Source organism: Pyrus communis, chromosome 6 (assembly GCF_963583255.1).
Source record: "Pyrus communis chromosome 6, drPyrComm1.1, whole genome shotgun sequence".
NCBI lineage: Eukaryota > Viridiplantae > Streptophyta > Magnoliopsida > Rosales > Rosaceae > Pyrus > Pyrus communis.
Genome location: NC_084808.1, coordinates 5,080,313 through 5,141,260, shown reverse-complemented (window position 1 = coordinate 5,141,260; position 60,948 = coordinate 5,080,313). Strand labels below are relative to the sequence as shown.

Genomic DNA, 60,948 nt, shown 5'->3' with positions numbered 1-60,948 from the left:
AAGAACAAGACCTTGTAGTGCCCAAGGACTAGATGGTGCAATCTAAAAGGAGAAAAACAAACCATTTTCAAAGAGAAAGTAACCACCCAATGCGTTTGTGATAGAGAAGGGAAGGTAGCTGAATGTGGAATTCCACGGCTAGTAGTATCCGAAAAGTAGCAAAAGGGGTATTAGGAGTGTCCAATGGCTTTGCTCCAAACCAAAAGGAATCTTGGTGGTGGAAGGAGGAGGTACACACAAGGGTTAAGGCTAAACAGGAATGTTGTAAAGCTTTATATAAGGATAGGACCGATGAAAACTGTGAAAGGTATAGAATAGCGAAGAAGGAGGCAAAGAAAGTTGTGAGAGAAGATAAGCTAATAGCTTTTGACGATATGTGTAAGGGACTAGATACCAAAGAAGGAGAGTTGGATATCTATAAATCTGCTAGAGCAAGGGAAAAGAAGACAAGGGACCAAAACCAATTGAGGTGCATTAGGGATGAGAATGGAAAGGTTCTTGCTACAGAGAACGTGATCAAAGACAGATGGAGAGGTTATGTTCATAATCTTTTCAATGAAGGACATGAAAGGAGTATTTTGGGGGAGTTGAGTAACCCAGAAGAGTGTAGAAATTACTTCTTTTACCATCAAATTAGAAAGGAAGAAGTGGTTGTAGCTTTGGAAAAGATGAAGCATAGAAAAGCAATGGGCCCAGATGATACCCCAATCGAAGTGTGGAAAGTCTTGGGAGAGATGGGTATAGCATGGCTCACAGACCTTTTCAATAGGATTTTGAAAATGAAAAAGATGCCAAATGAGTGGCGAAAGAGCACTTTGGTGCCTATCTACAAGAATAAGGGCAACGTACAGAATTACATGAACTATAGGGATATTAAGTTAATGAGTCATACAATGAAGCTCTAGGAGAGCAATTAAGCATAGACTAAGGCAAGAGACACGCATCTTGGACAACCAATTCGGGTTCATGCCATGGCGGTCAACTATGAAGGCAATCTATCTCTTACGAAGATCAATGGAAAGATATAGATATATGAAAAAGGATTTGCCCATGGTCTTTATTTGGAAAAAAACGTAAAATAGGGTCCCAAGAGACATTCTTTGGAGGATTTTAGAGAAGAAAAGAGTACGAGTAGCATATATCCAAGCTATAAAAGATATGTAGGATGGAGCACGGATTGTCGTAAGAACTCATGAAGAACAAACCGAAAGTTTCCCCATAACTGTAGGGTTACATCAATGCTCATCTTTGAGTCCTTACCTTTTTGCCTTGGTAATGGATGAGTTAACGAGACATATTCAAGATGATATTCCTTGGTGTATGCTTTTTGCAGACGATATAGTGTTGATAGATGAAACCCAGGAAGGAGTAAATGCGAAGCTTAACCTTTGGAGAGAAGTGTTGGAATCTAAAAGTCTTCGCCTAAGTCGGTCAAAGATAGAGAGTATATGGAGTGCAAGTTCAGTGCAAACGGAGGCTCAAATGAGTTAAGGGTGAGGATTGGAGATCAAGAAATACCAAAGAGTGATTGCTTTCACTACCTAGGATCTATCTTGTAAAAGAACGAAGAGTTGGATGGAGACCTCAACCATAGAATAGAAGTTGGATGGATGAAGTGGAAGAGTGCATCCAGCGTGTTGTGTGACCGTTGTATACCATTGAAACTCAAGGGAAATTTTCATAGGACGCCAATAAAGCCGGCAATGCTTTATGGAATGGAATGTTGGGCGGTGAAACATCAACACGTACATAAAATTAGTGTAGCATGGGTGTAGTGGAGATGAGAATGCTTCGTTGGATGTATGGGCACATGAGAAATGATAAGATTAGGAATGAAGATATCCGAGGTCAAGTAGGAGGAGCCGAAATTGAAAGAAAGATGAGAGAAAATGGGTTACGGTGGTTTGGACACGTGAAACGAATACTTACTGACTCTCCGGTTAGAAGATGTGATTATTGGACAGAGGTTCAAAGCCGAAGGGGTACAAGAAGATCTAGGAAGACTTTGGAAGAGACTCTAAGAAAAGACTTAGAGTACTTGGATCTAACAGAAGATGTGACACAGAATTGAGCACAATGGTGTTCTAGGATTCATATAGCCGAACCCACTTGGTGGGAAAAGGCTTTGTGTTGTTGTTGTTGTTACACTTTTTATTATTGATGCAATATATGTTTACATTGATGAGTCATGAGTGAGGAAGAAACAGCCTGATCTTATTGGAAATTAGTAATGGAATGATTGTAATTGCCAATTCTTCTGCATGAAGGAAATAAAATCAGCAAACTGGCCACAGTATGTCACAGTATTTGGAAAGGGAGTTTTGACGAAGAAAATAAAATTAGAGGAATACTTACCATTTGGTTTTGATTTTCAAAGTTGAATTCTCTATGTTATGATTGTTGCATCACTTGCCTATTCGTAGATTCTCATTTAGTGAAATGTTACATTTGCACACAGAAAGATGAAGAAGTAGAATTCTGGAGGCAGAAGTTTGCTGGAAGTCAAGCTGACAGAAAAGAGAGGGAAGAAGCTGAAAGCAGTAAAGGTAGTTGCACAACTCAAAAAAATGAAAGTTTTAGGTTAGAATTCCGTTGTCTATGTACTTTTAGTTGAGTAGGTAAAAATGTCACACGTGCACTACCTAGGGTTTCCTTTTACCATTCCGGTTCATTCTTAAGTATAAGGTTTGTACATTTAATCTTATGCAAACTCCTAATCCACCCCACCATGCACACCAAAAAAAAAAAAAAAAAAAAAAATTCACATGTAAAAAGAAGGATATATCCTATTTTATGTTGTGTCTCCTTTTATAGGGTTAAAAATTGTTGCAATGCTTTTTTGTGAGTGATTGGTAATGTCAAGTAATGTAACATTATACTTCACAATTTTTGAATGAGATAAGTTGAAGTACCCCAAGGAATTTCAAAATTATGGGATTTAGAAACAAATGATTTAGGTTCCCAAGATTTCATGATTTCTTGTTTGGCTAACCTACTCAGAATAAGATGATTTCAAGGAATTTCTATCTATTTGCTTGTAATCTTGGTTGGATGCATCATGTTGTAAATATGAGTGGTTGTGGTGGTGGATTCTAAGTACCCCAAACTGAGGACTTTAGTAATGTGGTGATATTTTAAATCCATTCCTAGCCTCGAAACCCATATTCCAAATGTACCCTTATTGTCTAGGTGTTTTTGGTAACTTAAACTATACTCACTGCTTCGCGAACTTTAAAACTACAATTTAAGAAACATTGAACCCTAATGTTTAAACTTTTATCATTTTTGATCTGCACGTTGGTAACTTATTCAATGAAACAGTCCTGTTCAGTGACAGGAAGACCCTTTCTTTATTGCATGCTCTGTTGTTATCAGGATAATCTTTTCCTGTTTCTTTTGTACATATTATGTTGTGATGAGGATTTATGGAATGATGCGAGGGGTCTTTATTGAGGACTGCCAGTAGTGCTTGTTGCCCAAATAGGATTTGCATCCTTATTATTATTGAACAGTTTTCTAGGCATCTTTCTTATGCTATGTTGATCTTCGTCGTTTGGCGTTATACTTCTCACCAAGTAATACACAGTGTCTCCATGTAACTGGAAAACAAAAAATACATGTAACTTATCCCGAGTATGGGTACCTGTACTTGGAAAGAATACCATACCCTTTATTACTTATTCTGGCATAACCGGATTTATTCTAAGAGGCCATTGTTATAGCAGACAGTAGTGGAAAGAAAAAGCAACAGCCCAAAAAATCTGCAGCTGAAGCAGAGATTTCTATTAGTAGGCTTGACATCTGCGTTGGCCTCATTACTAAAGCTCAGAAGCATCCTGATGCTGATTCACTTTACGTAGAGGATATTGATGTTGGTGAAGGACAAACCAGAACAGTGGTCAGTGGACTTGTCAAATATATACCTCTCAATAAGATGCAGGTTTGTTTACATCTACCAATTTTTTAATAATAAAGTTACTATCAATTTCTGTCAACATTTATTCATATTAATTGTTCTGTGGCAGAACCGGAAAGTACATGTTCTTTGCAATCTGAAGCCAGCAAACATGCGGGGTATTAAGTCAGAAGCAATGGTTCTTGCTGCTTCGAACAGTGACCATACCACAGTAAGCAGCCCCGTACACCTTTAATATTTGCATCTCATGTGCTCTTCTTAAGCCACGCATCACTGTAGTGATTTTATGCTAATGATTGATCACTCTTTGAGTGACCAAACAAAGGAGTCTACTAATATGGATCTTGATGATTCCTAATTTTAATTTTTGGTCTTTGACATGGTATCGAATAATGAGGATATTTTTCACAGCATTATGTTAAACATGCTGCTGGTAGTTAGGTGATTATAAGTGTTGTTCCTATTATGCATAAGGTCGTGGCAATGATAAAGTGAGATTTTGTGTCTTCATAAGTCCTGTAGTGGTTTTGATAATCAGAAAGTAAAATCTCAATCAAACTTGAATCACAGTGACTCGTGTTTGTTTCTGATTAGTCAGTTTGGGAAGAATTATGCCTTTGTAACTCACGTTTCTTGTGTAATTGTACGTTTGTGGACACAAATGCAAACACATTATTTTCAGAACCTTGCAAGTGGATCTTGCAAGTGGATCTGCACACGAACACTGAACTAGTGGCGTGCTACAAAGATATTCCGCTCAGAACATTATATAAGTACTATTGATCTAACAGACAATGATGACAAACAATGAAAAACTTTTCCTTTTCAATCTCGAGTACTTATATTTATACATTTTGTGTTTGGTAATTTGGAAAACCGTAGCTGATCAAGTTTTGCTCGTTAATGGAAACTAGTTTTCTCTTCTGTTGGGAGCAAAATGAAAAGGGGTACGCAGATTTTGGATTTGAAAATAATTTTACCCTGCTAAAATGGCGTAATAGTTAATACGCAGACTAAGGCCTTCCACACTAGTCTGGGACAAGTGAGTGTGATACATAAAACTTCATGGGAATCACTTTCCTTAAGTGGGCTGGAATCACACTCCTAATGCGAGTTCAACAATACATTCTTTGTTGTGGCTATTTAACCGAGGGAGAGATGGGGTGAGTGGAGATTTTAAGAATGCTTAGGGATTATTGTGTGTATTTCTTCCCTATGTCACTGTCTTTATTTATAGTAAAATAAGAGGATAGGATTCACTTGTCCTTCAAGTAAAGTACAATCCTATAGAAAAAGAATAACTAGAATAATAGATAATACTAAAACAAAATCTATCTAGGATTTCACAATCACAATTAATGTTGAGGAAGTAGATACTCAAGTAGATTCTCCATCAGGTAAAGTTGAGGATGTTGAATCGTCAACACTGATTGGGAACACGCTAGTCTCAAACAAGGGAACTTACATATGAAAATAAGTCTCACAAAATTCGGCTATGGTAAAAACCAATATGGGACAAAAACCCGTAGTCTTAAGGAAAAATGTGAGTAAATGCAAAGCTAATTTAAATGTCTATGGGATGTACACAAGGGTTTGGCCAACAAAGGATAGGTGCCTCGTTAAAACCTAGTTAGGTAGCAAAAACCCAAATGGAAAAATGCTCCTAATCATAGGAAAAAAAAAGTACATTAAGATCAAGCGAGTATACTTCAGGATACTCTCCCTTAGTTTGACATAATTCCAAAAGGAACTAACAAGGAGGTACCGAACAATATAGATCTGGCTTCGGTTGGAGTCTATCGAATGGTCTGACCCAGTTTCGGTTGGAGCACACTGAAAAAGATGCCCTTCTTCAGAGGGATGTGCCGAAGGACATGCTTTGCTTCGACAGAGGTGTACTGGATAGAAGACTCTGATTTGACAGAAGCTTAGAGAATTTTCCCATATATCTTTAGCCAAAGAGTGCTGAACATACCTGCCAAGCTTCGGCTAGAACCTTTCAAACCCATGTCTGGGTCTGTCTGTCTCTTTCTTTCTCTCCTACCCACTTTAGGCTTTGTTTTCCAACATATGGTATAATCAGGGCCTGTTAGGGGGTGGCATCATGACCAGAAGTGTGATCCTTAGTACCTAAGACCTAAACTTCAAGAATAAAGACAATATACCTACCTCGACCCTGAAGAATCTGCTTCCGTTTTGATGGAAGAAATCAATTTTTATGAACTTGTTTGTTGCAATCAATTACTATTCATTTGGGTCAAGTATTACTCTTTCCACCAATACAACAGCCATACAACTCGGAGCTGTCTAACGTTGAGGGACTACATCAAGGGACTCCTCGACCTAGAGTACTGTTGGGAGTTCATGAGAAGCAAGGCAAGGGAAGAGAGGCACGCCGAAGGAAAAGACAAAGGTAAGTCCAACAGGTACTAGATGGTTGCTGATGAGGATGACAGGCACCCAACAAAGAAGCCCACTCTCGACATCAATTGCATCGATGGAGGATAAAGGCCACCAGAAAGAAAAAGGGTTGGCAAGCCTGGTCCAAAGAAAATGACATTGACGACTATGAGGTGGACCGTCCTAAAAAATTGTTTAATCAATTAAGAAGATAACTTATCAAACTACACATGGTTTGAATCTTTGATGACATGAAAAGATATAGAGGCCATCAATTCTGGATCTAACCACAAATAATATTGAAAACCTTCAATTCGCCATACACGTGGCATGCAGTCACACAAACAAACTATGACGGAAAACACTAAATTGCTTTGACGAGATCTAAATAGAAAAAGACGACATTGATGTGCAATAATCAACTTCAAGAACATTATATTAACTACATTGCAAAAGATAAAGTTGGTACAGAGGAAAAGGAAGATGATAAAGAGCAAACCAGAGAGATTGTATTGATTGAATGGATAAAATGTATACAAATGAACTTAAGGAAATGATAGCTATACAATCCCTTATATAGCCATATAACCCAATTACAATAATACCCCTCTAACTATATTTATGTTATATCAGTTATTACTCCCTCCTCAAACTAAACTTGGAGTATCCAAGTGAAGTTTGAGCTAGCCAGATGTTTGAGACTGATCTGGAACTACGAAACTAAGATGTATGCAGTGCTTCAAGAACATTGGATTATGCAATCCCTTTGTAAATACATCTGCAATTACTATTATGAAGCTAAACGCTGTAGGAAACCCCAAACCCCTGTCTTTTGCAGTTTGGAGTAGTGTATGATAGTCTGGAGTTGTTGACACTAAGGCACTGTGACTGGACCCTTTTTGGAACCTTTGATTTGCTGCAAACTGGTGACGTGCTTCTTGAATTCCCTTGAATGCAACCAAGAACTCACTAAATACTTGGAGAATGACACTCCAAGAAACCAAATCAACAAAGGAGAATGACACTCCAAGAACCCAAATCAACCAAGGAGAATGACACTCCTTTTCACTTCGCTGACATGAAACCTAACAAAAAAATTATACTGATTTCTACCAAGAAAGACTGACACTTTCTTGTCATAGGAGATTGATACTCCTTTTCACTTTTCACTAGAGATTGACACTTCGTTGCTTTTCTCAAATTACACAAATGTCAAATATAATACTCCTCAGTATAATAATCAAACAACCTCTCTTCATTCTTCACACAAAACGAAATCATAGAAAGTCCAATTCACAGAAATTGTAGATATTGCACAAATTTTTCATATCAGACAGCTCCAAATTCTCAAATCACAGTAAACTTCTCAGACAACATTATAGATTTGCATATGGGTACCAAGAGCAAAATCACCTGATTTACACCAGAGATCGAACATGTGCATAAACTCCAAGCGCAAAATCTTCAAGAAACCCAACAATCAAATTGACCAGTAAACAGGCATTGCTGCTTGCTTCTCTGCTTTGCCCTGGCACACTGTTCTGCCTAAGATTCACTAGAATGGGACTGCCACTTTCAGGAGAGTGTCCTTGTCCATTTCTTACAAGTTCAGAGGCACAAAATGCAATCCCCTCATACTCCATTTTATACTGCTAAGATTGGGTGAAACTACAGATACATCACCATCAGTCGAATTGCTGGCAGACTGACCAGGTAACAGAAGTTCAGATCCATTTGTTTGGTAATATATAACTAGTACTTTCATCCTCTGCATGGGCAACAACATCCTCCACTCACAAAAACCGGAAACAATGCTAACAAACTCATCTTCAAAACCCAAAATACTTGATACACAAAATAAGCTGCAATCAGAACTCATCTTCAAAACCCATCACACCAAGGCACAAATCACTACAATTCACCTTATTGAATACCCAAAGAAAACTCCAACTGGTAGCACCATTTTACATAATCCAACAATATTCTTGAAAATGGGAGAACAACAAAAACACAAATAGAATACCCAAATCTTGAACAAATATACTTCCAAAAGCAACACAAGCCACAACGAAGTAGCAGAACAGTAATTCTGAACCAGCACAAAAAAAAAACTTGAAAAAAACCCATAAAAGTCCATTCTAATTGTTCAAGAATTCAGAGAAAAAGGGACTGAAAACATAACCTTCGCATGAAACTTTTGAGTTGGGCATTTCGACAAACACCTGGAGTGCACCCATGTCTGATCTTTCTTCCATACAGAGAACAAAGTAGAGATCAAAGAATTCACTGACCCATTTCTTCAAACAGTTGGAGTGCACAAAATTGGAACACGAAGAGCTCCCAAGACAAGAATCCACCTTCAGCCACCAGAAAATCGTCAACTCGAGGAAATGGAATTAGAGCAACTCGATCTTTCTTGTCTCACCAACCTTCCACCGTTGACCACACAAGATCTGAAGAAGAAAACTCCAGTGCAGGTCAATCTGGGCTTTTTTTTTTTTTTTTTGGCAAATGGCAGAGGCAAACTCCAAAAGCCAGCGCGAAGGTTATCTCTGTCTACAAGCAATCTGGTGTCAAAACGAGAGAGGAATCATAGAGATTAGTGGTGAAATCTCAATTCATATCCCAGAAAAATAAACCAAGAACAATCACGGAAGCACTGAAAATCTAATGAAAATTCGAAGAGAAACTAAAGTAGGAAAAAAAAAAAAATTTTAACTATTAAGAAGTGAAATCACCAGAATCTATGGCGTGAGCCTGGTGGCTCTGATACCATATTAACTACATTGCAAAAGATAAAGTTGGTGCAGAGGAAGAGGAAGATGATAAAGAGAAAACGAGAGAGATTGTATTGATTGAATGGATAAAATGTATACAAATGAACTTAAGGAAATGATTGCTATACAATCCCTTATATAGCCATATAACCCAATTACAATAATACCCCTCTAACTATATTTTTGTTATATCAGTTATTACATTAGTCGGTCTTTAACTTGAGAGAATAATTTATGAATTCGTCTAATTGCAGAGACCATTTGTGATTAAAATAAGAACCTATTTATAACATAGATAATATTGGTCATAAGGCTTATGTAAACAACTCATTCCCAAGCTTCTTACATACCAAATATATACCAATTGAAATTCCCTTATGACAATTAACTATGCAAACAACTAATTGCCAAACCGTTATGAGACGGTTTTCTGAAAGAAAGTGAAATTTGCATTTTGACTGTAAAAAACATGGTTGGACGTCTGATATACAGAAAAATTTTCAGATGGTTCGACAGCGTATGTGAAAGCCGAATTCATATACAACTTGGTGGCAGAAATATTACATAAATTGTTTCAAAAACTCCGTGGCGACCAGCCTCCCCCGGGTGTTTACCGACATCTTTAATTCACTTATCTCTTTATCAATATCCTGCAACCCAAGAAGCAATGGAGCAAGAATCTCAATCATAAGCATAACAGCATATCAAAACTAGATTAGTCGACATATTTATGTTTATGAATAAGCATATGTTTAGAAATAGAATTAGAATGTCGGGTGGAGATTTAACCATTCGAACACAAACGTTACACAACCCTAACCTTGCACGAATATTAATATAATCGACATGTACATGATTAACTTTGTACCTAATCTTATGTTAATAAAGTGATCATTTTGTATATGAGATAACATATTATTATACTAGGCACACAGTGTTAATCGTGTACATGTTGATAATATTATATTTGTGCGAGTGTCAAGTTGTGTAACGTTTTGTGTTTGAATGGTTAAATTTCCACCCCACATTCTAAATCTATTTCTAAATATATGTTGTTCATAAACAGCATGTCGATAATATTATTTTCCTGAAGCTCAAGTGCATATATCAAATAAAATAAATTAAGCTCGTTTGGAAGTGTTTTTAAAATGATTGAAAGCACTTTTAGAGAGAATGTTTGTGGGTTTCAAAAGCAGTTAAGGTGCTTCCTAGAAGAAGCACTAGTTATGTGCTTCTTTCAAAAAGCATTTCAAGTACTTTTCCAAGGATTCACTTATGTTTTTACTAAGGATTGGTTCCAAAAACATTTCCACCAAAATTTGCTTGTTCCAAAAACAACCTACCCAGCCAACTAGAGGCAATTGGTACACTCAAAGGTATATATTGAGTCATTGACGTTATTGTTTGAAACAGTACGAATTGAGCAACCGTTTAAGCACGCAATCAATAAAATCATGCAATTTGATAGGGTTTGGAAAATAGCTTGCCTCCATGAACTGTACAATAAAATCGATGAGCTTGTGCTTCTACATCTCCTCACAATGATAATTTGTTGCCAGAAAACTAACATCGTAACCCTGCAATACCATGAAAATTCCTATTCACATTTTACCATAGAAAAGCAACTCCTCAAGTAAAGTTAATTCCACCTACTTAAGTTTTTCGAGCCATACAATTCACAAAGTCGAATTTGAACTGCGTGAAAGAATTAAAGTACTTGCATTGGTTTTCTCCTCAACACCTGAAATGCTTCTGCTCTCATCGACAAAAATCTAAGAAATTTTTTTGTGATTATATTTTCAAGCTCATCTGCCTGCTTTACCTATACAAGAGAGAACGCACAAAAAAGGAGATAAGGGAAAAAATATGGGATATTGATTTCAATTCAAAGAATCTATATACAACAACAAATCTTGCAGGTGAGAACTGCAACCTATCCTAAAAATTAGACAGTACACAGATTACAAACTTGGAGCCCCAATGCACAATACGTAGCTTTTCATTTATTTATTTATTTTTATTTATTTTATTTTTTATCCAAGCGAACATCTGCTATTGAGCATACCAACTATATGTTAAGGTATATTCACCTTGAGGCCTATCCGAAGGGAATTTATTGATGTCTCTATTAAGCATTTTTCAGCCGCATTTCTACATATCAAAACCTGTGACAGCAATAATACAAAAAACTCAATGTCAAATTTTTACGGAAACAACAACGAAGGCTTGCTAATATGGGCTCAAGATATCAATCATATTCCTTTTAGGAGTATCTGGCTCATCAGAGTTCATATGTTCATTGACAACTTTAATATCCTGTAACCATAAACTATGAAGTCTAGATGTTTCACTATTAACACACACAACATACAGAGAATTTTTTTTTTGTTTTTTTTTTTTTGAAGAGCTACCAAGAATAGCTGTTTCCTAGCATATGGCATGGGATCTTAAAATATATTTTACATTTTATATACAAAGTAAAAAGAGGACGGGTAGAACTACTCAGAAATCTATGGTCATGATTATGTCCATATTATTAGTTACAGGTTCAAGTTGTCCACATTTAATTTGCTTAAATTCAATAATCTGTTGGTACTGAATTTGTCTCAAAAATGGGGAAAATGTCACGAATAAAGTTTAGGAATGGAAGTGAAATATCCTTGCCAAAATCTCTAATTCTAATTTCACAACTTCTGCCATGTTTAAATTAGGTGTAGAAAAGAAAACTGTGAATCCTGACATGGTGTAAGGCATTAGGATCTACGTATATGTCGTATCGGCAAAAAACCAACTTTTTTAAGCATAAAGATTAGAATAGGAAAAAACGAGGGTGGCGACGACTGTTCTTTATCATGCAAAAACGATGGTTCTTACCGGATTTAGCAGAAGTTCTGAGCTGGTCCTGCAAAACATTTTAGAGAAGATTAATTTGGATTTCCTTACATCATTCTCCCAGCACTTTGCATTAAACTTCCATATGAAACGACTAATTTAAGTATTTCTTAAAACGGTAAGCAATAAACTGTAATGAATTATACGTGAACATACTTTAGCTCAACTTCCGGCTTGTTCATATGAAATGACTAATTTAAAGAATTTAAGGCGACAGCAAGTGAACATACTTTAGCTCAACTTCCGGCTTGTTATGCCCTTCAACTTCTTGACAAGGAAAATTCTGCAAGCAGCGTATCACACACACATGGTATAGAATCAATCAGGCATTATAAAATTCACCAATTCCCATCTGAATACTGCTACAAGTGCAATCTACCCAATTCTTTTTTATTCTACATATAAACATAACAGATATTCAACATGAAAAACAGGCAGCCAGAGAAGAAATCAGAGCTCTATCGAAATTAACAACGCTAAAAGCGCTCATCTAGCGCATAAAACTGGACCCGAAAAACTATTGACTATGTGAATACCTGCAGGCACATTGCGGCATCGAGAGTGTTCCTTATGCAAGCCAAGTACAATCGCCATGTGTTCGACTGAAAAAAAAATAAAAAATAAAAAAAGAAAAAAAAAGAGATTAATCGAGTTAGAAAGAAGTGTAAAACAACATTTCAGTGAACAGGTAATGGAAATTAAGCGAATACTAAGCCCTAGAGATGCAAAATTTGGTGCAATGATCTCAAATTTTTCTTAAGGGTTACACTTTCTCGGGAACCAAACACAGAGTAGAGAAAGTACAAAATGGCGTCAAAATCCGATGGGCTTACCATATTAGGAGTGGTTCAGAAAACGAAAAGGACATTTTTCTGCCAATGTATGGCGATTGGCGAGAGAAAGCAAATCAGCAATTTTTTTGGGGGCGGGGGGTGTGGGGGTTTCAAAGTGTAACATCTGCAAGCGACTGCTAACATGCGCGTTCGTTATAGAGCAACTCCACCATCGCTAAGGGCAGTTCCACCATGGGCTATTGCCTGATGGATTGGCTCTCAAACAGGGCCAGAGAGTCCGAGTGGGGAGGTCCAGCATGTGTTGGCGATGGAGCCCGAGCAGGCCCGAGGGAAAGGCCCAACAGGAGTTGCAAGCCTGAGAGCCCGAAGGCCACGTGACGCAAGGCTGACGTCTCGATGACATCAGCCATCATCTCCTCTGGATTTCTGGACCTCAACCTTACAGCTACTCGAACTCTTCTGGGTACTATTCGATTTGAAAAAAGTTAAGCAACAAACATACAAGCAACATTTCATTTACTCATTTGAATTTGCCATGCTTATTCTATTACCTCAAATTTTCCAAATTCTAAACATTTATTTAAATGATTTATTGAAATAATGCTTCCATTTTTCTCCAAAATTCAATTGAATGGGGAAAGAAAAACTGACCTCTGTCGTCCTTGGAAGCTGCGAAGCCAAACAACGCGGGGCTACTCCGGGAGATTGAGAAGGAGGGAACCGAAACTTGAATGATGACATTCTAAAATTAACTGGGCGATCCAGGTTCACAACACCCCTCTGCACAACACCGTTTCACGAAGCCATGGACTACAGAAGTGCAGCAAAAATTAAGAAAGGCATTCAGGTGTGCTGCTTTGCTGTGTGTCGAAAGTGCCAAAAAAAATGGTAGAAGTTTTGAGAGATAGGAAGAGATTTCCAAAAGGAAAAGATAAATTAATAATATAATATTAATTTATACAAAGTAAATAATATAATATTAATTATAAATAAAAAAAATATTAATATTTTATTGCCTATTGTCAGGGCTATTCAATGTAAGAGTGGAGATGCAAAAGGCAGTTACTGTTCATTAAGGGCAGTTATTGTTCACTGGGTGGATTAAATAGTGAATAGCCCGAGGCGGCCTTGGCAACGGTGGAGTTGCTCTAAGGCCCCTAGGGCTATTCACTATTTAATCCATCCAGTGAACAATAACTACCCTTAATGAACAATAACAACCTTTTGCATCTCCAACCCTACATTGAATAGCCCTGGCAATAAGCAATAAAATATTCGTATTTTTTTATTTATAAAATAATACAAAATAATTTTATTTGTAATTTCGGATAAGATTTTTAATCGTTCTCGTTGCGCCACGTGTCATTATCCGAAAAAACAATTATTGGTGATGGATTTCGATAAGATTTTTATCAAATGCCATCGTTCCACGAATCGTTACCTTTTCAGAATCGTTGATGATAGATTTCCGATAAGATTTTTAACCAATCACGTCGCGCCACGTGTCACAATCTGTTTACAATCTTTGAGGATAGATTTCGATCAGATTTTTAACGAATGACAACATGCCACGTGACATTATCTACAACCTAATCCTTTCTGAATCCTCTATATAATCCACCATCCATCCTCAGAAATCTCACACCAATTTTCTCAAGATCTCTATCATTATTCATAGTTTATGCTTCCTTCTTTAGCAAAATCAAAATCTGTATCATTATTCATAGTTTCTCGCTCCTTCTTACAATGTCTTCTTCTTCAAGGATGATGTGGGAAATCGATCAACAAGAGGAAGAATTGTTTAACCAATTAGAAGGAATGTTCAAACTCCAGGTGGCCCAAAATGAGATGGAAGAGGATAAGGAGCGTAGAAGGAGAGATAACGAAGCAAGAATGGCAAGAGCCTCACATTCCTATCGAGTCATCCAAGTTGTGGCTTAGATCTGCAGACCCAGCCGTTCCGCAAACCTTGATAGAAGCAGGCAATGATGAGGTGTAGATCTCTTGGACGATTATTTTGCCCATAACAGTGCATTCCCTGATACATACTTTAGACGTTGTTTTAGAATGGAACGACATTTGTTCAACAAAATCATGATTTCAGTTTGCAACCATGATTCTTACTTTGTGCAAAAGAATGATGATTTTGATGTTATAGGTCTCCTTCTTGAGCAAACAATTACTGCTGCCTTGTGGATGCTTGCATATGGAGCATTTACAAACCAAGTGGATGAGATAGCGAGGATGGGGAAATCAACCATTCTTGAGTCCCTGATGAGGTTTTGCGGAGCAATTGAATCTATCCATATCGTAGAGTACCTCCAGAGACCTACGGAAATGGACTTGAAAAGGCTTCTGAAGAAAGGCGAGATGCGAGGTTTTCCTAGGATGATTGGAAGCATTGACTGTATGCACTGGACCTGGAAAAACTGTCCAAGTGCATGGCAAGGCGCTTATGGGGACAAAAGGAGGAAAAAGTATCATTTTGGAGGCAATGGCATCTTTTGATACATGGATTTGGCACTCCTTTTTCGGGATTCCGGGAGCTCAAAATGACCTCAACGTCCTTGCCCAATCTCCAGTGTTCAACGATGTCCTACAAGGAAAGGCACCAAAAGTCACATACTAGGTCAACGGACATAAGTACGACGGGCCATACTACCTAGCAGATGACATTTACCCAAGGTGGTCATCGTTTGTCAAAACAGTGCCACGTCTGCAAGGTGCAAAAGGAAAACACTTTACAAGCTGTTAAGAGGGGTACAAGAAAGATGTGGAGCGTTATTTTGGTATCCTTTAAGCTCGCTGGCCGATTGTCGAGGGTGCTGCCAGAATGTTTCATTTAGAGTCGCTTTGATCCATCATGATGACGTGCATCATTCTTCACAACATGATTATAGAAGATTAGTACAATTATGATGCCGTTGATGAATATGAGCCAGACACGATGAACAATTCCAGAACACAAATATATTGTGCTCATGATGCCACCGAAGAATGCGCGCAACAAGAGTCATTAGAAAGGGATGAACGTTACAATGAAAGGCTCATTCAACGATATACTGCACTTCAAAGGGCATATATTCATAATGCCCGGCAAATTGACTTGATAGAGCACCAGTGGGAATTGAAACAAGCTCAAGATATTTAAGTTCATTTAGTGTGTTTGTTTTTATTTGGTGTGTGTTTTTAAGTTCATTTAGTGAGTTTTTTTTATTATTTGGTATGTTTATGTAATTTTATTTGGTGTGTTTATGTCCTTTGAATAAAGATTGTCTTAGTTTAAATAAATTACCAAATTAGATAAATATACTCTTAGTTTAAATAAAGTACTCTATTCAATAAATAAGATATTACAACCCAAAGTGATTGGAAAATTATGGGCTCCGATTACAAACAAAGTGATGGGAACATTACTACAATATAGGCTATCACCGGCGAAGCAAAAAACGACAAGAAATCCAATTTTTGTCGGAACTATGGCAAAAATCCGACATAAAACAATGTAATGTCGGATTATAATAGCGACGCTAATGCTACCGTCACGAAAGGGCTTCAATGTCGGTTTGTTCGTTTAATCCGCCACTACACAACGTCGGTTAAAAGCGACACTAATGTTGACGTCGGTTTAAAGCGACGTATACTTCAACATTGCGTCAGTTTAAAGCGACGCATACTTCAACATTACGTCGGTTTAAAGCGACGTGTACTAGTAATTCAACTATAAAATATTCAACCTACTGTCGGTTTTAACCAACATCGTGATAAAATTAAACAAATAAAATATCCCTTAACCGACGTCAGATAACAATTAAATAAATAAAATATGCAAACTAGTAACGGTTTTAACCGACACCACCTTTGTTAATAGTAATAAAAATATTTGGAAATCTGTCTCTGCATTCATTTTCAATTAATTGTACCTAAAAAAAATTATATAACCAAAATAATAAATTTCAATTAATTTATTCAAGAATTCAACTGAGGTCTTTGGGTGTAGAATTTCTTGTTAAATGCATTCTATTTCATATAAACAAGTAAGTACAAAGCTATTAGAGAACCGGTTACAAGATGAAGATAAAAAAACTAACAATTACATATAATACTAATCAGAGCTCCATGCTTGCGTATAATACTAGCAGCTGCCATGATGCGTTCCTGTGCTTGCCTTTGTCGAAGACCACAGATTCTGTAGCTCCATGCTGCCATATATAATACTAGTAGCTCCTTGCAACCATGCTTGCCATCAGATCAGTGGTCCAATACTTTACTACTTCAACATTAGGGCTCTAATCTCTATAGATTAAATTCAGGTTTTATACCTTTCAAAAATTATGGATCTGAAATTTCCAGTGTCATTGCTCTTCAGATCCAAAATGAACATGCATGAATTTTTATATGGATTTTCGAACTGTTGATCTTACTGAACAAGAACATAAAAGAGGAGCTCAGTGGAGATTATAGCTTTAGTGAGTCATGCATTAGACTGCTTAGCATTCACATATTAATAGCTACATGGAAGGTTATAAATACATCAAGAGTTCCACTTATTCTTCCTACCTTTTCACCACGAAATCATCCAATTAGAATAGATTTTGTTGTTATACCTTTAAATGACGAATCTAGAACGGAGACAATTCTCTGGTGGTTTTTCCTTGAGATGTGATTTGGGGCTGTACCAGTGGTTGCATCGTCTTTTTGTTTTTTTTTTTTATTTTGTACAGATCTCAGGTCCCTACAAAAGAAACAACACAAGCATGAGGAGTTGAAGATTTTTTTCTTGTATGGTATATTTCAATCCGTGAACCTGAGTGCATGAATCGGCAAAGGAGGGTGAGAAGTTTACCTGAGTGTGTCGGCACCAAGATCGGTGTTCCTACCCTTCTGGTGATGCAATAAATCCATGGTTGCAAGGTCTTATGGGTTGATGATGGAAGATTAAGGTTTGGTTTGCAGAAAAGGAGGTTAGGGTTTGAGAAAATGTGGAGAGAGGAGCTGTAGTTTTAGGGTGTGCTTGGAAGAAGGGAGAGATAAATGAGGGAGGTGAGCCTCTTGAAATAGGGAGACTGATATCCTCTTTTTCGTTTAAAAAATGGAGGGGAAATATCCCGCCCAAAAGAGAAGAAGATGGAGGGATGGGAAATGGAGAAGTCGAGGAAAAAGAGAGAGAATAGGAATGAGAGAGAGAAGGATGAAAGAAGCTTGAGTGTGGGTACAAAGAGAGACATTATGGAGACGGAAAAGAGGGGGTGAAGAAGAACCAGTTAAAAAAATAATAATGTGAGAGAAATGAGGCATGTGTGTCAGAGAGAGATAAAGAACCCATGTGAGGAACCGACCAAAGAGAAAGAAAATAAAAAATGATGTGACACTGATGTGTGTGTAAGAGAGAGAGAGTCACGTGAAGTCTGACATTCTTTATTGGAAATCACAGCGTCGGTTTAAATTAATGTTGGTGTTGGTCTAAACCGACACTAACTTCTGACACACTTTTTAAAATTCACGTAGCGTCGGTTTAATGAAACTCGCGTCGAATTAAAAGATGATAGCGTCGCTTAAAACCGACACCAACATTTTAAGATTTTAATAAATAAAATACTTAATAAAAAAACAGAAATATAATTTTATTATAAAATATCATCACATTCTAATTGAAACATAGTCTAATTAATACTTAAAATACATAAAATTAATTAATATATTTTAACTCTGATTTTGATTATTTTTTATAGCTACACTTATTGATCCTATATGAATATAATAAATGAATTCAATCTTCATTTTAAAATATTTACACTAGTGGATACCACAAAATCTTATGTTATACTCAATGAAAGTATAAATAAACTCTAAGTGTTAGTGAATCTATCGTTTTGATGGGATACGCACGATCCAACTGTCAAACTTGTTTGTATATGCTTCGAGATCGCATACACCAAAAATCGCAAAAAACAAACATTCAGAGATCAAGTAACGGTACAAAACTTTTCGACAGTTATAAACGAAAAATCACGATTTAACGGTTACTTTAACTTCGATTTTGATGATTTTTTACAGCTACACTCCTTCATCCTATATGAATACAATGAACTAATTTGATCGTCAATTTAAAATATTTACGGAAGTGGATATCACAAAATCTTATGTTATACTTAATGAAAGTATAAATAAACTCTAAGTGTTAGTGAATCTATCGTTTTGATGGGATACGCATCATTCGAAACTAATTTCTATGATCCAACCGTCAAACTTGTTTATATATGCTTCGAGATCGTATACTCCAAAAATCGCAAAAAACAAACATTCAAAGATCAAATAACGGGACAAAACTTTTCGACGGTTATAAAGAAAAATTCACGATTTAACAGTTATTTTAACTCCGATTTTGATTATTTTTTATAGCTACACTCTTTGATCCTATATGAATACAACGGACGAATTTGATCTTCAATTTAAAATATTTACACTAGTAGATACTGCAAAATCTTATGTTATACTTAACAAAAGTATAAATAAACTCTTAAGTGTTAGTGAATCTATCGTTTTGATAGGATACGCATATTACGAAACTAATTTCAACGATCCAACCGACAAACTTGTTTGTATACACTTCAAGATCGCATACGCCAAAAATGGCAAAAAATAAACATTCAGATATCAAGTAAGGGGACAAAACTTTTCAACGGTTATAAACGAAAAATCACGATTTAACGGTTATTTTAACTCTAATTTTGATGATTTTTTACAATTACACTCCTTAACCCTATATGAATACAATGAATGAATTCGATCTTCAATTTAAAATATTTACACTAGTGGATACCACAAAATCTTATGTTATATTTAATGAAAGTATAAATAAATTTTAAGTGTTAGTGAATCTATCGTTTTGATGGGATATGCATTCTACGAAACTAATTTCAACGATCAAGCCATCAAACTTGTTTATATATGCTTCCAGATCACATACACCAAAAATGCGAAAAAACAAACATTCAGAGATCAAGTAATGGGACAAAACTTTTCGACGGTTATAAATGAAAAATCATTATTTAACGGTTATTTTAACTCCGATTTAGATGATTTTTTACAACTATACTCCTTGACCCTATATGAACACAATGAATGAATTCGATGTTCAATTTAAAATATTTACACTAGTGGATACCACAAAATCTTATGTTATACTTAATGAAAGTATAAATAAATTCTAAGTGTTAGTGAATCTATCGTTTTGATGGGATACACATTCTACAAAACTAATTTCAATGATCCAACCGTCAAACTTGTTTATATATGCTTCGAGATCGCATACGCCAAAAATCGTAAAAAAACAAACATTCAGAGATCAAGTAACAAGACAAAACTTTTTGATAGTTATCAACGAAAAACCACAATTTAACAGTGATTTTAACTCCGATTTTGATGATTTTTTATAGCTGCACTCCTTGACCCTATATGAATACAATGAATGAACTCGATCTTCAATTTAAAATATTTACATTAGTGGATACCACAAAATCTTATGTTATACTTAAGTGTTAGTTAATCTATTGTTTTGATGGGAAACGCATTCTACTAAACTAGTTTCAACAATCGAACCGTCAAATATGTTTGTATATACTTCGAGATCGCATACGCCAAAAATTGCAAAAAACAAACATTCAGAGATCACGATTTAACGGTTATTTTAAAAAAAACTAAAAAGAAAAATTGGAAGAACGAATAAGAAAAATGCAAGAGATGAAGATGAAAACACGGGGGAGCGTACATAAAAACCATCAATTTGTCGCTTACAACCGACACCAGGTTTCAAAATATTTAGAAAAAACTAAAAACTATGTTGCTCAGAACCGACGCAGGCTTTAAAATATTTAAAAACAATACTTTATGTCGCTTAAAAGCGACACCCATACTTTGTGTCGCTTAAAAGCGACACTGTTTTGTTTAAAGTGACGCCAATATTTAAAAATTATTAAAACATATGTCGGTTATAAGCGACATTAAATGTTTACGTCGGTTTAAAAGCGACGTAGATATTTTATGACGCTTATAAGCGACAGTAAATCCGACGTCATGTTTAGTTAGTGTCGCAACTGTCTTGTCCGCCACTATATTATATTAAACCGACACCACCTACTGACACTATAAGGCCCTTTTGTAGTAGTGGAAAATTATGGGCTGGTGAATGGAAAATCATCACCTAACCAATTTGTGGTGCTAGGATTATCTTCTCTTGTGGTGCTAGGACCATCTCCTCTTGCTCTCGCTTCTCTTGCATGCCTCCTTCGCACCACATCCACTTTCTCCGAATTCCAAAAATATTTAGAATTTGAAGACTTCCCTTCTAAAGGCGTGTTCATGATGTCACGATCTCGTTGAGCCTTTCTTTCTTCTCTAATCTCTTCCCTTTCTTGCCTAAGTAGCTCTCTTTCTCGCTCATTAGCTTGAAATTCTCTCTCAACAGCTGCAGTTTTTGCCTCCTCTCTAGCCTTATCAGCCTCAAATTTAGCCATTTCACGTGCCAAAGTCAATTCACCTTGGCGAGCAAGTTCTTCCATATACTTTGCATAATCATTCTTGGAAGCACTCCCTTTTCTCTTTGAAGCCTTCTTACCTTGAGGCCTAATTGGATAACTGTTTAACCCCAACGCTTGTTCAGGGGGGAGTTTTCGGCACTTGTTTTGCATCATCTTCATGAACATGCGAGGAATGATCAGGCATAGAGTGTAGAGGGTGTTGTTCATGACAACTTCTGGACCGATAGGCACAACTCTGAATTTAGGACAATCTTTGACAATATTCCAATATTCCCCCCAAGTGACGAAAATGCGGAAGATTGTGCTTGAAGTGTCTACAAAATGCGGGAGAAGAAATAATTATAATCAAAGTAGCTAATGTAAATTTGGGTATAGTACAAACAAATAAATAATATACTGTTACCTGATCCACTAAATTTTCCCCACTTCGAAGATTACTACTAGCTTGTGTCAAGGTGTCTTTCCACATACTAAATGATTGGCTAAGTATTTTCCAACGACTGGACATCGATTCTTTGGTTCTTTTCCCACCAATTTTCTCAAGATAATTGGTATGAATAAGACTCCACATTTCTCGCAACTGCATCTCGTTACCCTAATCAAATTATGAGTAACTTCAATCCAGCTAGTACACAACGCAACATCTTCAATAAGTGTCTAATTCGTACCTGCATCATTAGTCATTTTGCTGGAAAAAAATTGGATTGAAACTTTGAGAGAAAGATAGGAATGTGGTTGAAAGTAGTTGAGAAAATATGAAATTGCGGTGTAAGGTCGAAGATAATGAGAAGGTATTTATAGAAAAGTAAAATCAATTTTTTTTTTTTAAATCTTTCAATTTTTTTTTTCTCTGATTTTTATTAATTGTTTACATTTTTTTTAAATTTTTATTCACATAATTAATCTCTGCCGTTGGATTAAAAAAAATTTGAATTCCAACACTCCAGATTGTGCCACGTGGCACAACAATAATATTCAGAATTTTAAACTGTTTTTTCTTCTTATTTTTTTTAATTTATAAAGGCGAATAACATGGACCATTGATCTCAATTCCAACGGTTGAAATTAAATAAGGTTTTTAAATTTTTTTTTTACTATTGGAACGGTCCATAAATTGTTGTCATTGAAATCCAACGGTAACATTTTCAGAAACGCGCTGGGGGCCCCAGGTCTGAAACCTTGTCCGCCGACACTCACCCTCGTGAGCTTGAAGTGCACGAGCCTGATGCAAAAAAATATATAAAACGTGGCTGACGTCGCCTGACGTCAACCTTGCATCACATGGCCTTCAGGCTCTCGGGTCGTCTACTCGTTCTGGGCCTCTCCCTAGGGCTTGCTCGGGCTCAATTGCCAGCAAACGCTGGACCTCCTTGCTCAGGCTATTTGACCTTGTTTGATAGGCAGTCCATTGGGCTATAAGCCCCGCTGGACCTGCTCTTAAGGAAATTATAGAAAAATAAAATTTGAAAGGGAAAAAGAAATCCGACCTGCCGGATTCGAACCAGTGACCTAAGGATGTCTGTTATCTACAACTACAGTCCTCCGCTCTACCAATTGAGGTAAGGTTGGATTGTTGTTATACAAGTCATAGAAAGGATATTTATTGTAATTTTAGTGGTTGCATAATACTTATCACTTTTTGTTTTACATTTACACTTTGCATCTTGTTAACTTAACGGATAGACCGACAAAAGGGTTAATAATAAGGAAAACTAATGAAAAGGGCTTGAAAACTTTGAGTATTAACGATAAGGACAAAATAAAGGGTAAAGTGAATAGTACTAGGATTTACTTTTTATTGTAAAAATATGGTTTTTCGTTAAAATGAACAGTACCGAGAGCTTTTTGTTAAAGTTCCCTTAATAATATGGATTCGTAACTTCAACCTTGTGTTTGGGCTAGGACCTCTTAAGAACAAAATAATTTGGTGTAGTGATTTTCACACTTTTGTTTTCTTTCTCCTACATTCCTCACTTGTGTTTATCATACCAGAGCTCAGGAAGTTTAAGCAATGAGAAACCAATATCACTGAAGATTTTACAAATCCATGCGATTTCTGCTGTTGTGTGAGGTAAGGACTAGTACTCAGCCTTTGTTGAGGATCGTGCAACATTAGCCTGTTTCTTTGCACTCCAACTAATCAAGTTAGATCCTAGAAAAATACAAGAATCACTGGGGGATCATCTGTCAAAGATGCAACCAGCCCAATCCGCATCAGAGTATGCAGATAGATGAAGTGATCCTTTCTTGAACCACAAGCCATGAGAAAGTGTGCCTTTGAGAAAACGTAAAATCCTTTTAGCGGCCGATAAATGTTGTTCCCTTAGAGCATGCATGAACTGACAAACTTGGTTCACTGCAAAGAATATGTCAAGCCAAGTCCAAGTGAGGTATTGTAAACCTCCAACAATAGATCGATACTTAGTGGGATTAGACAATAGAGGACCACTATGATCAAGTTTTTGGGTACTCAATGAGATAGAACATGGCTTAGCTCCTTCCATTTTAGACTTGGTAAAGAGACTAAGAAGATATTTTCCTTGATGTAAAAGCAGTCATTTGAACTTCAAGCCCTAATAAGTAGTGTAATGAACCAAGATTTTTCACTAGAAAGACAGAACTGAGTTTATCAATGAATTGTTGACAAATTGTAGAATTAGGACCTGTGACCAAAATATCATCAACATATACAAGAACGATGACCAACACAAAGGCTTTGATCACAAATAATGAAGCATCAGAGAAGGATTGATGAAACCCAAAAGAGTGCAAGACTTTGAACAATTTATCAACAAGGCTCTAGGAGCCTGTGTTAGGCCATATAGAGATTTCCTGAATTTGCATACATGAGAAGGAAAGGATGGATCATGAAATCTAGGTGGTTGCTCCATAAAAACATCTTTCTTTAATTCACCATGGAGAAATGCATTACTAATATCCAATTGATTAAGAAACTAATTATGTTGTACTGCCAGAGACAAAAGAATTTGAATTGTGACAGACTTACCAACTGGACTGAGGGTCTCTTGATAATCTATACCTACTTGTTTATGAAAGCCTTTAGCCACAAGGCAGGCTTTATATCTGTCAATAGTGCCATCAAGTTTTCTCTTTATCCTAAAAGCCCATTTACATCCAACTACATTTTGATGAGCAACTGATGGAACTAAAGACCATGTTCCAGTAGTTAAAAGGGTATTGAATTCCTCTTGCATAGCTTGCCTCCAATGACTGAACTTAGATGCTTGAAGATAAGTAATAGGAACATAGTCATCAGGTGTGGTAGATAAAAGATGTTTTGTAGCTGAATACACTTTGGGTTTATGAATGCCAGCCTTGGATCTTGTGATCATTGGAAGAATATTTCTAGAGATGGGAGCAGTTGCAAGTGCAGTGGCTGTATCAGTTACAGATTCTGATGTAGTTGGAACAAGAAAAGACTCTCAAAGTGAAGATCACATGAGGTAGAAGATGTAGTAGGTACTAAAATTGTGCTGCAAGTTACCTTTGAACTGAGGAATAGAGAATTGAAGATCCAAAGAAGCAGGTAGAGGATAATTGGCAGCTGAAAACTTAATAGATTGTAGTGCTGCATTATGAAATAACTAAGTGGTTTCATCAAAAACCACGTCTTGAGATGTACACTCAATGAGTTTGTAAATCCAGACACCTATAACCCTTACACTGATGGCTATACCCAAGAACTACACACAAAGTAATTTTGTCATCTAACTTGGAAGACACAAATGGTTTCAGCCAAGGAAAACAAGTGCAACCAAAAACCTTCAATTTGGAATAATCTGGACAAGTTTTAAAAAGAAATTCCTAGGGTGATTGATGTGAACCAGAGATTGGTAATCAATTGATCAAATAGGTGGCAGTTGAGAATGCCTCAACCTAGTATTGATGAGGTACTTGAGAAGCAACTAATAGAGTTCAAGCAGTCTCAACCAAGTGCCTATGTTTCCTTTCTACATAATCGTTTTTCTCAGTGTATGGGGGCAACTAAACTGATGAAGTATGCCATGAGATTTAAGAAAAGCTTGAAAAGAATGAACAGTAAATTCAACCCTTGAATTAGATCTCAAAGCCTTTAATTTATTACCAATTAGTGCTTCTACATAGCTTTTGAAAGTAACAAAGGTAGAGTACACTTTGGATTTAAAATGCAATGGAAAGAACCAACTATACTTGCTAAAATCATCAATAATTAACAAGAAATTTTGATAACCACTCATAGACACAGTTGGTGAGGGGCCCCAAACATCACATTGAAGAAGTTCTAAACTTGAAGAAGTTCTAAACTTGCAGAAGTTCGAGACATTGTCCTTTCTTGGCAAAAGCACATTCATTGCAAAAGAAATCCACAGAAGCCTTACCATGTAGTGCAAGTCGATTACTAGTTATTATTTTTCTGAAGATAGGAGAGGAAGGATGTCCTAGACACTTGTGCCATACTTGAGCTGAAGCTTTGACACTTATTAATGTAGAATGAGAGATTGCAGGAACCTTTGACACTTGGGAGGAACATTGGAAAAGATAGAAGCCATCTCTAACTTGTTCTAAAAATCCCTGCCTAGCACTACCTAGGCCACGCCTAGCACTGCATAGGCCTCGCCTAGCACTGCATAGGCCCCACCTAGTGCCACCTAGGCGCTAGGCGGTTGGCGACCACCCCAATTAATGCCTAGGCATTTGAAAATTAAGAAAGGGCACCTAAACCTGTTGAGGCGCCCGCCTAGACCGCCCAGGCACTCGCCTAGCCTGCCCAAACCCGTCTAGGTTCCGACTCACTTAGACAGAAAATGAATAACTTTCATTTTGAATTTTATTTTTTTCAATACATTGTAAGAGACTTGTTGAATACTTAAATGAACAAACCTTATAGGCCTGTTCCCCATGTTTTCATTATGTTCCAATACTTCTTAATATATATGTCATTCTATTTTGTAGTTTATCATCAAAGTATATATATTTCAAGTATAAACATACACTTATTTACACGATATATAATAGATTTACTTAAATTCCCCTAGTTCGCCTAGACGGTTATCTTGCCAAAAATATATGGATTCATCCTATCAAAACAGTCTATAGCTCCATGGCTAGTTGAGCCACATATTTGACAGGGTACTTTAGTGCTAGAAAATGATGAGTTTTGATTATTCTGATAATTGCCCTAAGAATTATTACCATAATTTCCATGATAAGAGCTATGATTTGCACAATTATTATTATATCCTCTAGTATTCTTGCCTTGGTTAGAATTGTACCTGAATGAAGACTGCAAAGGTTGATTGTTGTGAGCAACAAACACCTGAGGAGGTGGTGTAGGAAGAATTGGTGCCTGAAATTGAACAGAGAAGGCATGAAAAGGCTCATGTGCACTCAAAGTTGCAATTTTCTTGCGACGAGACATTGAGAGTTCTTTGGTGAGCAATAAACCGTGCAATTCATCAAGAGAGGTAGGTGAGAGGCGAAGCATGATAGAATTAATGAAGGACTCATATTCTTCAGGAAGGCCAGCAAGAACTGCTGCAATTAGGTCACGATCGGAAATTATAGCACCAGCAGCAGTGAGAGAATCTGAAATTTCTTTGATCTACTGCAAGTAATCAAAGATAGATTGAATGCCTTTTTGAAGTGATTGGAGGTGCGATCAAAGTTGATGAATGTGTGCATCAAAAACACCATTGAAGCGTTGTTCAAGCTTAATCCAGAAATTGTGTGAGGAAGATACACCAACAGTGAAGAGAATGATTTCTTCAGAGAGTGTAGAATTCAGCCAAATCAGAAGATTTTGATCATTTTCATACCACAACTCAAAGGTTGGATTAAGCGATCGATCGGGAAGTAATGGTGGAGGACAAGGTTCTAAGCCATCAATGATACCAAGAAACTTGTAGCGCCTAAATATTGGAGCAAACAGTTCTCGCCATGGAAGGTAATTGGATCTTTTGAGCTTGATTGGAACCATACTTCCAATGTTTTGGTTGGTGAGAGAAGTGTAGGAATTCGACAGATTTGGGGAATTAGTGTTTGGGAGTTGAACTGACTTAATCAGAGTCGAAGACGCAGAGTGAGAAGCCATTGCGAAGATACAGGAGAAGATCGAAGAAGTACCAAAGCAATACTGAGTTGTAGAGAGAGATGATTAGAGTTGTACCGACGATCAGAGAAGGGCAAAAGCGAGGATGATCAAAGAGGCGGTGAAGCAGTAGGCGAGAGATACCATAAAGAATCTCAAATATATTCTTCTGTAAGAAATCTCACTTTCATTAACTGAATGATAATTACAACAGTAATTGTTATATATGCATTTGTGACTTGGTGTACACTTACAGAATTGTCCCTAACACTTCTAACTAATTACAATAAAGACCATGGCATATATATTATACATTCTAGCTAACTCTCTTTACCACTGACATGCTCAGTAGAATGGTCTATGTCTAATCTATAAGGGATAGATGCTTAGCTTTAATGTACAATGAAGTCATGTTACACATTTATCATACATATTGCACTACTATTACTCTATTCTAAAGTTGGGGAGGAAATTGGCACTATAGTTAAGCTACAGTGACAATTGGGTGATTTTGATTTATTTACCTCTGACATTCTTTTAAAAACAATTTAATCCGTTTGGTGGGCTAGGTTTTGTTAGGACAAAATGGAGCTGGAAAATCAACCAGAGCCAGCAATAATGGCAGTAGTGAATGGAAGAAAGAAGAAGATAGATTTTAATAGGAACATTGTATTAATTTTTCATATGACTGCTACAACCATTTTGGGAGCACATATACCCCACTTGCCGGCATTCCCCATCGCAAAAACTGAACCGATCGGTGCGGTTAGTTTGGTTCGTGTTTCAATTTCTTCCAAATGCCCACCACTACATATAATAACATCTTAGCTTAGAATAAAAGCATCGTGAACTTCCTCCTCATCATGGTTGGGCTACTTATATTTCCGTTTGTTAAAACTTTTACTTCTCAACAATTCAGTTGTTCATACGGATGCATAAGAAAATAAGAAGGGCAACAAGCCGTTGTATGTAAAATAAAAATAAATAAATAAAAAACCTGCAATTTTAATGGCCACCCATTTTAGTCGGTAGGCCTTCATGTGGATTGGTTGGTTAAATTCAGCTAAAAAGGTTCATATCTATTTCGCCGAAAATCTCCATATCAAATTCAGCCAAAAAGGTTTTGTTTCAACCCAATTTTCCACCATCGGCCACTTAATTTGAGGCCGTTGGATAAAGGAAGAATCCCGGTTTTACATGTTCAACTCATGAATTTTGAATTGTTCAATCGAAGAAAGATTAGGATAACTTTCAATGGCTTTTAGAGATATTAATTATTATGGCTTTATCATAATAAGTATCTCTAATAGAGGTTATCTTTGGTTGTATGATGAACAAATTGTATGGACTCTATCACATTGGCAAGAGGATTTTGATGGTTGGAGTGATAAGGATAAGAAAGGGTAGCCATGTGATTATTAAATTAATCACATTTTTGCACAAGGATAAGGGTGATAAACTAATGAGACAAGTCACCCAGCAACCCAATATGGTTAAAGTGATAAGGGTGATAAGGTTGCTATAGTATGGAGTGTGCATGCAAGCGTGCAACGTGTGAGATGGCGGTGTTTAAGCTGGACAAGGCTAGTGTTTTGAAGAAATAAGATGATACTCTCGCATGTAATCCTATAGCACGACCGCCAAAGAAAATTTAACCCCATAAATATAAGACTTCGTGCACAAAGAGAAGCCCCTTGAACTCAACAAACAATTCAAACACTCTACGTGAAATCCTTCTATCCTAACCTTTTTCATCAACACATCCCCAATTTGGACTAATAGCAATGTGTTGGTAACCGGCGGTGGCAATTGGGGATACCTTCAGTTCGAATAAGTGAACAACACTAGAATAGTAGAATTAGGCAATTTAGGAGCACCTTCAGTTTGGACAGGTGAACTCATTGCTTCTGGTTGGTTGGTTATTAGTCCAAGTCTTAGTCGGTTAATAGTTTCTGACTTCTTCACCAAAAGAGGTCACTTCATTAGCTTTTTAGCTAAGTGAAGTGCTCTATGATTGGTTACTCTCAGGTGTATTTTGCAGTTCGATATTTAGACGGCCGAATCACGTTCACCATCAAAGTGTGCATTTCCTTTGAGTGTCTGTGTCCCTATAGCCTGATACTAATTTGATGCACCTATATTATCAAAATATAGCCGAGGCAGCTGAACCTATTGCAAAAGATCCTAAACTTAGCAGTGATCTAGGCAACCTTGTCTTTAGATTCTAAAACCCAAGGCCGAGACGTGTTCATTCCTCAATCGTAATCGTTTGAGTACAGAAGTCAACAACGCATTCGACATGACCATCACCACATCTATTTTACTTGTCCGACCAAGCTCAATTGCGAGTTGGCACGCCTACATTCACAACAAAAACGTAGTTAGGTCATAATTACTCACCCTGCATGCCACGTAGGCTTTGTAATGTTTAAGGTAAACATATTCATATCATTGTTTGGCTGAGCACGCCAGTGTCTTATTTTCAGTCTTGTACTTCTAGACCGAGAGACTTGAAGACACTAGTAGTTAAAAGATTAATTTCCTTAACTATTCGGCGTACATGCCGAAACTCAAGGAAATTATATGGCAATGTTTGGGCCTAAATTAACATTTTTGGTCAACTTGAGTCTCGGCAAAGTAGTGCTGCTAAAGTAACTAAGTCTTGGACAGAGTAGGACGACTCAAAGATTGGTTTCTGATTTGGCCAAGTCTTAATCGAAGTGGGATCATAATATTGAGATTAATTGTTTAAGATCAAGATTCGTTTCTAGATAGAGTATGAATTGATCTTATAATGAGGCCAAGTTCAAAGTCCTAACACAGGTGGAAGATCTTGAGATAAGATGGTTTTGAAGTTTCGGCTAAGAATAACTTTGATTATATTCAAAGAATACATCGAGGCACTGGAATATTATCAGAATTTTACAATTCAGCATACTTGGCCATCATGAAATTCATCTCTATAAATAGAAGTGGTTTTGTAACGTAAAAGGGACCTTCAACTCAAAACACAAACAAATGCTCTACGTGAAACCCTCTCACACCCCAGAAAAAATACTACTGCTTTACAAACCCCTCCATCATCACATATTTAGTTTGGTTAAATATCACCGAGTTGACAAACCTACGCCATATTCAGTTTGGTTAAACGTCATTGGAGTCATTGAATCAGTCTGTCTAAGAGTACTTCAGTTTGGTTAATAAGCATTACTTATATTTCGGTTGATTACCTTTTCAAGTGTCGGCTAACGAGGAGTCTTTGATTCTCTCTAGGTCACTTCATTACTTGGTGTTTGGCACATTGAAAGTCATAATGAATTCATAACAAAAGGCATAACCATGTCTTTAAGTTTGCAGAACCTTAGGTCAAGAGTGTTCATTCCTCAGCTGAAAGTCGCTCGGTATAGAAGTTAGCAACGCGTTTCATCAGGGCACCACCACATTCATCTTATTCGCAAGATTGAGCTCGCTAGTAGATTAACACACCTGCATCAGCAATAAACTAGAAAATAAAAAAACAAACTTAGCTCATTAGTTACACCCCTGCGTGGGGGTCAACTGTAACACAATTTATTTCATTATTTGTTTAATTTTTTCTAGCTTAAACTTGAGACTTAAGATCACAAAGTGGCAGCAGTTCAGGTGTAAGAAACAACGAAAGAAGGAAAGAAAGAAAGATGCTCAATTTTCTCAACGCAAATTACAATGCCAAGGTAAATCCCAACTGCTTCCATTCCATTCCATTACCTCACTCTGATTCTTAATTTTCCCGCTCCCATTCCATTCCATTACCTCACTCCGATTCTCAACTTTCCCGCTAACTAAGCACAAAATTAATCCCAATTTTTTCCATTGATTTGATGCAGACCAGGGCTGCAGCATGCCAAGCAAGCTGCTGGAGGAGGAGGAGGAGCGATAAAGGGCACGTTTGGGAAACTTTTGGTCAGCGTCGTGGTTCTCCTTGTTGGAGAACAATTTAGAAACAACAAAATAATAGAAATAGAGAACCGAATTACTTATACTTTATTATTAAAAAATATTTGCAATACAGAATGCAATTTCACAATAATTATAAAAAATTAAAATGATACTAACTTGAATGAATTGAAGGTAGAGGCTAGAGCGAAAGCTATGTCCTTCGAATAGTATTTCCGTCCCACTTTTGTGCTTGTGGTTCTACAACGTCTGCTCGACCAGGATACAACTACCTAATTCTACAACCCGCACTGGATTATAGAACTCTAGCTAATTGCTTTGTGTGTTTACTCTCTGAAAATTTTGTACGGAAGACAAGGAGGAAGAAAAGATAATGTTTGATGGAACTGAGGACTCCAGTTATATAGGCTCTTTCGTACCTCTTAAAACACCTTTTGGATGTATCTGAAGCTATACAACTCTTTCCAAAGAGTTGTGTCTATTAATCAAAACGTTTTTAATTAATTTAATTAAAAACTTAATTCGAAATTAAAACTAATTGATCAGATTAATTTTAATTCCTTGGCCCCAAGTGCCCCAATTCGAAATTAAAACTAATTGATCAGATTAATTTTAATTCCTTGGCCCCAAGTGCCCAAGGCCCAAGGCCCTTGTCTTGATTAATTAATATTAATTTATATTAATATTATAGTATAATCATCAAGCCTAATCCACACAATTAGTTGCTCAAACCTCAATCCTCATTCCAAATGATCCAACACCTAATCACTAATAAAAAGGACTTTACCTATATAAAGGCTTTTGACAAATTGTTGTTTCCCGATGTGGGACAATGGAAGGTCAAAACTCCATTGATACCCCACATTTTGAGCCGTCTATTAGGTCCTAGGGTAAGGTGAAAATGAGAGTAAACAATAGATGTGACACACATCAAGAAATGTGTCTTTTGGACTTGAACCTACCTTAGTATATACTTATCAGATTTACTAGATGACGCAGTGAATATAAAATCTTGAACTATTCATCTCCGCAGTAAACCAAGACAATAAGCAAAACATATGTCACACCAACACATTGCAAATTCATACGTTTATGTTCATTTTGGTCCTAAACAAATCCTGGATTCATGAGAGCTTTAGAGAATGTAGCCATGTAATTCTCATAAATGCGACCCTACATTTATCCTCATATAGGTGATATTGATTAAGAATAAGCTGCTATTATTCCACTTGATTTACAAGTATCAATATCATTAAACTAATGTATCCTACACCATCAGCAGTCACCACACTTCTTCCATCATAGGAATGGGTATGTAAGTGTGTTTCTTCTTGAATCTAGCCAAACTAGTTTGCCTATTGAACCTAGACCATGGGATCTCCAATCAACTAGGTTAGGTTTCCATTTGGCAGTTTCATTTTACTCTATTGGCTTTAAACCCATTCCCCTCGATGTATGCTTAACTTGCTCTCTAGATAAATCTTTAGTAAGCAGATCCGCAATAGTATCTTTTGACTTGACATAGTCAATAGTAATTACACCACTAGAGAGCCATTGCTTTATTGTATTATGCCTTCGTCTAATTTGTCTAGACTTCCCAGTGTATACACTATTTTTAGCTCGATATTGTGTAGCTAAACTATCACAGTCTATACATATTGCCGTTACAGGTTTAGGCCATATGGGAACATCTTCCAAAAAATCTCTTAGCCACTCAGCTTCTCCTCTAGCCATATCGAGAGCTATAAATTCCGATTCCATAGTTGATCGGGCTATGCATGTTTGTTTGGAAGATTTTCAAGATATTGCTGCTCCTCCCAAAGTAAATACATATCCACTTGTGGATTTTGTATCATTACTATCCGATATCCAATTCGCATTAGTAAATCCTTCAAGCACAGGAGGATACCTGGTGTAATGCAATCCATAATTCATTGTATGCTTTAGGTATCTTAATACTTGAATTAAAGCTTTCCAATGATCATGCCCAGGATTTCATGTATATCTACTCAGTCTACTCACTGAGTATGCTATATTAGGCCTTGTACAATTCATAATGTACATAAGGCTTCCAATAACTTGTGAGTATTCACATTGAGATATAGCATCTCCTCTATTTTTCTTAAGTTTGCTATTAGCATCAAAAGGAGTAATTGCATCTTTAATTTCCAAATGACCATATTTTCTAAGTGTAGCTTCTATATAATGGGACTGTGTAAGAATATATCCTTCTTGGTTTCTTTTTATTTTTACACCAAGAATCACATCAGCTAGTCCAAGATCCTTCATATCGAAACTTGATTTCAATATCTTCTTGGTCCAATTTATTATCTCTTTGTTAGTTCCCATTATAAGCATATCATCTACATATAAACACAACATAACACAAGCATTATTTTGAGTTTTTGTGTAGACACACTTATCACACTCATTTATCTTAAAACCATGTGTGATCATGATATGGTCAAATTTTTCATGCCATTGCTTTGGAGCTTGTTTAAGCCCATATAGCGATTTCACAAGTTTACAAACTTTGTGTTCTTGACCTTTAACTACAAACCTCTCGGGTTGTTCCATATATATTTCCTCATCTAAGTCTCCATTTAAGAACGCAGTCTTTACATCCATTTGATGTATTTCCATGTTATGGAGTGCAGCCATAGCAATCAATAGTCTTATTGACATAATTCTCGTTACAGGTGAGTATGTATCAAAGAAATCCAAACCATGTTTTTGACGGTATCCTTTAGCTACCAAACGAGCCTTATATTTATCAATTGTACCATCAGGTTTCAATTTCTTCTTAAAGATCCATTTGCACCCAATTAGCTTATTGCCGAGGGGCAAATCGACTAATTCCCATGTATGATTTTGCATAATGGAATCTGTCTCATTATTAACTGCATCCTTCCAAAATGGTGCTTTGGAAGTGGACATGGCCTCCTTGAATGATTGAGGTTCTGTCTCGATTAATAAGGTCACAAAATTAGGCCCAACATCCTTTTGAATTTTTTTCTTTTTACTCCTTCTAGGTTCAAGTTCTTCTTCTTCTTGAACTCTAGACAAGGATGAACCATCATCATGTTCTCTAGGTTCGTCATTAACCTCAGATACATCATCATGTAATCTATTTTTCAATAAATTAGACTTGCCTATTTTGTATGGAAATATATCCTCAAAAAATATTGCATTTATAGATTCTATAATAGTATTGACATGTATATCACTTACGTCGGAATGAAAAACTAAGAATCTATAAGCTGTTAGATGCAAAACCAATAAAAACACAATCTATAGTTTTAGGCCCTAATTTTGTTCTCTTTGACAATGGGACTTGTACTTTTGCCAGGCAACCCCACACTTTAAGTAATCTAAAGTTGGGGTTCTTCCTTTACATAATTCATATGGTGACTCCTTTCTCGTTTTAGGTGGAATTCGATTCAAAATTTTATTTGCAGTAAGTAAAGCTTCACCCCACAAATTGTGTGGAAGCCCAGAGCTATTCAACATAGAATTGATCATGTCTTTAGAAGTCCTATTTTTCCGTTCGACAACACCGTTTTGTTGCGGCGTATAAGGGGCTATTGTTTGATGAATTATGCCATGTGCGGCACAAAATTCAGCAAAGGCATGGGACTCATTCTCCTCCCCTATCGGACCTTAAGATTTTAATCTTCTTGTTAAATTGATTCTCAACTTCTGCCTTATATGTCTTAAACATATCCAAGGTCTCATCTTTACTATGAAGTAAATAAACATAACAATACTTAATAAAATCATCTATAAATGTTACATAATAGTTCTTTCCACCACGAGTTGGATATGATCTAAAATCACACAAGTCACTATGAATTAAATCTAATAAATCATTGGATTTTTCATGCCCTGATTTAAAGCTTTGACTTGTAAATTTCGATTCTGTACAAGTCTCACATTTAACATTATCTAGATAATCAATTTTGGGCAGCAAACCTAAATTATGCATTCTAAAAAGAGAACGAAAATTTACATGTCCTAATCTAGAGTGCCATAAATTAGACGAATCAACAATATAAGCATAAGCATTATTTATTTCATTCATAGTATTAGCAAGTACATTTAGTTTAAATAATCCATCAGCAAGGTAACCCTTCCCTACAAACATTCCCCTTTTAGTTAGTACAAACTTATTAGACTCAAAAACTAGTTTGAATCCCTTGTTACTAAAGATAGTACCGGAAACAAGATTCTTCTTTATATCGGGGACATGCAGGACGTCAAGGAGGGTTAATTCATTTCCAGAAGTGAATTTCAGAACACATTTCCCTATTCCAGCCACAATAGATGTAGATGCATTTCCCATAAACAGTTGCTCGTTCCCCTCGATTTTTTGGTACGTAGAGAACATATTTCTGTCACCACATACATGGCGAGTCGCACTGATATCTATCCACCAATCAGCATGGTCAGATACAATGTTGACTTCAAAAATCATTGCAGCCAAGGCATCCACATTGTTTTCAATCAAGTTTGCGCGGTTGTTGTTGCCTTGATTTCCAGGACCTTGATCCCTTCGATGGCGACATTCTTGAGCGCTATGGCCTTGCTTTCCACAAACCCAGCCACTTCCCTTGATTTTCTTGAAGTCTTTGCCTTTCGCACCAGGGACAAAGTGTTTTTCCTTCTTCTTAGTTTTCTGGGATTGTAGCCTTTGCTTTGATGAACTTCCTTCAACAACATTAGCCTTGGCTTCCATACTCGAAACCAGGCTCTTCTCATTTTTTCTGTTGTCTTCCTCAATTCTCAGCCTTACAATGAGATACTCAAGGGTCATCTCCTTACATTTGTGCTTGAGATAATTCTTGAACTCTTTCCAGGAAGGTGGCAGTTTTTCTATAAAGGACGCCACTTGGAAAGATTCATTGATCACCATCCCTTAAACATGAATGTCATGGATGATTTTTTGGTGATCTTCAGTTTGAGAGACAATGGACTTGGATTTTGTAGTCCAAAAATTTGCCCACGACAAATTTCTTTGAACCAGCATCCTCAGTTTTATATTTTTTCTCAAGTGATTCCCAAAGTTCCTTGGCTGTGCATACCACATAGACATCATACAACGAATCATCTAATGCATTGAGAATATAGTTTCTGCAAAGGAAATCATTATGATTCCAGACATCTATGGCCGTCAAAGTTTCTGCAGAAAAAATATTTTCTCCATTTGCAGTAGGCACAGTCTTGCGCAAAACATTAGCCAAATTCAGTGTTGTCAAATAAAACAGCATCTTTTGCTGCCATCTTTTGAAGTCTCCACCCTTAAATTTCTCAGGCTTCTCAAAATGAGGTTTAGTTCCTGATTGTTCCATATTGTTCGAAGATTGTTGGAGAACAATTTAGAAACAACAAAATAACAGAAATGCAGAACTGAATTACTTATACTTTATTATTAAAAAATACTTGCAATACATAATGCAATTACACAATAATTACAAAAAATTAAAATGATACTAACTTGAATGAATTGAAGGTAGAGGCTAGCACAAAAGGTATGTCATTCGAACAGTATTTCCGCCACACTCTTGTGCTTGTGGTTCTACAACGTCTGCTTGACCAGTATACAACTACCTAATTCTACAACCCACACTAGATTATAGAACTCTAGTGAATTGCTTTGTATGCTTACTCTCTGGAAATTTTGTACGGAAGACAAGAAAGAAGAAAAGATAATGTTTTGATGGAACTGAGGACTCCAGTTATATAGGCTCTTTCATACCTTTTCAAACACATTTTAGATGTATATGAAGCTATAGAACTCTTTCCAAAGATTTGTGTCTATTAATCAAAACATTTTTAATTAATTTAATTAAAAACTTAATTCGAAATTAAAACTAATTGATTAGATTAATTTTAATTCCTTGGCCTTAGGGGGCACTTGGGATCGAGGAATTAAAATTAATCTGATCAATTAGTTTTAATTTCGAATTAAGTTTTTAATTAAATTAATTAAAAATGTTTTGATTAATAGACACAACTCTTTGAAAAGAGTTGTATAGCTTCAGATACATCCAAAAGGTGTTTAAAGAGATATGAAAGAGTCTATATAACTGGAGTCTTCAGTTCCATCAAACATTATCTTTTCTTCCTTCTTGTCTTCTGTACAAAATTTACAGAGAGTAAATACACAAAGCAATTCGCTAGAGTTCTATAATCCAGTGCTGGCTGTAGAATTAGATAGTTGTATTTTGATCGAGCTGACGTTATAGAACCATAAGCACAAGAGTAGAATGAAAATACTGTTCAAAGGACATGGCTTTTGCGCTAGCCTGCACCTTCAATTCATTCAAGTTAGTATCATTTTAATTTTTTGTAATTATTGTGTAATTGCATTCTGTATTGCAACTATTTTTTAATAATAAAGTATAAGTAATTCGGCTATGTATTTCTGTTATTTTGTTTTTAAATTGTTCTCCAACACTCTTGATCTGCAGCATTTCGTTTCTGGTTATGACCATGACCAATGGCGGTGGTGATGGATCTGGCTTTGGCTCCGACGTTAGTTCGAAACTGAGCTTTTGGATTTACTCCGTTCAATTTTTGTCTTGGAAGAAGTCTGGTCTGTTTGGTTGCTGAGAAAATATTTCCTAGTTGTTTTTCGGAATTTGGTGGTTTTATTATCTCAGTCTGAGTAGAGATTGGTATGTAGTTTAGGCATTTCTCTTTTGGTTTGATTTCCGGAGGTAGTTATAACGATGAAGAAGTGCTTTGTTTCAAATGACGGCTCGAGCTTTAACTTGAAAAGGACGATGGTTTACTTAAATTGTGATAATTTTTAGGTGAATGCCACTGATGCTTGGGAATTAGGAGGTCTATTTGAATAGAAACAGTGTATTTTGGGGACGTTTCTAGGTATATTATTGTGTTGAGGCAGTGATTTGAGTGTCGCCAGAAGCTAAAGTCTGTAGCTTTGTTTTGCCTCCTGTGTACCGAGCCTTATCTTTGTTATGGATGAAATTGTTGGAAATTAAGGATGTATAATGTTAGGGTAGTGGTATTGATAATAATCGGTACATTGATACTTTAAGGTGGCCCATTAAAAATTGGGAAGCTAAGGTGAAAGTTTTAATGTTCGCAAGCTTATATATTATTCGTATACGTGTTTTCCATCCTATCCATTTCTTGAAAAGTTCAGTTCGTTCAAGGTAAATGTTCTATAATTAAAGAAATTCCGGGATTCTGGAACTACTTATTTATTTGTTGAACCTCTGATTCATAATTCTTACCATGTTTACGCAGATAAACTTGGATGAACTTTGGAGAAGTGCTGATTCTGGTGGTTGGAGACCATCATCAGCTCCACGATCTGATTGGCCCTGTATGTCTTTTCTTTTTTCCCAATGAGTATTGTTCTTTGGTTTCAGTAAATTCGTTTTACAATTGTTCTGATGCTTCTATTGTGGCAACTCCACCAAGTGAGACTAATTACAATTGTTCTGGTGCTTCTATTGTTCTGATGCGCTGAAATGGTGGTCTTGATCAGCAATGTACAGCGGTTTGTATCTTTTTGTTTTTATCTGTGATCTGTAATTACTAATTACATATTTTCTCTCAGGTATCTTACGGGGAAATATTTGCCTTCTATTACTCTCTTGGATGTTTTAGATATGCAATGCTGTTCTTGCAGCAAGAATCATGAACGCTACACTTGTGCTGCCAAAACTGGATGCGAACTCTTTTTGGCATGATGACAGGTACCTATTTCAATGGTTCTTTGATCAGTAATTCAAATATGCAGATTTGGTTTCTTGGTGTATTCAAATTCACATTTTATAGACTTATAAACTTTTATTTTCTGATTGAGGCTATTAAATATTAACCAAGACAAGAGAGAGAAGGTAGAAAAAATTGTGACAAACACGTAGCTACATAGGAGACATGTCGCATATAATTAGTCACTGTCTGTAAAATTTTCATAATTATGGAGGAATTAGAAGACAGTTTAGTGACTGGTCTATAATTTTGTTGAATGGAAAGAGAAAGCTTCAAGATATCTGCATGAATGGATTTTCCTGTACAGCCATTTGCATCTTTTTGCACAGTTTCATTTGAATATCTCCCTTCATATTTTATGGTAATGACATAAATATTATATTTTCTTGGAAAAGCAGAAGGAATTCGTTCTGAGGAACTGTGAGTAATGTGTCTACTGTGCTCTCATTGTTAAATGTACGCTTGTTTCTGTTAAGTTTATAAATTATTATGTTCAAGTGCAGTGGTTTCGGCGGTATCTATGATGTTGAGCATTTTATCAAGTCATTGAGGTATGATGTAAAAATTGTAGAAAAAATACCAGAAATTTGCAAAAATGGGAAGACCAAGAAGATAAAAGCTGTACAGTTATAACATCAGTATTTTTATCATCAAATTCATAATCAGAAATCAATTTAAGTTCTTCAATAGGTTTGAAATGTTGACTCCCTCTTCCTCTAAACCTTGTCTTAGCTTTGTCCCCCTCGAGAAGCTCCTATCAGTTGGTAGACTACAGATGCACTTGCGAAAATGAACGAGCATGGTGCTATTTATCTTACTCCCTTTTCACATCGCTTGGCAGAAGAGATTGACAACCCTGAGTATCAACGGTTGAGATGAAGAGTTAACTATCATGCACTGAGGTTTAAGTCAAATATAATGAAGTTAAGTAAATCAATCGTAGATAAGCTTCGCTCACAAGGTCACTTCATGTCCATACATCTTCGTTTTGAGATGGATATGCTGGCATTTGCTGTTACGTTCTTATCTGATTATCTTGTTATGCTCAAGTTTGCATCTGCATGGGGGTGGAGGGGTCGGATCTGAGATGAATGGTTGATTTTGTTGCATATGGTAAAATGTAATAGAAGTGGAAAAAAACTGAAGCAAACCATGCACAGTTCTGTGGATCCCACAGACGAGCTAGCAGAAAACACCCAGGGATTGTTAGGGTCTGCAGTGGACTACATGGTTTGCCTCCTCTCTGATATTTTTATGCCTACATATGATGGCCCTAGCAACTTTGCCAACAATCTCCTTGGACACCGCCTCTATTATGGCTTCCGGACCACAATTAGACTGGATAGGAAAGCTCTTGCTCCAATCTTCATTGATCGAGAGAAGGGACGGACAGCTGGTTTTGAAGAAGCAGTTAGGAAAGCCATGCTCAATACTAACCTTGGTGGGCCCCACAAGCGGATCCCGCCTGAGTCTTTCTATACAAATTCTTGGCTGGAATGTTTCTGCCCAACGTCTCCTAAGAATCCAGCAGATGAATGTCCACCGGATAATGTTTTGGAAATTCTGGACAGCCAGTTGAGTGAAGTTGCGGATGGCCTGGAATCAAATTCAACAATATCTGTGGCAGAAGGATGAGAAAGTAGTTGGAGGATTTTTAGCGGGTGATTGTTCCACGACCATACTGAATCACTGATGAAGCCTGGAGGTTGCCTAATTTACAAGGAATGGAGTTTCTCAAATCATACTCTGCCTTTGAGGTAATCATGATATCCATATTTTCTTTCTGTTTAAATACTTCCTTTGAAGAAATTTCCTTTCTTGACCTCTTTCACAAACAATTCCATGTTGGTTTACTCATCATTCGGATATTTACTCATCTTTCATGCTCCTCTTGATGATACAAGTTGATGATTTTTCACCGAGTCTGAATTTCTGGTTTCTTCTTGATCATGATCAAGCGGCTGGAGTGTACACAACATGAGACACGTCGATAGTTGACTAATTTGTTATGCTGCGATCTAAACATATACAATACATGTGATTTATTGTAATATATTGGTTTGACTTGCTTGTATGATTCTGCCATTTATGGCCATAGTCTAATGATTTTTCTATACCTTAACAAAATGCATAATTACTATAAACATTTTTTGGTATGCTCATTCTGGTTCTTATGCACTTGAGCTGATATATCTGTCCATTTCAAAAGCTCCCAAGCTCGAAGGAGGCGGCCTTAATCTTGTTTTTTATGCATGTGTCAAATTGTGATTTGCAACCTCGGGACATAATTTCACGTTGTTTGCGAGTGATTTGTCAATATAGGGGCTATTTCAAATCTCCTCCTGAATAGCTTTTTGTTCTACCCATTTGGGATGAGCTCTATTCCAATAGCCCACATTGCCAATCTCAAATCTCAAAATAGGTACATCTGAACTAACCCTACTCTGCTTAGGGTTGGAAAAAAATCCCAAAATTCCCGAATTAAACCATAAAAGTCCCAAACTAAAATTCCCGAAACTTTCGGGATGACATACCGAACTGATTCCGAAATTTCGGTATGGGATCGGTATTGTCTTTTCAATGTTTCAGTAATCCCATACTGAACAAAAATAAATATTATATCTATATTATTATATATATTTAAGCTTTTCATTTTGCTTTTGGTTTGGAATTTATTTTATTTTGGAACTATAGTTTGCTAATTTAGCTTTTGGGTTTGTTACTCAACTTATTTTATTTTGGTTGCATGCATGTTATAGTTGAAGTTGAATTCAAGTACTGAAAAAGGACATTTGAATTGTTGCAAACTACTAGTAGCAATATAATTGGTGTGGTCTACAGGTAGTAACCATAGCCTCTTGCTCCATTTGTTCAACGTTGTCATCCAACTCTTGGATTTCTAGAATTTTAACTTTTCCATTTGGTCTACAGGTAATAACCATAACCTTTTATCGCCACATATGCCGGTACAAACCTCTCACACACTCACCCTGCACTGTTGCTTCTCAACCAAATGTGTATATTTCTTCAATACGAAATCAAAAAATCGTATGGTTAGTTTTCAAACATATTTTGTAACTTATTTTTTTGCTTTTGGATTTGTTACTATACTTATTTTATTTTGGTTCCAAGTTAGTTAGACTTGGTAAGAATGATTGGTATTCCAATTTATATGAAATTTAATCATACTGAACCATCCCGAAATACCGAAAATATTTCGAAAATCTTGAAAATTGAGAATACCAAAATTTTGATTTGGAATTGATCTTCAAATTCCCTCCCGAAAATTTTTGGTTTCGGATTCAAAATTCCATTTTCGTAGGATCCCATACCGAACCTCTGCTAGTTTCGCTACCACTCAAGTCCGACTGAAATTCAATAGGTCGACCGGTTTATAGCGATATGAATTTATAAAATATTGATAAAAGAACAAAATTTAAACTAAATATACAGAACATAACCGCAATCCATTCGACAAACGACGGAACAAGTCGTATGACTAGTGTCCCAACAAAAAAAATAATCCACATTCAACAATTCATCCTTGTAAAGATGAGGACTATTCAGACTATTCTACCAAATTAATTAATTTAAAGCAATCAGTTGTTACTCTAAGATCATATACACCCAGTCATTTACAAAACATGGACATTTGAATCACGAAATGATGGAAGAGAAAAATAAAAAGGGAGTGCGGTTGTGTAAGGTAAATTAGCCAGAGGATTGTACACGCAACTTGTTGGCAACGTAGAGCAGATGGCTGATGTTTGTTGGAGGATAGTTCTGCAGTAGTTTGAGATTTGAGGTAAAATCACCTGCTAGTAAGCGCCTCCGAATGAGAATCAACATTGCACAGCATACTCGAAGAAGGGTTTCCTACAATTTGTTAGTTAGATTCATCGTTAGCCTACGAACGAACAAACAAAAGACAGAGCCAAAAGCAAAGGCAAACCCAAAAAGTGCGGAGTGACTTAGTCCTCAGGACCTCAACCACAAGCAAGATTGATATTTTTTTATTTGGTCAGATATTATCAATGTTTAAAAAGACGCGCCCCGAGGCGCGCCTAGACGGCTTTGGAGACGGGGTGGGAGTGATAACGCCTCTGCCCAGTGGGAGTGGGCGAAAACTTGCCGAGGCGTGGTTGAGGCGAGACTAGGCGGCTGAGGCGTGCCTAAAGGCGGTTGGCGGGCGTTCCTAGATCCATCCGCAACCCAAAATCGAAGTAGAATGCTCTGTTTTCAGGCTCTGCCATCTGGGTTTAGGGTTGCAGGTGTGCGGCGTCTTCACGAGGAAGACAACCGCGAAGAAGAAGGAATTTTTTTTTTTTTTTTTTAAAGACTTGGTCCAAAACGACGTCGTTTTGGCCAAGTCTTTAAATTTTTTTTTTTAAATGACTTGGCCCAAAACGACGTCGTTTTGGGCCAAGTGTTTTTCTTTTATTTTTAAAACCCCAAGAGTTCCTGTTTGCTCTGTTTTTCTCATCTGTTTCCTCTGTTTTTCTCACCTGTCCCCTATTATTTAAGGTCTCGTAAGGCTTCGCCTCACGCCTAGGCCCGGCTATCGCTCGGACGCCTCGCCTACGCCTCACGCTTTTAATACATTGGATATTATTGACAATCTAAGGGTGGTGATTAACACCCTGAAAACAAAGGAGAGGTAATAATAAGTAACCTAAAGTCGGAAAGGATATGATACTACCTGAGGACCTTCGGGATCACTTAAAAGTGTGTCCCAAATGTGAAGGCTGTCTGCGAAATTGAATTCCTGGGTTAAGAGGAGGGTGATCCACCTAAATGCATAAAATTGGGGATTGACCTGTCATTTAAAATAAGAACCCAGTCAGTCCTATATAAAGAATTCTGGCGACCTAAATATGATATTCTCGAATCACCTTGAAAACCTTAACATGATGAATATTTAAGCACTATTTTACTATTTCTAAGGCTGTCAACAGGTGACATAATAATTCTCTCAGCCATCTTCGAAAAATTATTGACTTTGATCAAATCTTTTAGGAGATTAGTAAAAGAAAGTGATAGGCAGTCACTGGATAAGCTTGGACCCAGAAATAGAAAGAATCTAATAACAAATTAGTTTCAAGGCAATATTTATTCGAGGCGTAATAAAGCGCGTATTGAAAAGAAAATTAACATTAAAAACTTTGATAACAGATAATTTGACCTTTAAGGTTTTGTTCAAATTCGTAAAACATATGCACAATGATTACCTTATCTAGCTACAAAAATCAGTAAACAGAAGATACACCAAGTGTGCCACACTCGACCATTAGCCACCCATTTTGATTCAGAGAAAAACATATTCAAAGATAGAGAATGTCTTACTTTGGTTGTGATCTCGAGATGACGCCATAGCTCTTCATCATGTTCCTTCAAAAGTTGTGACAATCTTGTTATTGTGGAACGAATTCCAACAACACTATTATCGAGTCGCTGACAGAAATGGTCACGGAAGCCACTCAATAATTCAACAAAACAAAAGAACGTGTCTGCTTCAGCAGAGGCCTACAAAACTTGAAATTTGGAAACAATGAGCAAAAGTGACCTAATATGATAAATAGAATGATAATGAAAGTGTTAATGCACAAAAGCATAATGACAACAAACTGACGTATATCATTGTGTCCATCCCTTGCCCACACATTAACACAATTTATCGTTCACAGCCAACACTATAATCAGTTGCTCAATATTTTCTTTTGTTATGGAGAAAACATAGGCAATGCTGAATGGTTTTCATGATAAACTGCTCTCAATTCTTTTTCTTCAGGTGAATTAAATTCTGCCACCTGTGAGTTGGGGTCAACATTTGCCCCTTATTTTGTGCACGTTACCCTTTTTTCATAATTAAGCCTACAAGTCTGGAAATGCATACCATATGAATATATATACCAGAAGAACATGCATTTCAAATTAAATGAATGACAACCAGAAAGTCAACATCTCCAAACACCGAGTACCTAAATTTTAAACCTCACATAGAACATGCTATGGTCTGAAATTTAAATACAGAGTGGCTTGTAAACTAAATAGAAAAAACATATGGCATTCTTACCGCATCTTCCTCGTTGGGATCATTTTTTAATACATAAAACAGTGGTGCCAAAATTTCGTTCATCCCTTGAACATATCTTATACCAGGATTTAGCTTTGCAAATATAACCAGGATGGTCTTCAAAGCATCCTGAAATTGTTATATACGTAGTCAGCCAAATGGCTTGTATTTGACAATCTTATGGCGGGTCTGTACCATAGTTTGAGCTGGACATAAAACAAAAACCTGATTAGATTTGGCATCTTGAGAGTCTCCTGAGAAGAAGTGCATGTCTGGATGTGTGCGCTTTACATCTCGGTCAATTTGTTCTATGATCTCTGTGTCCTACATGACCCAAAATTGGAGTTACATACAAAAATGAGGTTTTGCACCAGAAATTGTAACCACCATTCTATAATGGTACAACATGACAAGGAACTAAGATTTACACAAAAAATTGGAAATATGAGTTATATCAGACATATGGCCAAAACAAGCTATGCTCTTGACTTACAACTGAAGCACATCCCAATTATACTTGAAAACCTTGCGTCTCTTATCAATTCTGCCAAAAAAACAGTTGGTTTGTTTGTACCATAATTTTTATTACTCTGAAAAATATTTATTTACAGAGTTGGCTTATAAAAAACATTATTTTGCATTGTGCACATTATGGAATTGGAAGAAAGTTCTCTTGATAAATCAGTTGAGCAAGTTTGCTCGGTAAATCACAAGTAAGTTTGCTCGGTAAATCAATTGAGCAAGTCAAATGGGTAATTACCTGGAAGAATTGATTCCAGACACTGGACTTCCCAAGACTCAATGGATGCTCCCCATGAGGTATTTCTGATCTTGATAGCAACCCCTTGCTTTGACATTTTAATTCATCATTGTCACAAGTAGTGCAGTTATCCATCTTCCTTGTGATTTCTGACTGACTAGCCAAAGGCAACATTCAGAAAGCCATTTATCACAGAATTTAAAAAATGCAAAAATGTATGAACCACATAGCATATTAAGACCTTTCATTTTTCAATTTATCTTAACAAATTAAAATCCCACAAAGCTGGCTAAGCGGTCACCAAGAAACATGCAATATAAAATACTACAAGGAGAAACAAAGATAACTGTACTGCCATGGATGGCAAGACTAACATTTGCAGTAAAACTTGGTGGGTTACGCTCCCCTCAATTTCAGGAATGAATTTAATGACATAGTCTTTCCAGGACAAAAATCGGCCGCTAACCAATCTTTTCACTAATAGGATTACCAGCTGATGCTTGAATCTTATCAATTTTTCTTATTCTTCAACATCTCTATGAATTTGAACAACTGTGATTAAAACTTGTAGCAACTTTCTAGAGAAATGTTTGCCCAATATAGAAAACCGTTAGCTGCCCTTCAGATCAAAGCAACCACTTAACCTTATGTCATCAATCTAGCTTTTCTGTTTGATCTTCAAAATCCAAACAAGAAGATAAAATGACAGAGATAAAACAGTAAACATGACTTACAGGATTCATCAAAAGCTCATCTTTAAAATGCTTGTACTGTGACCTCTTTTTAGCTAACTCGGACAACCAAAGTCCCCGATCCGGTGGTAGATATCCGAGTAAAAGCTGCAAGGAACAATTATCAACCATTAAAACTAATCCAGTTCCTTGTCTGCAACAGGTAAAATCAGAATTGCACACTTCTTTTACTATGTCCTGCTCCATCGGCTAGATGCGTAACTCTCAAGTCCTCAAGCATCATTCTGTCCATCATAAAGCTAAATTTCCGAGAAATTGCCTACATTTTCTCTAGAAACAAACACGTCCTAAACACTAAATGAAATAAAAATTAAAAAAAAAAAAAAAAAAAACGGAAACATTATCACCTTCCAAACTGTAGACCGTATCCCAGCACCATCTGGTATGCCCTGAGATGAAATTCTCCGCAATTCGCGCAAATTAATCACCTTCCTCGACAGCTGCAAACACAAAATTAAGAAAAACCCAATCATTCATCAGCAATACATGCACAGGGAGAGAGAGTGAGCGGCAAACCTCGGCCAAGAGCTGAGACTGTCTGGAGATATCTTCGGGGGATGGAGCAGTGTTGTTGCTCTTGTCTTCCTGATCCGGAAATGAATCTGAGAATTGGGGCTCGGGAAGATGCTTGTCTTCTCTGGTGGATTTGGGAGGGGCAACAGGGATTGGGGGGTCAACCGTGGAAGGCGGGTCAGAGTCGGAGACAGAATAACTAGAAATTGGAGTGGTGGTGGCGGCGGCGGCGGCGGTGGGATTGGAGGTGTAGCGTTGGACGAGATCATCGTCGATGGAAGGGGAGGGCGTGGAGGAGGACCAGAGCGAGCTGTTGAGCCATTCGGGGACTCGCTTCTTCACCATTTGAGGTGAGTGAAACATGCAATTTGGGGGAATTTGATCGATTGGATTGAATGTCTAGGGTTTCTTTATTTCTTTTCGGAGTGTTTCTGTGAGCTGACGACGGAGCTTCTTTCTTCTGCTTGTTTTGTCGCCACGAGTCCCTTGTCCGAGGAAGGAAGACGAGTGCCGGTGACACAGAACGGAGAGAGATTGATTGAGGTGAGGTGTGTGCTTTGACCTTTTATTTTTTTTTATTTTTTTTATTCTTCACAAGTAATATCAGAGATTTTTAGCGAAAAGTTCATGATATTATTTATTTTAACAAAAAATTATATTTTTACACTAAAAAGTCAAACTTAGTATTATTCACTTTACCCTTTATTTTGTCTTTATTGTTAAAACTCAAAATTTTCAAGCTCTTTTCATTAGTTTTCCTATAATATTATTTACGTTACGTTAGGAAGTGTGCTAAACCTCACAATAGGTCAACCATAATAATATAGTTCAAATTCGCCCCTTAAGACCTGTCACTTACAAGGGAAAAAGAATATCATTTATCGTAGTAGTAAGGGTGGGTTCGGTTGTTTTACTGTACCAAAACTCTTGTACCAATTATCATACCAAATTTTTGTTATGGAAAAATTCATTACTATTACCATACTAAACTTTTGGTAAACCAAATTTTGGGATGTCAAAATTTTCGGTTGGTATGGTATGACAATAGCTGACACACCCCGACCAAAGTCGAGGCATGCTAGCCGTCACCCGAAGATGACATAACCAAAAGTGTGAGTGATGTAAAAATATGAATAAATTAAAACCAAAACTAGAACTTATTTAAACTAATAAAGTGAGTGCGTAGTAGTGGGTATAACCTATAGAATACAAACGTTCAGAGCATGAATGACAAATAGTGCAGTCGAAACTAGTTAAGTACTTAATACACAACGGGAACAGTTCCTAAATTTAAACAGGGATATGTCAGAATCGCCGACTAATCCTTGTACGCCATAGAGTAATTCAGCTATTTAGGACTTGAAGGGGCGAAAAACATAAGGGTGAGTGGGCAAAAACAAAAGTTTATAAAATCCATTTATTTTCTGAACATGCTAACCCATCGCTGCAAAACATGTATAGTTTCCAAAAAATCATATTACGTTGTTGTCCCTAAAAATTACAAAGCATACGTGGCGCGCAGGCCGAGTAACTAATAGGCTAACTAAGTCCTTCAGTTGAATGCGGGGCGTGCAAACTCGTCGGCCGAGCTCGGCCAAGGAGTAAAATTCGTTGTTGTCGCGTTGAGCGCGTTGCTGACTTCTTAATCTTGCAACTGCGACCGAGGAAGGAACACTCTCGATCTTTGGGTTCTAGAGCCTGAAGACGAGGCTGTTAGTTCTGCGAAGTTCACAAATCGTCAGTGCCTGATTCGGTCATCGTGATTATGTTCGTAAGAGTATAAGCACGTCGAATCAACACTAGACTATACGGACACAAATATTCAAAGGTGATGTATGTCTTGATGGTGAATGTGGTTCGGCCGTCAGAATGCCGAACTCTGAAACTTACCTGTGAATACCCAATCATAAAACCACTCGGCGTCTAATACGCCGAATGTCGTAACTCGTGACACCTTACTTCGCCAAGAAGGCTGATAAGATGACCCCTGCCAATAAGGATTCGAAAACCCTCCTCAGTTGAGACTTGGATAGGTAACCAATCGGCCTCGACGCAGTGCTGTTTATCCAAACTGAAGATGCTCCTCGGTCGGCTGATTCTACGACGACAGTGCTGTTTATCCAAATTGAAGATGTTCGCTGGTTGCCTTCATAGTGCTGTTTATCCAAACTGAAGGTGTGTTGGCAGAAAAAGAAAAGGAAAAATCTCAAGGTGCTTGAGAGGCTTTGCGCAGGGCAATTGTATGTTGAATTGAAGGTCCTTCTTTGTTGCATGATTTCTTGTATTTATAGCATCCACTCCTTGAGACCGAATCAAACCCCTATCTGGATTGGGAGTCCTTGCCCCGTTCTAACTTTACTTCGAACAACCCTACTCCCATTAGGACTTTGAACTTAACCCCCTTCGAGGCTTTATTCCTCGCTGGCCGAGAATCCTAGTTGCACCAGGACTTCCTCGACCCTCTTTATTTATCTGGACTACTCCTTCTTATGATAGGACTCGACCGACCCTGCTAAATGGCCCCGGAATCCATCAGGCAGCCTGCAGTATTTGACACAACTTTGGGCCGAGCACAACCCTATGCTCGGCCTAACAATATTATTTCGAGCCCAAACATTGCCCCCTCGCTTCTGAGGTCACCGACTGTCAACCTTTGGTTGGATTTCAACCTTCAAGAAGTAAAACCATCTTTTGCTTTTTAGACTTCGTTGTTCTTGATAACCATTAGTACGCACATTTATGGGATATGATTGCACTATCCTCGTTACTCCCGACGTACAGCCACGTGTCGACTCTCTGCCAATCCTAACAACTTTCAATCATGGCCCTCGAAAACGTGCACCCACCGAAGCGTCTCTTCCTCATTAATGCATTAAAACCGCCGCCGCACATAATCGTGCGTCTTGGATCCTTGAAAACCCCGATCCTATCCTTGTAGGTTCCAAAATATTCGAAATGATTGGGGCCATTTCTCGGTTAAATTTCCCCCTAATTCAAACTCTAGTGCTTTCGAATACCAAACGTTTGATCTTCTTTCTGAAACGCCTATAAATACCCAAATTTCTACCATTCATATCCCACGCTTTCAAAAAATTTTAAATCTTCCCTTCGTCATTCATGCGTGCTCAAACTACACGCCCTCAAGCTCATCTCTTTGAAACCCCATTTTTAAACCTAAGCACTACTTTATTCCTTACCAATGGCCTCCTTCATCTCCAAGCTTTTCGACGAGTGCAATAAATGCAAGGACTTCATCGATCAGAACGCCATCAAAACGCTACGCTTCGAAAATAACCTAGTCACCACTCACCAAATTCTGGGTCCACTATTGAAAGATGCAATGCCGTCGTGCATCACCAACCTTTTCAAGGAACAGTGCTTAACACCCTTGGTGCAGGGGTTTGATTGGTCGAAATGGTGCCTGGCATGGCCCCAAGGAGCTTGGCCCTCGACTACTGTAGCCTAGGCCGCCTGGGTCGACCGAATGAGCGCATTCTTTGGCCAAGAGTGGAAAGCTCTCGGCATTTATGACGCCATTATGCTCTCGACCATGGAGATCACCATGGATAAAGAACTGCTCATGGCGGCCCTAAGTTTATGGTGTTCGGCTACCAACACTATGATCCTTCCTTTCGACCCTCTTAGTCCCACCATCCTTGATATCTCGGCTATCCTTGGGACTTCCCCGTCTGGTCTCCCAATCGATGCTGCCCTTTCCGGATGCCCCTCGCTTCTTGACCTAAAAACGCTGTTCGACGAACGAGCCGTCGAGACACTCAATCGAGGCGATCGGGAGCCTTCGAAAGAAGAGGTTCAGAAGCTACACAAGAACTTCTTCAACTACAACACTCTTATCCTCCACTTCGCCGGCCGAGGCGAGGAGAGCCTTAGGAAGGGAAAACATGAAGCCTTCCTCTTCTACTGGTACAACAAATTCATTTGTTGTACCAGGTCGAACAAATGTTTGGTCGAGAATATGCCGGTGGCTCAGGCCCTGGCTAGCGGTCACTCTTTGGCGCTCAGTCCGGCTATCCTCGCCAATCTCTTCCGTTATTTGGACGAGACGACCATCAACAAAATCGACCTGCACCAGAACGAACCCCTCTGGGTATTCCAACTCTGGCTGTAGGTTTACTTCTCCACACTTCGCCCCGAGGTCCTCGTTTTCCAGCGTACTGTAGCGCTTGGTCCCCAACTAGCCTCTCGACCGGCGCCTCCTCACCGGGCTAACGAAGTCCTCAAACACTTCTTCGGCCTAGACGTCCTCTCTGACGACGAGTTCCTGGTGTGCCGGCGTTAGGAATACCCCGTCTTGATCAGGTTTCTGACGGCAGCGTGGGCCGAGATCGAAGATGCTGATCTTCGTCAACATTGGGGGTCATTCGTGCTGACCCGCGACCTTCCCTTTGGTTGCGATGCCTGCCGAGCAAGTTGGGAGGTCTATCATCCCCATTTCGTCGCCCGGCAGCTCGGCTATCTCCAAGGTTGCCCCGTACCCCTGCTCGCTTCTCGCTCCCTCCTAAGTCGAGAACGTTTTTCTGGTTCATTCGAGAAGGAGTGTAAGACGATGGAACAGGAGTTTGAGGACAAGTGCAAAAAATTTCGGCTTCGACCGACTGTTCCTGAATCTTTGGGTACCAACACATTTGGGGACTGGTGGGACAAGTACACCCGTGACTTCTTCGGTGTCTCGGCCGAAGACGTGGTAAGCAGAATCTTCGGCGACCGGTCGAGACAAGCTCCTACGACCCAACCCAAGGAATCGACCCAAGGTACATTGTCCTTTCGTCCTTTGTACTTCAATTACTTGCCCCCTGTTACTGATTACTTCGCTATCTCAGGTGATCGTGTGTTAAGAAAAGCGGAGGTGGTCGCTGCGGCGGTGGCCAAGAAAAAATTGGTCCCCACGAAGAAGATCGTTACCACCGGCAGACATTATCAACTAAGCGCCCCCACCAAGACGTCGAGACGGGGAATGACGCTCCTCGCCCTTCCAAACGCGTCAAGAAGTTGGAGAAGAAAGGCGACCGGGAGATTCATGTTGTTCCTAGCGACACCACAGGGACAACTGCTTCTACCGGCTCTCCTTCCATCCCGGCTGCCCTGGCTTTGGCGGTCCCCTCTTCCTCCAATCGTCCCCACAACTGGGGTTATGGCCGATCCGACCGCTGTACCAGCTACAGCTTCGGAGTCGGCCATTGCACCTGCCTTGGGGAAAATGGCCGCACTCGTTGAGGCATCCCCTATTCAGCGACCGACAGTCATTCTGGAAGAGGTATGATTCCACCGCTATCCTTTGTTTATTTAGCCTTCTAGTCATAACAAAAGTTTCCTCAAGACGATGAGAGTGACGAGATCCCGCTGGAACGTCGCCCTCGACCAACCAACTCTCCTCCCGTCCATCCTCCTTCTGTGGTCGAGGCAGCCGTCCAACCAGATCCCCCTACAGTGGATTGTGGGAAGAGGCCCCCTAGCCGATCCTGAGGCGACGGCCGAAAAGCTGTTCCATCCGCAAGATGAAAACCTCCCCATTCCTCCACAAGAAGTTTCCTCGGCCTTTGTAAGTCTTACTTCTTTTTGTTGATTTTATCATGAAGCACTTGTTCTTAAAGAAATATTAAATGTCAGATGCCCGAACGTTCATTTCACTGACAATTTTATGCGCCGACAGGCGTTGTCTATATTTCCTGGCCACCGTCGTGGCCATCAAATGTAGATAACCTCCATCGGCCGCGTGAATTAAGAAGCGGTCTTAGGCACTAGGCTCGGCCATTAAGTTCCTTCGGTTCGAGCAACGAACCAGAGGGCATGGCCGAAGTCTTCTCCCGGCAGGTCTAAAAACAATCCCTTTTGTCATGCACTCCATGCATTTCACATCTTATTTTCCTTTACGAATTTTCCTTTATGTGCAGCCTTCATGAGAAGTAGAGCTCAACGCTCTTCTTCAGAGCATGACTGGTGTAGCCGGCTCCTCTGCTGCCCCTGCCGACCCAGTGGAGGCCGTGCCCGAGGCCCAAGCTTTTGTTAAGCTACACGAGCTTCTGTCCCTCTCTGCCTCCCAAGTCCTCTAATGCAAGGGTCTTGACTTCGTTGGGGAGTGCTTAAATGACCTTGCCAGCGGCGGTTACCTGAGCACGGAGAATATCGCCTATCTTACTGACCTTCTGGAGCGGACTCGGCATCACTTCACTATTTTTGAACAAGCTCTACGGGCCGAGGACGACTTGAAGGAGGCCAAGGTTGCGCATGAGGCTGGCCGGGAGGAGGTGGAGGTGATAAAAGCAAAGAAAGCGCAGTTGACCGAGTTTGATCGCAAAATTTTCGATCTCCAGCGTCAGATTGCTGAGCTTCAACGGCAAAGGAACACTGCTGCTTCAGAGCTTGAGAGGGACTTTGAGGTGAATAGAGCTCGGTTTACGGCCTTCGCTGCCGGCATGCGGCATATCCAGCAACTGCAGCTTAACAAGAAGACGAGGCATGCTGAGATAATTTTGAGCAAAGTGAAGTGGCTGGAGTTAAAAGCTGCCCTCGAGACTTTCCTCCTTTCGACCCCCTAGAAAATTGTTTTTATTTTATTTTAGGAGCCTCTCGAATGTATCGGTTCACCTTTTTCTACGAATTAATACAATGGTATTTATTCTTGCATTTCCCACGTGACTAGATAGTACTTTTTCAAAAAATTTCCATTAATCGGCAATTTGTGAATTAAACCGGTCCAATCTCTAAGATGATATGCCCCCTTGCCGAGAACTTTGTGAACAATGAAAGGCCCTTCCCAATTTGGCGACCATTTGCCAAACCTGGGGTCTTTAATCCCAACAGGCAACACCGTTTGCAAAACTAATTCTCCTTCGCCGAACGTTTTTTGTCTGACGTGCTGGTTATACGCTCGCTCGGCAATTTTCTTCTGTGCTATTAATAAGTTACCCACGTCGATCCGATTTTCTTCCAAGTCTTCTAATTCTTGTCGTATAGCTTGACTATATTCGGCACTAAACAAACTACTTGCTCGATCACTCGTAATGAGTTTATACTCAACTCGACTGGTAACATAGCATCATGTCCGTAAGTTAACGCGTAAGGAGTCGTTCTGGTGGCTGACCGGGGTGAAGTTCGGTATGCCCATAATGCTTCGTTTAACTTTAAATGCCAAAGCCCAGGCCTCTCTCTTATCGTTTTTTCGAGAATGCCGATCAACACTTTATTGCTTGCCTCAGCATGCCCGTTTGCCTATGGGTAATACGGCGTAGATTGCTCAAGTTGGATATTCAGACTTGCTGCGTATTCCCTAAACCTGTCGGCCGTGAATATGGTGCCATTGTCGGTTATGATCGTTTCTGGCACGCTGAATCTGGTCACAATATTTTCCTCTACGAAATTGCATACTTCTTTGGCCGTTAGTTAGGTGTATGACTTTACCTCGACCCACTTAGTGAAGTAGTCAGTTGCTACTATTATCCACGCATGTTTTGCCGCCCCCGACAATGGCGTGATTTTGCCAATTACATCCATTGCCCATCCCCTGAACGCCCATGGTTTAGTAACCGAGTGGAGTAATTCGGCCGGGGCTCTCTGCACGGGTCCATGAATTTGGCACGGTATGCATCTCCGTGCATATTCGATGCAATCCTTTAATATACTGGGCGTGCCAAAATGTTGTCCCAAAAGATGAGAACTTGGTATAGTGATGAAGGAATGCAACTGGTTTGGTGGATCTAATCGCGGCCGAGTAATGCATTATAGTCGGTCTTGGAGTCAATTATAAAGAATGCCGTCATGTGGTGACGACCGGTAACGCTGACTTCCAACGGGAGCACTCATTTAGTCTGAGACTTGTCACTGATGAAGCTGCTCATAGTTATTCCTAATGGGATAAATTCGTTATCAGAACGGCGTAAGGCCTTCATAACGGACGTATAACGACTTTAGATGTTGGAGATTAATCGAGGGGGAACGGGGGAATAGTTCGGCCAAAGCTGCCTTAAGGTTGTCACCATTTCGGACTTCCCCATCGTCGTCATTTGCGACGAAATCCACTTGTGTTGCTTCTTCAGCAACTACGTCCCCATCCAAGAAATTTGACTGATGGGTATTTGGTTGGAACTTAGCCGGTAGGACGTGGACCATACTGATCTCCATATGTTCGAGGACCGAGGGACCCATCGGGTCATGGTCGTCGTCTTCCACAGAAGTAATCATAGTATCAGTCGTTGGAGCATCCTCAATCGGACTTTTGAGTGCCTCGGCGCGGACCGGCTCCTGAAGCGTATTGACCGAGTCTATCTTATTCTGGCTGTCTTGCTCGACCATGTTTACTGCCGAAGATTTATTTTGGTCCTGTACTTTACGGGCTCGATCTTCGTAGGTGATGCGGGCGTTCCTTGTGTCCAGATACGCATCCAAACGCGCCACCCTTTTTTCCTTATCGGCCATAAGGCCGAAGAGAAATACAGTCGAGAAAACCTCAAAATGATATCGCAAATGCTGAAGGTATTCGAGTGAAAAAGGTAATTCGGCAGTGTCGATATCCGTGTAGGGATCGACCTCAAAGCCGAGGACTCGAGCCTCCCGTATATGTTAGAATCTAGCTTTCATTGCTGGGTCGGAAGTTTTCTGGATAATTTGCTCGGCATCAGGGCAAGTTAGTGCTAGGTCGAGGGCTTCCTGACACACCTTGGGTAGTCCGTACAAGTCATTGGCGGAATATTTCTTATGAAACTCCCGCATGTACTCTAAAGAGTCACCGAGGAATGAAGGGTGTAGATTGCGTCGTATTTTGATGAACGGTTCTAGCGGTGGTAACGAAGAAAGTTTCCTTTCAGCCTTTTGTCTAAAATGCTCGAGACGAGCTCTCGTCTCCCCAGGTCGGAGAAGGAGCTTGATGCGTTTCTCGGACTCTTCAATGGTGGTCTCAAAGTCACGAGCCGCTACCTTTTTCCCTTCGAGTAATTCGGTCATGATAGTCAGGGTTGGCTGATCATTAATGCTTCCCACGACCTCTTTTGGCTGCCACCGGTTGGTAGGGTTGGCCTGCACTTCTCGTCGCCGAGCCATGTAATTTATCCGTTGGCGTTGGCGGTGACGTTTCCTTTAGCTTCTTCAAAACCAGACGTAGATGTCTAGCATGGTCAGCCTCACTCCTAGAATATACCAAAATGTCATCGATGAAAATAATTATGAACTTGTTAAGGTACGGACGAAATACCCGATTCATCAAGTCCATAAAAGCTGCTGAAGCATTAGTTAACCTGAATGGCATCACAAGAAACTCATAATGACCATATAGAGTTTAAAAGGCTGTTTTCGGAAGATCATCGCTTCTGATCTTCAACTGATAATAGCCAGACCTTAGGTCGATTTTCAAGAAAACACAAGCACCATGAAGTTGATCGAAAAAATCATCGATATGAGGCAACGGATAACGGTATTTAATCGTCACCCGATTCAGCTGTCTGTAATAGATATAAAGCCTCAAAGTTCCATCTTTCTAACTCATAAACAAGAATGGAGCTCCCCAGTGCTCGGCTGAATAAACCATTTTCAACAAGTTCTTGCAACTGGGTTTTTAATTCCCTTAACTCCACATGAGCCATACGATAAGGAGTTAGAGAAATAGGATTGGTACCTGGAATTAGATCGATGGTGAACTCCACTTCACGATCCGACGGTAGGCCAGGTAAATCGTTCGGAAAAAACATTAGGAAAGTGTTTTACTACTCAAACATCTTCCCCATGAGCAGGAGTCTCCTTAGTCACCACTACATGAGCTAAGTAGCCTTGACAACCTTTCCTCAACATCTATTTTGCCCTCATGGTAGAGATAACTCCATGCTTTTACGTTCACCAACAAAAGTTACCATAGGTATGCCCTGTCGATGGAAAGTAATGATCTTTTGGTGACAATTCAACATGGCACGATTATAATCAAACCAATCCATACATCAAAATTAACGATGTCCAATGATACAAGATTAGCTAGCATTACGACATCCTTGATGAGAACAGGACATCCTCGATACTCCCAACTAACATAGCAAAGTTCACCTTTAGGCATCGAGAACTCCCAACTCATACCGAAGGGAGTGAGGTGTGGTTGAGTCTTTTGAGCAAACGTATGGGAGATAACCGAATAAGTAGCACCTGAGTTAATTAATATTCTAGCAAAATGGCCAAGAACATTCAACATACCCATAATCAAGTCGGGGTTACATTGAGCATCCTACAAGGTGATATGATTGACATGACCCTGTGCCTGCTGTTGGCCTCCTCGACCCCTGTTTCTCTGGTTGCCGCGTCCCTAATTACCTCGACCTTAATTTGTTGGACTAGGCTGCTTGGTCGATGCGTCGCTGCTAGAAGCTACATCAAGATTCTAGGACTGTCCCCCGACATACTACTGCGATCCGCCACCCTAATATGGTGTATAAGCCCCTTGGTACTGTGGATAACCGGTCTGGTAATAAGGATCAATGGGTACTGATATGCTCTTCCTGGATGCTCAGCTATGTCACCCTGGTAGTGGTAAGCACCACTATAACCTATCTGTTGGTAGGTACCAGGTCCTTGAATCTGTAGTAGAGGAACTACAAGTGGTAGTGTAGGAGGCTGATTTTGCTGACTCTGTAGACACTTATTAGCTCAATGCCCCATCTGACCGAAAGTATAGCACCCACTACTTCCCTTTTACACTTACCAAAATGACGATTATTACATCTGCGACAGAGCGGAGCACCATAATTGCTAGGGCTCATCTGATTCTGAAAGCGGGAACTACCTGTGGACTTGTTGCCACTTCATGGCGTATTGGAATTTGAACCACCGCTCGACGATCGAGAACTATTACCACTTCTCTTGAAATTTTGAGTCTTTCGAGGGCCAAAAGATGACTGCCCCTTGTTATTATTCCTCTGAGCATTATTATTATTATCTTTTTCATCATCATCATCATTAGGAGCATTCTCGGAATCTTCAACATGAAGCAGAACCATCAAAGAATTCTTGGTAGGTAGAGCAGGGAGTATAAGTCGCCAAAGAACGCAGTCGCTTACAAGTCCTCTTTTTAAAATAACAGAGCATCTCTCTAGGATTCCCAGCGATCTCGGGACAATAACGGGATAAGTCAGTGAACTTTCGGTGGTATTATGTGACTAAAATTTTTCCTTGCTTCAACTTTATGAATTCCTCTCTCTTTCGATCCTTGTACTTCGGAGGTGTGAATCTAGCCTCAAACAGACGCCTAAAAACATCCCAATTCATGGCATCTTGAGCAGACAACGGGCATGACTTATGAGCCCACCATGATCCAGCTCCCAGAAGGAAGAACCAAGTCGCTATCTCGACCCATCTCTCCTCTGGAAGGTTCCCATGTTGCTGCATAACTTGGTATGTCAAAATTTTCGGTTGGCATGGTATGATAATAACTAACACACCCCGACCGGAGTCGAGGCATGTTGGCCGTCACCCGAAGGTGACGTAACCAAAAGTGTGAGTGATGTAAAAATGTGAATAAATTAAGACCAAAACTAGAACTTATTTAAACTAATAAAGTGAGTGCACAGTAGTGGGTAGAACCTATAGAATGTAAATGTTCAGAGCATAGATGACAAATAGTGCAGTCGAAACTAGTTAAGTACTTAATACACAACGGAAACAGTTCCAACATTTAAACAGGGATATGTCAGAATCGCCGGCTAATCCTCGTACGCCACATAGTAATTCAGCTATCTAGGACCTGGAGGGGCGAAAAACAAAAGGGCTAGTGGGCAAAAAGAAAAGTTTATAAAATCCATTTATTTTCTGAACATACTAACCCCTCACTGTAAAACATATATAGTTTCCAGACAATCGTACTACGTATAGGTATGAAATCAAATGCAATCAATAGTAAATCCAAAAGTATGCCAGATCACAATATCTCAACAGTAATATAAGTAAAATCAGGGGTTCAATCAATCTATACTAGCACACAAGTCAGAGTCGCCTAATGCGACCTATACAACTGAAGTAATGCGCATCAATCTATGCTAGCAAACAAGTCAGAGTTGCCTAATGCGACTTGTATGATAGGACTGGGTGTAATCATAATATATGCTCTAGTGCTACAATCACGTGAAGATCGATGCTAATTACGGTCACCTACTAGTCGGAGTTGCTTAATGCAACCTGTATGTGCGGAGGTGAACGTACAAGTGAAAGACTGGCCCTGGTCCAGAGTAAGCACTAACACTGGGGTGCAGCAATGATGAGCAGACTGCATGAATATAAACATGCCATAATAATTCAATAATTCCAGTCAACATAATAAACATACCTGACAATAAACTTACCTGCGTATCCCGTAGGATTATTTTAGCATTTCACAACAATACAACATTTCTTATAACGTTATTTCATCATGGCATGATATGCATAAATCAATTCAAAAACATTTATGGAAACTATAAAGTTTATAGACACACACACACACACACACATACACACACACACACACACATGAAAACAAATGCCCATTCACTGATACGTCGATGGATCGAAGCCCCCTAGCCTTGCTTGTCCTTGTACGTTCTCAGGGTAAGTCTCCCCTATGTGCGAAACAACTAATAATAATTAGTTAATTAACACATACACTAAAAGTTAGGAAAACCCCTCATAGTTTGCTCAAATGGAAGGTTTGAATATACGAAAAACACTCTACACGACATCACAAACCTGTACGTGTCAACCACTTGCCTAGCCCACGGCCACACGCAGGTCAGAGGTGGCAGAAGCCAGGGAATATTTCGTCAAAGTTGACGAAATATCCCGTTAAATAGTAACAGAACTTAACGGCGTTACCTGACGCCATCAGAATATTCCGTCAACTTTGACAGAATATTCTTCGTCTTCTCCAGTAGGCATTGCCATCCGCCACCGTTTGGTTTGCTGATTTCTAGGTAAAATTTCAAAACCTCATAACTTGTTCATTTCTCAAGCATTTTTGAAGAAATTTATATGGAAATGAAGCCCTTGAGGAGTAGAACAAGTCTGTACCTTTTGGAAATCCAAAAATGGATGGGAAGAGGCTTGAAAATGTCTCGACCTAAAACTTGACTCCTTGAAAACGTGTGTTCTCGTGTCAATTCCACTCCAAACTTAGTCTAGGGACTCCAGGGAGTTGACTAGGTGCTTCTATGACCTTCAAAAACTTGTAACTCAGTCGGGATCACATTGAAGCAAACTCGTCCGAGTCAGAGCTTCCGAGTTGAAGAGTCAAAACTCGTCCATTTGACGATTTGTTGGTACAGTTGGGTTCGTGGTTTCAAGAGGAATGCAATGGTGGTAGTTCCAAGTCCGATCTAGGATTTTTAAGGTGTGAGTTTTGTTGTTGCAGAAAAAAAAGAGGTTCGGTGAGAGAGAGAATAAGAAGAAGAATAGAGAGAGAATGAGTGTGTTCTAATTGGGGGAGAGAAGTGAGAGACAGTGTTTCTGATTGGTTGAGTGAGAGTGAGGGTGAGGTTGATTGGTGATGAGGGATTTAGGGCAAGACAAGTGAATGTGAGGGTTTTAGGGGTTGTGATTGGTGAATGTGTGAAAAAAGGGGACACATATCCCACTTTAAAGAGAAAAAGAGATAAAATTCGTACAATTCGAAGTCAAACGTAATCTAACTTTCTATCTAAAATAGTGTTTCCAACACTAAATAATTTATACGCATGTCTACAAATCTACCCATTGTTTACGTACTTTAATGTAACGTAACTTTTTCGTTACCACTTTGAT

General features: G+C 38.6%; 1 protein-coding gene and 2 pseudogenes across 1 annotated transcript; 1 reads left to right on the top strand and 2 right to left on the bottom strand.

Annotated features, from left to right (window-relative positions):
• Positions 1–9,653: 9,653 nt before the first annotated feature.
• Positions 9,654–13,189, bottom strand: LOC137735960 (actin-related protein 2/3 complex subunit 4-like; annotated as a pseudogene).
• A 1,684-nt stretch (positions 13,190–14,873) lies between these two features.
• Positions 14,874–40,843, top strand: LOC137735959 (O-fucosyltransferase 1-like; annotated as a pseudogene).
• Positions 40,844–42,540: 1,697 nt separating this feature from the next.
• Positions 42,541–47,739, bottom strand: LOC137737508 (uncharacterized). The gene is made up of 9 exons (XM_068477013.1): positions 47,194–47,739; positions 47,025–47,117; positions 46,660–46,764; positions 45,926–46,078; positions 45,391–45,489; positions 45,166–45,294; positions 44,436–44,615; positions 43,792–43,908; positions 42,541–42,968 (listed from the first exon to the last, which is right to left on the bottom strand). Exons 1-9 carry the CDS (start codon positions 47,551–47,553, stop codon positions 42,804–42,806), a joined length of 1,401 nt encoding a protein of 466 aa, XP_068333114.1. The 5' UTR covers positions 47,554–47,739; the 3' UTR covers positions 42,541–42,803.
• Positions 47,740–60,948: the final 13,209 nt, after the last annotated feature.

Bases quoted from the DNA above. Each gene is read 5' to 3' on its own strand.
- LOC137737508 (XM_068477013.1), bottom strand. From the start codon at position 47,553: ATGTTTCACTCACCTCAAATGGTGAAGAAGCGAGTCCCCGAATGGCTC. The intron at 46,765-47,024 runs GTGATAATGTTT...TGTTCCTTGCAG, and splicing joins TACGGTCTACAGTTTGGAAG to CTTTTACTCGGATATCTACC. The intron at 46,079-46,659 runs GTAAGTCATGTT...TTGGCTAGTCAG, and splicing joins ATGAGCTTTTGATGAATCCT to TCAGAAATCACAAGGAAGAT.